The sequence below is a fragment of the Mercenaria mercenaria genome, chromosome 6, assembly GCF_021730395.1.
Source record: "Mercenaria mercenaria strain notata chromosome 6, MADL_Memer_1, whole genome shotgun sequence".
In the NCBI taxonomy this organism is placed as follows: domain Eukaryota; kingdom Metazoa; phylum Mollusca; class Bivalvia; order Venerida; family Veneridae; genus Mercenaria; species Mercenaria mercenaria.
In genome coordinates, this window is record NC_069366.1 from 56,059,841 (window position 1) to 56,131,929 (window position 72,089).

Below are 72,089 nucleotides of genomic sequence, written 5' to 3' on the forward strand. Positions count from 1 at the left end.
TTGTTCACCATAATGAGAGGGAGTGTCATGCGCAAGAACCAGGTCCCTAGGTCTAAGGTCAAGGTCACACTTAGAGGTCAAAGGATACAAGAATGAAAACTTTGTCCGGAGCATATCTTCTTCATGCATGAAAGGACTTTGATATAACTTGGCAAAATTGTTCACCATCATGAGACGGAGTGTCATGCGCAAGAACCAGGTCCCTAGGGGTAAGGTCAAGGTCACACTTAGAGGTCAATGATACAAGAATGAAAACTTTGTCCGGAGCATTTCTTCTTCATGCATTGAGGGATTTTGATATAACTTGGCACAAATGTTCACCACCACAAGACGGAGTGTCATGCGCAAGAACCAGGTCCCTCGGTCTAAGGTCAAGGTCACACTTAAAGGTCAAAGGTCAGATACAAGAATGACTTTGTCCGGAGCATTTCTTCTTCATGCATGGAAGGATTTTGATGTAACTTGGCACAATTGTACACCATCATGAGACGGAGTGTCATGCACTGGTCCCTTCTTTTGAATTACTTCCCTTTGTTGTTACTATAAATAGCTTATATTGTAACTTTTTCATTATAAGTCGTAGGGAAAAATCGAGACCACTTTTCTGTAGTACAACATGCATGTTACATCCAATTCTGAGGTGTATTTTGAGCTATCTCTACCTGGTAAGGATTTTTGTGTGGACTTGTAATTTTTTTTTTTTCGATTTTTTTTTTTTTTTTTTTTTTTTCTCTTTAAAGATTAACTTCCCTTAGTTGTTACTATAAATAACTTACATTGTAACTTTTTTATGATTGACCGTACGGAAAAACCAAGACCACTTTTCTGTGGTACAACATTGATGTTACTTTCAAATTTTGGGTGTATTTTAAGGTATCTCTACCTGGTAAGGATTTTTTTTGTGGACTTAGAAAAATAAAAGAATTACAATAATTTCTAAAAAAAAAAAACATTGTAAACAACTAGAAAATTAAAATTCCATTTGCAAATACAGGTGCTAGTGTAAACAAATTTGCTGTGACGGGCGTATATTGTGACATTCTGGCACCCTTGTTCTCTTTTCTACAGTTGACCATGTCATACTTTGTGGCATACAATCATGCAATAAGTTCAGAATCCCAAATCTAGAGGTTTGCTGTATACCTCTACTAAATGGTACAAATGGAAGTGGGTGTTATGCCTTTAGTTGTATAATGGAGCAGGGATGAATGTTTGGTCAACTTTGGCTTTTCCTTCTTAGTGTCTATTTAACGATGAATTACAAGGTCACCATGGACACATTTTGCTGATCAGCATGTCTGCTGACATTGCACATGTATTGAGGTTTAGGTCAACAGACCCACATCATTGCATTTGGGAATCGAAATTCTAGTTTTGCCTTTCCCAAATTTTTTTCTGTTTTTCACAAAATTGTGTTTGCTTCGTATTTTTAAGCCATTTGAAGGATTTTAATTGTCTGGAAAAAATGTTTGCAATAATGACACGAAGAGCAGAATATTATTATATCTTCAGTCATGATGGTTCAGGGTTAACGTTCATGTGCAAAGATTAGATGTTAAATTGGCAGAAATTTAATTCGACTGCTATTTTTTAGCCCTCTTAAGAATTTTTCAAATAATTTGCAACAAATATTTGTCATAACACTTTTTAGTCACTTGTTCAAGGTTAGTTATTTCCAGTCTGTAGGACCAAGAAAAACTGATAAACAAGAGGGCCATGAAGGCCCTGTATCGCTCACCTGACCTAAAGATCATTAAGATAACATTCTGACCAAGTTTCATTAAGATAAGGTTATAAATGTGGCCTCTAAATTGTTAACTAGCTTTTCTTTTGATTTGACCCGGTGAGCTAGTTTTTGACCCCATATGACCCAGATTCAAACTTGACCTAAAGATCATCAAGATTAACATTCTAAGTTTCATCAAGATAGTCATAAATGTGGCCTCTAGTGTTAACAAGCTTTTCCTTTGATTTGACCGGTGACCTAGTTTTTGACCCCACATGACCCAGATTCGAACTTGACCTAAAGATCATCATGATTAAAATTCTGACCAAGTTTCATAAAGATACAGTCATAAATGTGACCTCTATAGTGTTAACTAGCTTTTCCTTTGATTTGACCCAGTGACCTAGTTTTTGATCCTACATGACCCAGATTCAAACTGGACCTTGAGATCATTAAGATTAACATTCTGACCAAGTTTCATGAAGATACAATGATAAATGTGGCCTCTACAGGGTTAACTAGCTTTTCATTTGATTTGACCTGGTGACCTAGTTTTTGACCCAAGCTGATCCAGTATCGAACCTGACCAAGATTTTATTAAGGGTAACATTCTGACCAAGTTTCATTAAGATTGGGCCAAAATTGTGACTTCTAGAGTGTTAACAAGCTTTTCCTTTGATTTGACCTGGTGACCTAGTCTTTAACCCCAGATGATCCAATATCAAACATACCCAAGATTTTATTGAGGGTAACATTCTGATCAAGTTTCATTAAGATTGGGCCAAAATTGTGACCTCTAGAGTGTTAAAAAGCTTTTCCTTTGATTTGACCTAGTGACCTAGTTTTTGACCCAAGATGACCCAATATCAAACTCATCCAAGATTTTATTGAGAGTAACATTCTGACCAAGTTTCATTAAGACTGGGCCAAAATTGTGACCTCTAGAGTGTTAACAGTCAAATTGTTGACGACGACGGACAGACGGCTGACGGATACAGGGCGATCACAAGAGCTCACCTTTGAGCACTTTGTGCTCAGGTGAGCTAAAAATCAGTCAGTTTGTTCCTATCAAGTTGGATGTCTAAAACCTACTGGAGAAAGATCCCAGGTACCCCTCCAGGCATTTTTTCAGGCAAGAGCTACTACCATGTAAGAACCACTGACATGCAAGTCAGCTGGATGGCATCTTTTTCATGTAGACTCAAGCATGGCTGAAACCAACATAGGTAACAGGCAAGTGATTGTAAGTTGAACCCCTTAAACACACTGAAATGATCATTTGAAGTTTAACATAAGGGCATGTCAAACTTATTTCAATTTTGTTTATTTGTTGAACACTTACATTCTGACGAGATGAATCAAGGTGCAAATTAATCAGAAAAAGTTCACAGAAAAATGGAACTTGTTTATTTGAAATTATCACAGACAAAATAAACAATAACAGCATTATAATATAACAATATAATTTTTAACAAAATGGTAATGAACTATTTATTAAATATATAATTGAGCTGCGCCATGAGAAAACCAACATAGTGGATCCAGGCCAGCCTGCGCATCCGTGCTGTCTGGTCAGGATCCATGCTGTTTGCTAACAGTTTCTCTAATTCCAATAGGCTTTGAAAGCAAAAAGCATGGATCCTGACCAGACTGCGTGGATGCGCAGGCTGGTCTGGATCCATGCTGGTCGCAAAGCCACTATGTTGGTTTTCTCATGGCACGGCTCATATTATATCAAATATCATATCTCTGCTTCATAAGATCTAGCAAATAAAACAAGCTACTAAATTATTTTTTAAGTTCAAGCATTTTGATTGGTTAACTCTTGAGTACAGTTTGGAAATTGGCCACTGGCAAGGTTGCTTTCTGAGACTGGTCCCAATTCTTTAACTCTGGAACAAGGTCACCAACTATAATAATTCAGCTTCTAATATTAGAACTTGCAGAAAATGAGCATGAACTGGACTAAATAAAATGAACCTGCAAACATTTGATTAAATGTACAGTCAAACCTGGGCTAAGACCATTCTGTTAACCAAGACAAGCTGGGTCTCCAGAAAAACAACCAAGTTATTGTCCGGAAATGGTTTAACTGTTCATTCTTTAGTTATCATCTGGAAACCATATAACTGTTCTGGGTCACTGTCACACTGACCTTTGACCTACTGACCTCAAAATCAATAGGGGTCATCTGCTGGCCATGATTAACCTCCTTGTCAACTTTCATGATCCTAGGCCCAAGCATTCTTGAGTTATCATCCAGAAACCATTTAACTGTTCCAGGTCACTGTGACATTGACCTTTAACCTACTGATCTCAAAATCAATAGGGGTCATCTGCTGGTCATAACCAACCTCCCTATCAACTTAAATGATCCAAGGCCCAAGCGTGCTTGAGTTATCATCCGGAAACCGTTCAACTGTTTCAGGTCACTGTGACCTTGACCTTTGACCTACTAATCTCAAAAACAATTGGGGTCATCTGCTGGTTAAAACCAATCTCCCTATCAACTTTCATGGTCCTAGGCCCAAGCGTTCTTGAGTTATACATTTATATATTTTCTTCATATACATGTAAATGATAAATTATTGTTATTCTCATACATCATAAAATTAATGTAATTCTAATAGATCAAACAATGAAAATTTAAGGTAAAAAATAAAAAGAAATAAAGTCTTCTCCCAAGGGCATGACAATTTTAAATCATATACAAGACATTCACAGATGACTTATTTTCATTTTTTTGTCTCCAGAAAAATGACCAAAATTTTGAAGAAGGCAACATAATATATTCTGGCAAGAATATCACTTAATAGTATCTGGATAACAAGAAATTCTTCAACAATGCACTGTGAAAGCATTTAATTTAGTGGGCACGTAACTTTGAGGTTTTGGCAAAAATGACTTTTGTGGAGACTTGTGGAGATACAAACTCAAGAATTCCAACTTTTGTAAATGAAATGAATGGTCCAACTTTAATTTGTTTGCTGAGATTTTATTTCATGGATAGACATAATCATAAAATTTGTGAAAATTGGTCCCTTACGAACATTAACTTAAAGAATGATATCACAGTGATGCCAGAAAAATCAACTTAACAAATTTCTGTGAACCTTTGGGAATTATTAGTATCAATTTGAATGTATGACTATGATACTCTTTTACACTTAATTTAAATTTGAGCCGTGCCATGTGACAACCAACATAGTGGGTTTGCGACCAGCATGGATCCAGACCAGTCTGCGCATCCACGCAGTCTGGTCTGGATCCATGCTGGTCGCAAAGCCACTATGTTGGTTTTCCCATGGCACGGCTCATTCAATTATTTTTTTCAGACACATAATTATAAGCATATAAACAAAGGCTTGTCTATAAAATCAAGTTGCAAATGAGCAACATAAATATAAAATGTACTCGAATGTCCTATCATAAACTGATGTTATCTCATTAACAACACAGGCTTAGATTAACATACCTATATAACAGAGAAATAAACGTAAACCTGTCGGATAAAATTAATTGTACGTCAAACTACATTTAAGTTTAAAACTTTAAATGTCTACAAATCTTCAACACACTGGAATGTCTAAGTTGCTTAGATGGAATTTAAGCAACCTAAACAGGCAATAGCAATTCTGAAAGTGACTACACAGTCAAACCTAAACAGGCAATAGCAATTCTGAAAGTAACTACTCAGTCAAACCTGTCGTGACCACCACTGGGAAATGAAAAAGTCTTGTGATTTTTGTTTACTGTTTACCTCTAAACACAAGTAAATTTACACTATTTACCATTAAAAAGAAAGAGCAAATAATGGCCTTTATTAGCAGGGTTTATAGTAGTGGCCTCTATCTAGAGGAGGTCTTTAGCCCAGACTTGACTGTAATAAGAGACTTTACACTGGTTCACTGATTATTATTCATGCATAATGATATACACAATACCTGAAATGATTTGTAAACCAACCAACATCTTAATAGGTAACATATGAGCCGTGCCATGGGAAAACCAACATAGTGGCTTTGCGACCAGCATGGATCCAGACCAGCCTGCGCATCCGCGCAGTCTGGTCAGGATCCATGCTGTTCGCTTTCAAAGACTATTATTATTAGAGAAACCATTAGCAAACAGCATGGATCCTGACCAGACTGCGCGGATGCGCCGGCTGGTCTGGATCCATGCTGGTCGCACACCCACTATGTTGGTTTTCCCATGGCACGACTCATATCATTTGCCAATGCCACACAACAATACTGAAACATATTTATACAGTCATCAAGTATTGAAATTCCCTATTAATTAATCCCAATCTACTACTGGTAATATCAATTTCATATTACATCACAAAGACACAAGATATACAACATTCAAATTTATGTGTTTACTAAAATTCTACACATCAAGATAAATATATCCTACTGTCATGTTCTGCATAACACCCTGATTATAAAACCTGTCATTAAAACTAGAGGAATGCATATCCCAGAACTTTAATCTTATTTTAAGTCTTCCCTAATAAGTCAAAATATTTGAAATATTTTGCTTTGAGGTTAGATTTGAGCAAAGTCTGAAGCTCCAAAGTGACTATTTCGCCGAAATCGCCCCCTCCTTAGACCCCTGATTGCAGACCAAACAGTAATGAGTTTCACAACAAGAGCTGTCTGATGACAGCGAGCTCGATAATTCGAAGAATTGATTGAAGAATGGGGTCAAAATATTTCCACAGATATTCAGACAAAAGAAATAAATAGATTAGACAAACAATGTTCCTGTATTTTTTTGATTTCGATAAGTCTTGCACTAAATGGCAATGTATGAACCAATTTCAAAGTCCAAAAAGGGCCATAATTCAGTCAAAATAGTTATGTACTCTTGCCTACAGATGGAAATCATAATGATAAACAAGTGTTCAAAGTTTAAAAGCCATATGTCAAATAGTTTTGACAAAACGTGGACTTGTATGAAAACAGTACCAATTTCAAAGTCCAAAAAAGGCCATAATTCAGCCAAAATAGGTCACAGAGTTATGTACTCTTTCCCACAGATAGAGACTATTATACTAAAAAAGTGATAAAAGTTTCAAAGCCATATGTCAAACACTTTACAAAAAATATGAACTGGTACGGAAAACTTAACCAAGATTTCTAAGTAAAAAAAGGGCCATAATTCAGCCAAAATCCTTGATGGAGTTATGTGCTATTGCCTATAACTGGACATGGTGATGGTAAACAAGTGTTGAAAGTTTCAAAGCTTTATCTCAAAAGACTTTGTCAAAATACGAACTGGTACGAAAAACTTAACCAAGATTTCTAAGTCGAAAGGGGCCATAATTCAGCCAAAATCCTTGATGGAGTTATGTACTCTTGCCTATAACTGGCCATGGTGATGGTAAACAAGTGTTGAAAGTTTCAAAGCTTTATCTCAAAAGACTTTGTCAAAATACAAACTGGTACGAAAAACTTAACCAAGATTTCTAAGTCGAAAGGGGCCATAATTCAGCCAAAATCCTTGATGGAGTTATGTACTCTTGCCTATAACTGGCCATGGTGATGGTAAACAAGTGTTGAAAGTTTCAAAGCTTTATCTTAAAAGACTTTGTCAAAATATGAACTGGTACGAAAAACTTAACCATGATTTCTAAGTCAAAAGGGGCCATAATTCAGCCAAAATCCTTGATGGAGTTATGCGCTCTTGCCTATAACTGGGCATGATGGTGGTAAACAAGTGTTGAAAGTTTCAAAGCTTTATCTCAAAAGACTTTGTCAAAATGTGGACTGGTACGAAAAACTTAACCAAACTGTGACGCCGACGCTGACGCCGTGGTGAGTAGGATAGCTCTACTTATTCTTCGAATAGTCGAGCTAAAAACAATTTACCAATAAGAAAAATGTAACATTACGAAGTTCAATAATGTCAGCAAGCAGAAATAATTATTACGTCAGCTAAAGCAGACAAACTATAGTGCAATATCTCTATCAAGCAACCACCTGGGAGTCCATTGGGAAGCCAGAGTTTTGTTTTCATAGTGGTTCCGGTCGAAAGATGTTTGATTTCTCTAAAACTACTTCGAAAGGCAGTATATGGCTCTGTTCAAAGTTATTTTGCTTTTAAGAATTGTTTATTGTGGTTACAAGTATACCATTAAAATAATGTTCTACTCAATATAATGCTGGGAAATAAACCTTAAATAACAAATTCAAGATCTGCTCCTTGTTTTCCACAAAAATTATTTTAGAAACAACAATTCTTTACACATTTATTCCTTAAAATAGCTTTTCATTCACAATAAAGAATACAAATTATTTTGTTTTTCTTCAGTATATTCAAAGTCACTTAGAATTAAGAAAAAGATTAAACCCCCAAATGATAACATGTCAATCTGATGACCCGTAGTAAATAAATAAATTGGAATTCTATTTTAGGACGAGGTAGATTACATATTAATTTATTCTAATTTGTTTTAGCTCAACTGTGATAAAGCTTCAAGTTTATTTGAATAAATCTCAATTCTGCTTCCTGAAACAACCAGTCCTGGTATCATATAAGAACGTGTGTTCATGATCAGTGGGACTCAAACCCAGGATCCCAACGTCTTTATCACTAGACCACTGGTCCTTATTATTCACAGTGAAGTGTGAGTATGTTATTGCGATTTCAATATTCAACATACAATGTATATACACATAGTAAATCTCTATTTGAAATAATAAGCATCAGCTAAATTTTAGTAAAAATTGTATGCTGATAAATTTAATGCAGTTGCTTGGAATGTATAAATATACATGGTTAAAACTTCAAACTTTAGTTTTATTAATACTGAACCTGTAAAAATAGTGTGAAAACTGTAACTGCACTGTTTGCCATTCAGTCAGTATCTTTTTGGTAAGCACCCCTTTTAACAGTCAGTTAATGGTATTATCCAAATTGAAAGATGGACAATTTCATTAAAGAAATTTAGCAGGGTAAGGTATAATCCTTTAAAAATTCAAATGAGGAAGAAATGAGATCCTACATGTATGAACTAACTTCCCATAATGAACATGTCTAGGAACAGTACACTTATTTTACATCTATAAAATTTAATGTGTCTGTTATTAAATTCCAAGCTTCAGCATGTTCAAAGAGTGTTAGACAATTTCTTAATCATATAAAATCACACAAATAAAATTGTGTAATATCTCACTGATGTGACGATTAATTTCTGAAGCACACACAATAAAGCAAAGCCAAATCACAACATGACTTGCACACAATTTTACCACCGTAAGTCACTAAGTGAGCCAGACAGATAGTCAAAACCTATGCAGACCCAATCATTCTTTTCTGTATCGTCTGCAAGGTTTTACTTTTGTTTTCCAAGTTTTCGACAGCTTCGTGTGAAAGTCCACCACAGAAAGACACGTCTAAATGCTTCAATCGACTACAGTTATCTTTAATGTAGTTGACACTCTTATCGGTTAGCTTATCACATCCAAATACGTTCAACATCTGAAGTCTCGGCAGGCGGGTCGTGATTGTTGCCATGGTACTATCTGTCAGTGAACCACACTGAGACAGATTCAGTTCCTCTATGCTTGGGTTGTTGCGAACAATTTGCGCCACACCGTCAGGACTAAGTTCCGGCAACATTCCAAGGGAAAGCACTCGGATTTCTGGGAATTTTATCACTTGCATTAAACTGGTGTCTGTCAGTTTCTTACATGCTGTAAGATCGAGATATTTCAACCCAACAATGTTGCTAATAGCAACAGGAACTTTTTTGGAATTCAACGAATTTTTACGAATATCATCAATTGTTGGCTCGTTCTTTTTAATTGTTGGTTTTTTGAAAATGACAGTAGATGCGTATTTTCTCGTGCACCTACATTCTCCGTCTGCCTCGTCATGTTTGTGCTGATTACCCTCTGTCAGCAGACCTAGCAAGCCCAAATCAGTGACCTCTTTGCACCAAGCTAGTCTTAGGAATCTCAGGTATTTCAGACTAGATGAAATTGAGTGAACGCTATTGTCAGAGATTTTAAAGCAAGAGCCAAGGTCAAGGTGCGTTAACAACGGCAAGCATTCACAAGCTTTTTCTACAAAGGAATCCCCAACAAGTGAACAACAATTCAAGTTCAAATGTGTCAGAACTGCTGTTACTTCTTCTTTACAAAGTCCTCGCACAAGCCCAGCTGAAGTGACCTGAAAACATTCGGACATATCTAACACTTCCAACTGATTCAACCTGGACAAACTCATCGCTGCTTTGTCTGTAATCTGTTTACATTTGTTCAAATACAGATTCCTAAGCTGGCTTAATCCTGCCGAAACTGTGAGAACAGTGCTGTTTGTAAGATCTGGACATTCCCGAATATCAAGACTCTTCAACTGTGGCTGATGCTTACAAATGTAGGCAATCCCCTCATCGCTAACATTTCGACATCCAATCAGAATCAGTTCCTGCAACTTCAGACCTGAGACCACTACCAACTCCTCTAAATGCTCGTCTTCAATTTGTGTCTTGGAAAGGTTCAACGATGTAAGACATGGCTGAGTAATCATAAAATCCAGAAAGTTCTTAAACGTCAGCACAGAACTACTGGCAATTCTACTTGACCTGTCTGGATAGTATATGTTACTGCTGAATGCCATCTGCGAACCTGCAAGCGATAATTTCTCAACATTTTCACATACTGTCATTATTCGATTGAAGGTTGCATCCGACATATACCTAATGGAAGCCAAATTCACATCCAACACATTGGTTAAGGAAGCCTTCAGAAGCTGCATATCGGAATTTTTCTCTAGCAATGTCCCCGACATGAATAGAGAATTGCAGCAACTTAAATCCAGGGTTACCAGATTTGTACATTTTGACAATAGTTCAACAAATGTTCTCTCTGTTATATTGCTACCTTTCAGAGACAAACTTCTCAGATTTGCTGACAAATGCTCACAGGATTTCAGAAGAACAGCTTTTGCATCTAGGGACAAGTCAAAGTTGTTCAAAACAAGATGCGGAAGCCTTCTACGTGACAGACTAGGTATTGCTCTGGTCGTCTGCTCTGCTGACGAAGCATAAAAATGAATGATGATATCACGCTGAAGAATTGGATCCAAGGAGGCCTCATACCAACTGCGACAAACAAGGGCTGCATCCTTTCTATCTGACACAGACAGGAAGCCCATAATATGGCTCACAACCTGAAACAATAAATTTAGCTTTTATCTTTCATAAAGAGTTATGTTGTCCTGACTTTGAAAAATAAAGGCATGTTCACAAATTACAACTGTTATGTTATCCTGTCTTTGAAAAGTAAAGGCATTTTCACAGATTGCAACTGTTATGTTATCCTGTCTTTGAAAAGTAAAGGCATATTCACAGATTGCAATTGTTATGTTATCCTGTCTTTGAAAAGTAAAGGCATATTCACAGATTGCAACTGTTATGCTATCCTGTCTATGAAAAGTAAAGGCATATTCACAGATTGCAACGTTATATTATCCTGCCTTTGTATTATAATTGTTATGTTATCCTGTCTTTTAAAAGTAAAGGCATTTTCACAGATTGCAATTGTTATGTTATCCTGTCTTTTAAAAGTAAAGGCATTCTCACAGATTGCAACTGTTGTGTTATCCTGTCTTTGAAAAGTAAAGGCATCATATAGATTATAGAGGGGTTGTTACAGGTAACAAATATACAACTACTTGTAGACAAACTCTGATTTGAGCCATATCTAAAAGGCATAGTCACAGATTGCAAGTTATATTATCATGCCTTTGTATTACAATTGTTATGTTATCCTGTTTTTTAAAAGTAAAGGCATTTCAGAGATTGCAGCAGTTATGTTATCTTGTCTTTGAAAAGTAAAGGCATATTCACAGATTGCAACTGTTATGTTATCCTGTCTTTGAAAAGTAAAGGCATATTCACAGATTGCAACTGTTATGCTATCCTGTCTATGAAAAGTGAAGGCATATTCACAAAGTGCAGAATGAAATTTATAACCAACAGCAATTATTGTTGAATTTTTTGCCTAAATACACATTTCAGAGCAATCTGTACTAAAGTTACTGAAATTAATTGCATTTTTTTTTCTGAATATTGAATGTTTCTCTATGCGGATATGCATATTATCTACAGTGCAACAAGCTTTTTGTGTGTCATCTGGTGAGAAAAAATGTGAAGTTAGTCCTGGGATCAAACCCAAGACCCGTATTTAATGGGAAACTGCTTTACCAACTCATTTAATTTGCTGCCTTACTCATATTCTTCCCTTATATGACAAAGTCAATTCTGCACTATATACCCCCATAAAATGAAATTAGTCCTACCTTGGATTCCAGATGTACACAATATCACAACATCTATTTGTTATTACATCTTAATCTTAAACTTTGAAGATTTCCAGCTATTTTTGCCAACATTCTTCGTTAACGACAAACACCAATAATTATATTCTCAGAAACAGACATAAATTTAATGCATAGGATTCCTTGTCTGAACAACTGTTAACTACTAGGTAAGTCGGACACACAGGGTCGAAAACGTCCAGGTATGAATCAATCACAGAGGAATGATTCTAGGAATTATATTTAATCAGAAACAGAGAACTGTACCTCGACTGGAAGTCTTGCTGCAGCCATCGCTCTCCTTTTACTCTTTAAATGATTTCATTTTCATTATCACATGATTTGATAAGTGGTTTGTATACTTGTCAAGGCCGTTATTGTTTACATAATTTTGAGGACGAAACGGAATGCCTAAAACCCGTTATCCGGGCAAAAACGTACCCAAACCAAAATGTACCCACAAGGTAAAGTGAAAATGTACCCAGAAAATTCAAAATGTACCCCCATTAAAATATAGTACACATTATATCTATGTATCTCATTTAGCAATTATTGATGCTGTTGTTTAATAGTTTTGATGTTTCAATGCAACATTATGACATTTAATTGACGGGGGTTAAGTCTTTGGTTTAAACATATACATCTTATTTTTGAATTATTTTCACAGCTACAAATATACAATAGAGGACTGGACAGGAAGCTTTATAAGCTTAAGGTTACCCTCTCCTTATAAACAAAACTGTGTGTGCAACAAAGCTGAAAAATTATCATTGATTAAACACCATTTAACTTTATTAAGACTAGATGTGCGTCCATAGGACACTGGTGCCCCTCCCCTCCCATCAGTCTCTTCCTGTCACTGTATATGGTTTCAAGATTCTAGGTGATATTTTATAAAGATAATTCCAACATAAGCTTTTAAGCACTTTATGTGTATTTTTTTTATCTAAGTCAAGGATCTGCATGGCTAAGTGAACACCAGGTGCTAAACTCTAGGTGACTCTAGGTCAGATACTTTTTGAGATTCTTGAGACAAAAACCTTAAAGCATACTTTTTAAGTCAATGTCCATAACTCTGGCCTTTCAGAAAACCAAAACAAAACTCAAGTGCAAACATTGTAATACTGAATAATATTCCGACATAGTTTCATATGACTCTATGTCAAATATTTTAAGATAATGTAATATTTTTATGTAGCACACATTTTTAAGCACTTCATGTGTACCTTTCACTAAGTCAAGGACCATAACTCTGGCCTCGCTTATTGAAATCCCAGACAGAAGTCCAGGTGCACATGTTATATAACAATCTTGTGATGCTTTACGACTCTAAGTCAAATACTTTTTGAAATACATGCGACACCAACTTTTTAGACCCATCTTAATAATACTTTTAACAGAGTCAATGGCCGTAAGTCTGGTGTGGCTAAGTGAAATTCCAATTAAAACACCAGTTGCACAACTTAACATGCTGAACAGCAATACCTTGAGGTATGATGACTCTGGGTCAAATACATTTTAAAATATTAGCACGACACAAATTCGGAAGGATATGGACGGACGGATGGACGGACGGACGGATGTACATGAACATCCCTCAGAGCCCCCGAAACATTTTTGGGGCAAACAAAAATGCAGAATTAGAATAGACTGTAAACTCATTAAAATAAAAAGCAAAATTGGGTTATATGTAACCAGACTGTCCAACCATGCAACAGAATCTGACCAGTTTTCTTAAAGACTTGTCTCCGGTCGATAAATCATCAGTTTTCATTTCGCTTTTGGCTTTCTAAGAGACTAAATTAGGTCAGTTCTGAATATATCTCAACGAAAAGAAAGACATCTTAAAATTAGACCAATTTTTGACGTTAATTTGTTTCCACTGTTTCTGCTTCCGGAATGTTAAAAACTGAAATCAAAAGACATCCATTGAGGTTGATTTTTTTTGGTTGGGGCGGGGGGTGGGGGTGGGGGGTGTGAGTTTAGCATTTTTGATGCAATGCAGGCGTTTAAGTGGGGAATGGGTCAGACCTTTACATGAAAATAAAAACATAGAGCTATAAAAATAATATTGTTAATACTTATTCGTTATACTTATCAAATGAACATATAATGTTGAAAATATTTCGATGAAAATTAATATGACCTGACAATTACGTGATTGATGGTATATGTATTACTAATGACCAGATGCACGTCACTACTCTTCCGTCGCTGTATAATCTGTATATTTATAGGTTATTAGCATCGAGAAATATGCACTAGTTCTGCAGCGGAAATATTGCACAATATTATTTTGGAAAAGAACGAGTGCATATTTCTTGATGCAAATCTAATAATCTCTTCATAAATATGCATCTACTCTTAGAATTATCATATACGAAATGTTATTGATAAAATTCTGTTCTTGAGCCTAAAATTGAAAAAAAAAAAAACACGTTAAAGAACTGTTAAACGCGACGACACATGTGAAATTAACGTCACATATAATGTTACGCACCCGATATGAAATTTGAATGTTAATATGGGAAAAAATATTTACATTTCAGGTTCTACCGTAATTTAACGGAGCGTACAATGTATGAATTAGTAAATATTTACAAATAACAAGCACATTCATAACAAATATTACAAAGCACATTTACAACATACATTGACTGTCTATTAAAAATATATCAAATTCTTGATAGCCTTGGGCGATTTGATGAGTGCTAAATTTAACGATCTTACAACAATGATATATTGAGTATTCAATACTATTCATCGTAAAACAACTGAATAACCGTCTTTATTTATATAGATATATGACAGTTTCACAATCAAATATTTACATTTAGTCCTTCAATACCTTTGCTTATGAAAGTCAATAATAGCTTTTATTATTATTTACATATTATTCTTGTCCACCGTAATATAATGGTCATGATTGACAGAATAACGTAACCAGGTAGATTAATATATTGATTATCTTGTCAGAGAGCTAATAAATGTTTTGTAGCTCTTTATGTAGACGTAGATGTAACTGACCTCATAGATATATAATTTCATGATTGTAAAACTTTAACAAATTGATATTCTTTTATGTATTCTTTAACCTATCCAACTGCATGTATTTAAGAGCTATAGCATTTTGAAATGAAACGTGTAATGTATATTTTACACGTTTCTCTTTGTTAAGAGAAAAAAAAGATACATTTATATAAAATAACGCATTTTTTCTAGTGGTAACATCTACATAATCCACACCAACACATCCCAAAGATTTTGCAGGTGTTATAGCAAGAAATTCATTTGTTAAGGCTATTCAAGTATAAAACGCAAAACGCTCAGACAAACTGATACTATATCGATAAACATTCATCTCGTTTCAGACTTGTTTTAATTAAGCACTAAAGGATTATTATTCCCCAATAACTCAATAGCAACCGTAATAGCTCAATGGAAGAGTGAGAAATAGCACAGGTAACTCCCTTGCTTATCATTCAATTTTGGTTGTACAAGGAGGTGAAATAAGCCCCTGTGAGTATGAATATTTGCTACTGGATACCGTGATTCTTATACATGAGCTTTCTAGCTCATGTTGTCTGTTGATCAGATGCGACGCTACTTTTACGTTTAAAGTATCTACCGTTGCTCAGCGTAATACTATCTGCAACGGAAAGAGCAAATACCAAAAGGTGATCTTCTTGTTAATACACCTTTACATTATGGTTAAAACATACTTGAAAACGACAATAACAGCGGTTTATGTTAGTTTAAACATATTTTATTCCCAGTAATAAATGTACAAATTAAATACATATACCATAGTTTGAAAAAGACAAGTAGGATAAGAATAAAAGACACATAGTCTCCTAAAAAATAATAGAATGTAATGACGGTTTAAAAGTGCCGTTTGATAATAAAATATTGGTTGACAATTGCTTGAATGTATCTTATCGTTATAGAACTGACTAGATTGTCAATGACATTTCTCTTAAAGTGTTTTAACAACTCATTTATACAATAAAAAGAAGCATAAATATCCATCATGGAAAGCCACGTTCCAAAAACACAGCCTCACCAAAACGCAACTTTTAGTGGAATGGTAACGCAGCATGTTAAGGTATGTTACATACGTATTCTAAATTTCTATTTTCTCCACTATAGCACTATTTCTACATTTCATAGGGTGTGGCCCATTAAGCATCAATTTACCAATTACAATTTTGTATTAGAAATTCAATACTTTTTGGTATTAAATTAACGTATTTAACATTGTCAGGCCCCTACAGGCCCCTATAGGTCAGAATGTATACTAGCTACTTTCAAATGCATACACATATTAAAGGTTTTCAAAACAATGTGGTCAGCCGGATTCATATTGTGCGGTTGTAGTTTTGATTGTTAATTGATACCTATTAGTAATTTACATTTTTAAATAATCCATTATACTAACGTCATCCTTTTGTTGTAACCGTGGATTTTTTTTTCACGAATCTACACTTGATTTACAATGTTATTTGTTGTCAGGGCGGTAACCGAACTCATTACCAAAGTATCTATCGAAGACTTAATCAAATGTTTGCGTTAATACGGGTGTTATAAACAACATAGGGACTTCTTAACCCATCAAGCGTGCGTTTTTCCGGATACCGGATACTGAATTTAGTACAAAAGTTATGCGGACAACCTTTGATTTTTCTGGAGAGTTCATTGAAAAAGTAAACAAACTAGAAAAATGTCAAATTCAATATCAATTCCTCGAAGACTTCCACTTCTACTAGTCCAAGACAATGTCCTTTTACCAGGATCATCGATGCGTATTCCAGTTCGCAATATGAGAAAGTAAGTTACTGTGTTTGTAAGATTTCTTTAACTTCGGCGATTTCGGATACCATTAAATATGGATATCGTCCTGCAATTTGGTAGAAATTTAGAAAATGATTGATGCGTAGACATGGTATTGAGGTAAATATATTGTGATTATTTTGTATGGATTTGAGTTGATGTTTATTTCAACTGAGTTGTCTGTGGTATTAACGTTATATGTTAGATAAAATGCCACCTGTTGGGGTCATAAATAAGGATTTCATTGAAGTAACATAATTACTGCTACTGATGATAAACCCGAACAGAAAATGAGGTTTTTTACCTGTAACTTTTTTATTTATGCAAATTAGAATCAACGGTCGGTATCAAAATAAAGCTTAACCTTTGCTGAAAACTTTACATAATTCAAATTTATATTTAGTAAACAAACTCACACGAAGTGAGGCCCTGAAAGGGGTATGTAAAAAGGGGACTGTATGAACGTTGACTGATGATAAATTCGAACACTTTGTCATTTACAAAATTTTCTTGGTATTATTATATTGAAACTTTCCCCAAAAAGCTGCAGCAGTCATTCCTGATCAAGTAATGAAAAGTTACCAAATGTCAGGCCTTCACGTTTCGACAGTGAGCATGCGCAAAAAAACACCCCCTTCCCCAGTAATTTTGGATAAATATTTTTTATACAAATAAATGTAAGTCATTTATTTATACAGAATATTTACCAATTTTGTTTTTGTTTACACCAGTTGGTGTTGTAAGTGGAAACTATTAGATGGTGTGTTCAATTTTATAAATAACTGATTGCAATCGAATATTTCCAAGGTGGTCGACTTTATCATCTGTCCAGGTTTATCATCAGTACCAGTATGCAGAAAAAAACAACAAACAATTAACTGCAAGTATAAACTGATTGAACCCTTTGGAAGTAATGTGTAAAAGTTTCATTGATCATCCCGAGGTATTTTGAATACTTATAAAGGAGATGTTCATTTGGCTGAAAATTATAGGCCTGTGTCACTAACTTTTGTGCTATGTAAGACACTGGAACATATCATTTGTAAACATTCACTTGACCACATGGATAAAAACAACATTCTTACTAACCTAAATCATGGATTTAGAAGTGGTCATTCTTGTGAAACCCAATTATTAGTCACCATGAACGACTTACTTATTAACAACGATAATGGAAACCAAACAGATATTATTATCTTAGACTTTTCGAAAGCTTTCGATACAGTGCCACATGAAGAACTTCTACTTAAACTTACTAGTTACGGCATACATGGACCGCTACATACATGGCTACGCACCTTCCTAACAAAAAGATTCATGCAAGTTGTAGTTGATGGTGAAACATCGGAGAGAGCAACGGTAGACTCAGGGGTACCCCAGGGGACAGTCCTGGGCCCCCTCCTATTTCTGTGCCACATTAATGACTTACCTCTATCAGTATCGTCTCAAGTACGTCTGTTCGCAGATGATTGTTTGTTATATAGGAAGATCCAAAACCAAAAAGATAACGACTTACTCCAAAGTGACTTAAAAAACCTTGAACTCTGGGCGGATAAGTGGGGCATGAAGTTTAATGCCAAAAAATGTTACGTCATGAGTGTAAATTGCAAAAATCCTCACTTCTATTCTTTGTGTGGTCATATACTTAAGCAAGTAACTGAGAACCCATATCTGGGTCTAACACTATCTGAAGACCTTACATGGACTAAGCACATTAATAAAATTACAAAAAAGGCAAATTCCACCTTGGCTTTACTCCGTAGAAACATTCATCACTGTCCATTAGAATGCAGAAAAATTGCCTACTTAGCTTTAATACGATCAACTCTCGAATATAGTGCTATCGTTTGGGACCCTTACTTAGAAGGCGATATTAATAAGTTAGAACGTATCCAGCGTCAGGCAGCGAGATTTATCACCGGCGACTACAGGTCTAGAGAAAAAGGATCGGTCACAAACATGTTGGAATCTCTCAAACTAACTCCACTCCAGGATCGTAGAAGAACCAGTCGACTTGTATTTCTCTACAAAGTGGCCGGGGGTCTGGTGCCAGCTATACACCCTTCGGATTACCTACAAACTGTAACTCGTAAAAGACAAATCAGAGCAAAATCATATAGTGACTTCCATGTGTCAAACATTTTTGAAAACCAAGTACAATGTAATAAACAATACCAGAGGTTTTAGTGTTAAGCATTGTAAATCTGAGCAATTGAAAAACTCATTTTTTGTGAAAACTATAATTGAATGGAACCACCTGGACGATAGGGTGGTCCGCGCAGAGACAACAGAGGGCTTCAAGTCTGCCCTTCTTCACGATTAAGCGCCTCCCTCCAGTGTGCGAAGCTGTAACAGGCCCTACACTGTAAAACATACAGATACAGATACAGAAAGTAAAGGCAGTGGCTACGATTACAGTACTGTAATCCTAGCCTCCAGTTCTAGGATTACGGAAGTTCCGTATTCCTAGACCACCCTATGAGAATAGGCTAGGATTACGGAAGTATTTAAGAGGTATCAAATTTATGTTAGGACATGCATAAATGACATTGTATTTACTCATTTCACTTAATTTCACTAATATTTCATGCTATCGATCGGCCGTTTTGGGTTAGTATAATCTTAATGGCAGTGCGCGGAAATATTATAGAATTATCTACATTTCATATATACCTGCATTTTTAGCTCGACTATTCGAAGAATAGTCTAGCTATTCTACTCACCCTGGCGTCGGCGTCGGTGTCGGCGTCTGCGTCACACCTTGGTTAAGTTTTTGCATGCAAGTACATACAGCCATCAATTAAAGGCATATAGCTTTGAAACTTATTTTTTCTTTTTCTAGGTCAATTACCAACCTCTCTGGGTCAAGTCCCATAACTCTGACATGTATTTTGAGCAAATTATGCCCCCTTTTGGACTTAGAAAATTTTGGTTAAAGTTTTACATGCAAGTTACTATCTCCAAAACTAATGCAGATATTGATTTGAAACTTCACATGTGTCTTCGGGGTTATAAAACTAGTTGATAGCAGCAAGTCCTATAACTCTGACCTTCATTTTGACCAAATTATGCCCCCTTTTGGACTTAGAAAATTCTGGTTAAAGTTTTGCGTGCAAGTACATACAGCTATTTCTAAAAGGCATATAGATTTGAAACTTATTTTTTCTTTTTCTAGATCAATTACCAACCTCACTGGGTCAAGTCCCATAACTCTTACATGTAATTTGAGCAAATTATGCCCCCTTTTAGACTTAGAAAATTTTGGTTAAAGTTTTACATGCAAGTTAGTATCTCCAAAACTAATGCAGATATTGATTTGAAACTTCACATGTGTCTTCGGGGTTATAAAACTAGTTGATAGCATCAAGTCCCATAACTCTGACTTTCATTTTGACCAAATTATGCCCCCTTTTGGACTTAGCAAATTCTGGTTAAAGTTTTGCGTGCAAGTACATATAGCTATTACTAAAAGGCATATAGATTTGAAACTTATTTTTTCTTTTTCTAGATCAATAACTAACCTCACTGGATCAAGTCCCATAACTCTTACATGTATTTTGAGCAAATTATTCCCCTTTTTGGACTTAGAAAATCCTTGTTAAAGTTTTGCGTGCAAGTACATACAACAATTACTAAAAGGCATATAGATTTGAAACTTATTTTTTCTTTTTCTAGATCAATTACCAACCTCACTGGGCAAGTCCCATAACTCTGGCATGTATTTTGGGCAAATTATGCCCCCTTTTAGATTTTGAAAATTCTGGTTAAAGTTTTACATGCGAGTTTCCATCTCCAAAACTAATGCAGATACTGAATTGAAGCTTCGCATGTGCCTTCGGGGTTATAAAACTAGTTGATAGCAGCAAGTCCCATAACTGATATGCATTTTGGTCAAATTATGCCCCCTTTTGAACTTAAAACTCTTTTGATATTTAACCTTTTTGGGTAATATTTTCCTGCTTCTGGGACAATATTTCGAATAGTCGAGCTTGGCTGTCTTACGGACAGCTCTTGTTTTTCATCAAGTCAACACAAATGGTCTTTAATAACATACAATTTAGTTATAAATCATAAAATTCAAAGTATAGAATTTTTTTTTTAAATCTAACTTTGACACTCGCATTTCTAATATATTTCCGCGCGCCGCCATTAAGATTATACTAACCCAAAACGGTGGATAGAAAACATGAAATAATAAGGCAGGCATGAAAAATTAAGTGAAATAAGTAAGTTTACAACATCATTTATGCATGTCCTAACATATACTTTATGCCTCTTAAAATACTTCCATAATCCTAGTCTATCCTCATAGGGTTGTCTAGGATACGGAACTTCTGTAATCCTAGAACCGGAGGCTAGGATTACAGTACCGTAATCATAGCCACTGCCTAAAGTAAACCCTGGGAGAGAAAATACCAAGGTCCTTACTGGGGCTTGAACCCCAGACCTTGTGATCCGTAGGCTGACACTCTAACCACGTGGCTAAAGGGTTAACCCAACAGCAAATAAGCCACAAAATAAAACAAATTAGAAAAGCATTTTATATATATAATCACATAAAAATGTTTGAAACAGCTGTAGGCCTACACTAGTTGATAATAACTCCAAATAAAATGAATTTTTTAATGTTTATATCATTTTCACCATAATATTTATAAACTAAATCATTAGAAATGGAGTTATTTTGTTGTATATACTAAGTAAGACTAAGTCAAGACTGAAACTTAGTATTTATGCTTTGTTATATCTAGGCATGCATACGATTAGTTGAAATATTATACAGTATAAATTTATGAAGATTTCTAAGTGTACAGGTTCCTGTATATTGTTACATAAGGCATTCAGATTTTCTCTTGTTACAGTATGAATATGGTGAAGAGCCACTTGTTGAGTAGGAACACACTGAGTAGTACAATTATAGGAGTTATACCGAGGGAACCAGCTGATGATACACAGGTTAGGGTTAAGATAACTGTGATATATTTACCAATGTGGTGCTTAAGCTGTATTCATAAGTTGAAACAATGTTGTGCAGCTTTTAGTTTCATGAAATGGGGTATAATTCTGGGCAATGTACTGTATTGAAATAGATAAATACACTTCAAAATTGATTGTCCCTGTTTTTATGCCCCAGGTACCAAAGACCCAGGAGGCAAATAAATGTTGGAATTTCCCATAGGTCAGTTCATCTTTGAGTCACACTCCCTAAAGTTTCCATCCAGTTGCAATGAAATCTGGTACATGTATCTTCATCAATATGAAGTGGACATGTGCATATTTTCAAGAGTTTCATATCCATTTAATATTTCTGGAGTTATGGTCCTATCTTGGATGGATTTTGAAATATTACAAATATAGAACAACTCTTTCCATCCAATTGAAATGAAACTTGGTATATTTCATTAACATGAAGTGGACATGTGCACATTGTTAAGACTTTCTTGTCAGGTTTTGGACTTAAGGCCCCTATTTGGACATGGAAATATAACAGCTTCATCAGAACATTGTGTACTCAACTCCTTCAGATTCCATCCAATTGAAATGATCATCAGTATACACCATCAGCATAAATAGGATCTGTTTATTTTGTCAGGAAATTCATGTCTGCTTAATTTTTCTGGAGTTATGTCCCATTTTTGGTCTTTGAAATAGTACAGTTTATTAGAACATTGTGTACTTTACTCTTCTTACAACTTTTTGTCGTAGATAATTTCTAAATTAACAAGTTTGTGTGTAAAGAACATTACACAAGTTAGAAAATTATAATATTGCTAGTATTCACATTTACACTTGAATGTAACTAACATTTTCATCAAATATTTAACTGTGCTGAGATTAAAAACATCAGGAGTGTGAATTTTCATTTTCAAAGGTACTGAATATTATTTTAAATATGTGTTAGGGGGTTGAAACTTTATTAAATATCATATGTTACGCTTATGGAAATATTTTGGTTTTTCATTACCTTGTGCTCTGTGATGTGTTGGTATATCTGAAACATCTTTGTTGCATTCTGACATTTTCTCAAAGCTGAGTAAATAAAAGAGTATAGTGTGTGTCTAAAGTTCCTGTAGGGAGTGACACCAATTTGTTTGATGAACTGAAAATCTTCAGTTTCTTTTTCTTTCTGTTTAATGATACAGACGGATGAACTGTCAGGCCTACATTCCATAGGAACTGCAGCTGTTGTCGTGCAGGTAACCGGTACCAACTGGCCTAAACCCTCTTACACCTTGCTGGTTACTGGCTTGTGTAGATTCAAACTGGAACAACTTCTACAGGAAACTCCATATCCCATAGCAACAGTGACACAACTTGATAAACTAGCAGATGATGCCGGTAAGGTATTACAGTATGCTAAAACAATATTTCAATAATAATTTAATTTTGACAATATAAAAAGAAAGGTTTCCATCAAAATGAAGGGGTTTGCAGAGAGGATTTGGGTATAAAGATTTGCCCTGTACCTCTAATGGTTTATTAGTACTAGAGGTCTTGTGTTTATCTCCTTGTTAATTATCAGAGGAAGCTGGACCAGACTTCAACATTTTTACCTTGTTGGTATATAGATATTTGTAAGGAAAGACATGCTTGTAGGGTCATTACTGAAAATGATTCTGAGCATTAAAATATTAATAAGGCCATTGTTACTAATCCCAGATGGTGAGATCCACTCTTCTCTTACAATTTTAGTTGGATTCCAGCATCTTTGTATCAAACTTCACTGCTGTAGTACAGTAACATATCTAGCTGTTACATTGAAATATGTCTCGTATGTTTCATTCATAGTTGCATTTTATTTATCAGTCTCATTATCATTATCTTCTCACTATAGTCATCATAACAGAATATTTATCTCATTGCTTAGTCATCATTGCTGCATAATCATCATCATAGCGTAGTGAACTTTGTAGCATAGTGATCCTTGAAGCATATCATCATTTCAGCATAATGGTCATTGCAGCATTTTAGTGATTGCAGCATAGTCATCATCAGAGCATAGTCATCATTGCAGTATTATCATCACTGCTACATAATAATCATCAGAGCATAGTCATCATTGCAGCATAATGATCACTGCTACATAATAATCATCAGAGCATAGTCATCATTGCAGCATAATGATCACTGCTACATAATAATCATCAGAATAAAGTCATCATTGCAGCATAGTCCTCACTGCTGCATAATAATCATCAGAGCATAGTCATCATTGCAGCATAGTCATCATCAAAGCACATTCTCATTGATCTTTAATATTTAAAGTACTGAATTTTGAGGTATTGTATTATATGATACTTTTCTTCATGAATGTAATAATTATGTTCTATATTTTAAACTTTCTTATAATAATTCATGGTACATTGAGGTCAGAAGGCTAAATATAGTGACTGTTTGTTTATATGTAGTGATTACTGATAAAGACTGACCTGGGTGACTTACAGACTTGGCAGCTTTATATAATGTGTTGTATACTTCATCCCAAAAGTTTACCTACACATGTAGCACAGAAGGTTAGTGCAGATCTGTGGATCGTATGGTCTTGAGTTTGATCCTATGGTGAGGCCTTTGTACTCTGTGATGAGGATTTTGTCCTCTGTGGTGAGGATTTTGTTCTCTGTGGTGAGGATTTTGTCCTCTGTGGTGAGGCCTTTGTACTCTGTGATGAGGATTTTGTCCTCTGTGGTGAGGATTTTGTTCTCTGTGGTGAGGATTTTGTACTCTGTGATGAGGTAATAGAAGACATTGTGTCTGAAATCATTCATTCTCCACCTCTGATTCAGGTGGAGAAGTTTGCAGTCACTTGTGAAGCACAGGTTGGTATTGGTAAAGTATCCAGGTACACTGGTAAGGTAAACTGCACACTGTTATATATAAACTGGAATGCTGTTGACATTTGAGTAATTGAAAGTTGGGCTTTTTTCATCCCTTTAAATACCGGTAGCCTGTTTACATGCACTTTGATTATTTTTTCTTCTATTTTGAAGTATACATAGAAGGTATAATGTGAAGTGATGTTACTAAGTAATTCTTTGCTTGACAAACTGCATTTCCAATGTAATTTTAAATTTATATATATTTACTGCATTGCTATTTACCCTATTTCTGTGTGAGTCTAGAAGGCTACATTTAAACTCATCACAATGTTCTAGCTAAGATTTTTGTGACACAGTGCAAAATAAAGTATCTTTACAAGTGCTCTTTTTTCATTATGCAATTTTTGCAGTTCATGAAAAGATTTGCTTCATTCTGTAAACCATGACTGCACACTTTTGAAGTAGACTGTATGTGTTTGAGTTTGGTTTGACATACACCTTGTTATTATCATACTCAGTGTGAAAGTGAATTGACATTGATAAATCAAGAATTTTATATATAAATCTTGGAACTTAAATTTGGTGAATTATTTTGCATTTTCATCAGCATGACTAAAAGTATTCATTCAAAATATAGAAAATAGCATTGTGTTCTTTCTTAATTATAAGTGAATTTTTGTATTTATTGCTCCTTTTATGATGTAAGATTTTCATTCTGTTTAATGTGTTATGTTCAGTGCTGGACAATAATTTAATGTTTCTAGTTAGAACAGTTATTAACATTTACCCTGCTAAATATGGACTGGTCCATCATTCAGTTTGGGCAGTACCACTTATTATTCAAAGGGGTGTTCACTGAAAATTCTGACTGAATAGCGAACAGTGCTGATCTTGGTCTGCACTGGCCGCAAAGGTAAATATCACTGGCCATCAGCAGGCTAAAGGTTAAGAACAATTGTTTACATTTGCCTTTGAAGGATTGAAAATTTTGGGTGAAGCTTGTAGGTTATTGATTTGTATGTAGGATCTGCATTCTAAGCATTTGCTGTTGTTGTTGTTAGCTCACCTGTCACATAGTGACAGGTCGAGCTTTTGTGATCGTCCGTCGTCTGTCCGTCCACAATTTCCTTGTGAACACGATAGAGACCACATTTTGTATTTAGTTTTAATCAAACTTGCACACAACTTGTATGGGCATAATATCTCGGTTCCTTTCGAAAACTGGCCAGATCCCATCATGGGTTCCAGAGTTATGGCCCCTTAAAGGGCCAAAATTTGCTATTTTTGGCTTGTGAACACGATAGAGACAACATTTTGCAATCAACTGTAATCAAACTTGCACACAACTTGTATTGGCATAATATCTCGGTTCCTTTTGAAAACCGGCCAGATCCCATCATGGATTTCAGAGTTATGGCCCCTTGAAGGTCCAAAATTTGCTATTTTGGCTTTTGCAGCCATATAGAGACTTCATTTATGATTTGAATTGATACAAACTTTTCTAATATATTGTTGTAAAGGCTTGTACTCTGTATCTTCTACATGAATGCATGATTACCTCCCCTGATTTTAATAAAAATGGATTTATCTCAGTAAGTATTTATAGGACTTATTTGAAATTTCATTATTGTCATTAGTTGGAATGAGACAATCAGGGTAGATAACTATGGGCTGATTTTATGTCAAATTACCTCCCTTTGTTTCAAATTAAAATGGGTGTATCTCAGTAATCAATGAAGATACTGATTTGAAATGTCATTTATGCCATCAGATGGACTCGGACAATCAGGGTAGATAACTTTTGACTGAATTTATGACAGATTACCTCCCTTTATTTTTTATGTAAATAAATATACCTCAGCAGCATCTAATGAGATTGGTTTTAAATGTTATTTAAGTCTTCCAGGGTAAGGAATAGTCATGCTAGTACAAAAATGCAGCATTTGAGCCTAGAACCCTCATACTTGTTATGGAGATTGGCCCTGACTAGTACGTGATCCATAGGTCAGAAGGGACTGTAACAAGAAAATATTTATCCTGATGATATTTAATGTGTATGCCTATGTGATCTATGTCAAAACTTGATCTTATCATTAAGAGCAATGGTACTCAGGTGAGCGATATAGGGCCATCATGGCCCTCTTGTTTTTCGCTGTGGGTAAGATTCAAATTATAACTTTTGCATTATTTTATGAAGATTTTAAAGTTCAGCATTATGTTATTGCTCCTTGTTTGGTGCTACTTCTGAATGTATGAAATCGTTGTAGAATAAAATTTAGCATCAAGTTATTATGGGATGTTGATCAAATATTAATGGCAGTTCTATGTTAATTCTGAGGTGAAAAGGTTGAACAAAAAACTTTAAATAGCATTATGTTATAACTGAATGTTGTATATAAATGACAGTTTTATGTTAATGCTGAAGCTAGAATTTATATTTTAGCACTATTTTATAGCTGAATGTGGCATATAACAGTCATGTGTTAATTTTTGAAAGTTGAATTTAAATTTTAGCATCGTGCTAGTACAGAATGTAGAATTGAAATGGTAGTGTTATGTTATTGTTTCATGTACATTTTGTGATTACTCGATAGAGGAAGTGTAGGTATATTTACAAATGTTAGCATTTTGCTATTACTCAGTGGAGGAGGTGTAGATATTATTGAACAACTGTTAACTTTTTGTGATTACTTGGTGAAGGAGCTGTTGTTATTATTAGTTGTTATTATTAAACAAATGTTAGCATTTTGTGATTACTCAGTGGAGAAAATGTAGGTATATTAAACTTATTTAAATATTGCAGATGACGAACTGAATAGCAACAGAGAACTTGGAAACCTTGCTGAGAATTTCAGAGAACAGGCAGCCAAGCTGGTTGACATGCTAGATGTCTCCATACCAGTTGTATCCAAGCTAAAGGTATAGATGTTATGTACTTTTGTTTAGTTTTAAAGTCTGTCAGATTTTGGATATTTTGTGGATTTGGTAGATCATTTCTGGAATGTATGTCAGTATTCTAGATGGGATTCTTAAGAGTCATTTAACACAATGAAGATAGAAAAGGGTAGATTTTTATTTGATTTTTATTTTCACCTCCAAGTGCATCAGCCCATTACTTTAGTTTTCCTTTCTTAATAATGATAAGAATTAAAAGGAGCATTTTTTCTGTCTTTGGCCAAACCTGGACAAAAGTTTTATAGAATACAGAGTTAAGGAGTAGATGCATTTTGCTTAAAGAATCTAGAGAAAAAGAGAAACATTTTAGTACATTGCATGTAAGTAGCATTCAAAGTTTCATTTTTGCATTATGACCTGACAATATAATAGAAAAAAGTCTATCTTCATTTGGCATAGTAATGATATTTCTTAAATACATCTACAGTTGCCATCCTAACACTGCCTGCTAGAGCAGAAATTGACTCTCCCATTTCTTCCTTATGCACAGGTTCTGGTCATAAGTTCAGGAAGCAGTCACTGAACATCATTAGCATATGTTTTTGCATGATGTAGCATAAAATTTTGCATGATTACAGAATATAAAAGATGTTTGAACTAATATAATAATTTGATATATATCAGAGAATGTTAGAGAGTGTACCAAGCCAACATCTACCAGATATCTGTGCTGCCCTCGTAAAAGCCTCGTATACAGAGAAGATACAAGTACTGGATGCCGTGGATCTTCTCGACAGATTTAAGAAAGCTCTACCTTTACTGATGAGACAAATTGAAGTAAGTACTTGTAACCCACTACCCTTGTCTTAATTCGGGTTTGATTCTAGGTCAAGTTGTTGGTCTTTTTCTAGGAATTTTGATAATTTTTTATAGGCGATATCTTTACAACAGAAGAGATATATCAGTCTATTAAATGGGCCAACCAGGTGCACTGAAATGAATAAGGCTAGGTTTTATTTTTAGTATAATCATTAATGTTCATGGTGAAAAATGGCCCAGTATTTTGTAGCTATGTCTATCCAGAAAAAGAGGGCCTTCTTCCAACATTAAAAGCTGGGAAAGTCATCATATGACCTGACTTGTGTCTGTGCAATTATAAACCAAACATAAAAAATGAGTATAAATAAAAAACATATGAAATACATTACAGGGGTTGAAGCTGCTGCAGAAAGCAAAAAAGGATCGAGCTCTGGTTATCAAAGACTCGCGTAAGGAAGGTGGGAAGCCAGGAAATATGCGACGTATATTTCGCGGGAAGATGAAGATGGATATTGATGATGAAGACAATGAAGATAATGATGAATTACTTGACCTTGAAACGAAAATCAAGTAAATATATATATAGCTGTATATGGCAGCAGTTTTTACTTGGTTAATATATGCAGTTAAATTTCCATGAGAGACCATATTTATTAAGACAGCCTGTGCATTAAGAGACCACCGTTTTGGTTCCTTTTTGTTTGTTTAAGAACAAGTATTTTGTACTAAGAAACCTTTCTTGTGCTTCCATCAGGTGGTTTCTTAATGCAGGTTGCAATGAATTTGTATAAAAAAGAAAGGTTCAGATAGACTTTCAAGTGTAAGGGTAAAGTTTACATGTTCTTGCATCTGGATAGAAGTAATAAGCTTAAATAAGAGAGCCCCATGGCTTTGTCATTAAATATAATTGAACCTCTGTAAATTTATGAAAAAGTATTACTTGCCAGAAACCTTCATAGAATCAAAGAATATAGAATGCATTTTGAGTGGTGATGGCATTAGTTCAGATGGTTTGATCACTTTGACAAATTTACCCGTGATTTCTTGTTTTGTTAAAATACTATTGTGATATAGAACTGATGTTTATTTTTCAGACAAGCAGAGATGCCAGATCATGCCCACAAAGCTGCCATGAAGGAGCTAAAAAGATTGAAGAAGATGCCACAGCATATGCCAGAACAGGCTATGATCAGGTATATGTCAGTACTGTACTAAACAATATTTTTGTTCCTTTCAAAATTTTCTGTTCATCTGTAAGTGCATACATCCCCAAAAATAGAGATGATAATGTCATATTCCTTATTTTGACCTGGTGAGTCTGGTAATACTCCTACTGATTTCGTGAGTTGGATAAGGCTCACTGATTTGATGAGTCATATAAAACTTACATTGATTTGGTGAGTTGGGTAAGACTCACTGATTTGATTAGTAGGATAAAACTCACTGATTTTGTGAGTTGGATAAAACTGGTTTGGTGAGTTGGGTAAGACATACTGATTTGATTAGTAGAATAAAACTCACTGATTTTGTGAGTTGGATAAAACTGCTTTGGTGAGTTGGGTTAGACACACTGATATGATTAGTAGAATAAAACTCACTGATTTTGTTAGTTGGATAAAACTGCTTTGGTGAGTTTGGTAAGACACACTGATTTGATTAGTAGAATAAAACTCACTGATTTTGTGAGTTGGATAAAACTGCTTTGGTGAGTTGGGTAAGACACACTGATTTGATTAGTAGAATAAAACTCACTGATTTTGTGAGTTGGATAAAACTGCTTTGGTGAGTTGGGTAAGACACACTGATTTGATTAGTAGAATAAAACTCACTGATTTTGTGAGTTGGATAAAACCGCTTTGGTGAGTTGGGTAAGACACACTGATTTGATTAGTAGAATAAAACCCACTGATTTTGTGAGTTGGATAAAACTGCTTTGGTGAGTTGGGTTAAGGCTCACTGATTTGGTTAGTCATATAAGACTGCACAAAGGATTGTTCATGATAAGCAGATGTGAATAAAAGAATTTTGGAGATGGGATCACTGTTCTCAGATCTGTGGCATTTGTTGGATGTCTGCATAGACAGACAAGTGATAACTATGTCCAGAGAAAGTTTTTTTTTGTATTCATCCATATAAAATCTTTAATCTTTAGACCTGTAAACCCCAATCTGTATGTCAGCTAATGTCCTATATGCAGATGGGTCTGACATGTTACCAAGGAGTCAAGGGTATTGTTGTTGGACAAATGTTGTTTTAAAAAAAAAGATATTTCCTGTTACCTGAAAACGCTTCAGTTACTAATTTAAAAGCCTGACTGTGTGTTTATTTGCAGGTATTATTGTATAAACTTGCTTTCCATCTGTTCATTGCAGGAACTATTTGGAATTAATGGTGGAGCTGCCATGGTCAAAAAGCACAAAAGATTCGTTGGACTTGAAACAGGCTAGGAAAGACATGGATGCAGATCATTTTGGAATGGAAAAACTCAAGAAAAGAGTGCTGGAATATCTGGCTGTTAGACAACTTAGAAAGTCTTTGAAGGGGCCAATCCTTTGCTTTATAGGGCCACCAGGGGTCGGGAAAACTAGTGTTGGAAAATCTATAGCTCATACACTTGGCAGAGAATTTCACAGGTTTGTTTATATTGATGTGCTCATCTGTACTGGTAAAAGTAGATGAAAATGAAATGTGGTTATTTTAATATCAGTTCATCAATAGTCCGTTATAACAGAGCTAGTAAGGTATGAATAAACTTTTTGTTAGTGATGTCAGAGATTTTTTTTTTTCAGTCTCTTACATAATATTTTAATAATTTGTTATCCTGTTAAATAAGGTATATTTGCACATAGTGAAAATTTGCATTAGTTTGTAAGGTGGAATGATTGTAATGAATGGGCAATCTGTGTGGATAATAATCATTGCTTTTCCATATTCATTTTTTCACAGATATGGACAGTGAATGTAGCAATATACAAAAATTCTGATTTTACAATTATATACATTAGTTTTGACACTTATTGCAAAGCTTTGTTTTCTTGACCCAGTTGAAGAAGACCTAAGACGACTTTAAATGAGTTCGATAAAATTCTATAGACATTTGATAATTCATGTACTAGTCAACAACTACAAAGTTCCCAAATGATAAACATTCTTAACCAGGCAAAAAGTCTGTCTGTGATTATTTAAGAAATAATTTATAGCGAAAGAGTGTTTTAACACTATTCATGCACAGTGGGTGGTTATACGTCGGGCGTAATAATTTCAAGAGGGTGCAGCCCGAGTGAAATTATTTGTACGACATATTACCGCTCGAGTGTATAAATAGTGTTAAAACACGGTTTTGCTGTAAATTGTTTCGATTCTAATATGCCGTTAATCTAAAACAGTAGATAAAATATAGAAGTGCTCTTTCTTGGTCGCAACAAAAACTTTGACGTCACCGCATGTTAACGTGACATCATTCTAGCTAAAGAGTGTTTTAACAGAGACAAGCATATTAGAATATATTGTTTAGAGATATTCAGCCAAAAATTAAGTCACAACAAAATTCACAAGTACAATTACATTACATGTGTATGTATTTATTTACTACATCTAGGATTTCTCTTGGAGGGGTATGTGATCAGTCAGACATTAGGGGCCACAGAAGGACTTACATTGGTTCCATGCCAGGTAGGATCATACAGGGTCTGAAACTGAGTGGTACAAACAACCCAGTCTTCCTCCTGGATGAAGTGGATAAACTGGTAATCTCCCTTACATTATGCTAAATTTATTCCTGACTTTTAATAAATGTTCAGAATTTCAGTAATTTCAGAGATCTGATTGGATTAGCTGAGATTCACACTTTGATGAGGCCTGTATTATCAATTTTGTATTCCTACACATATTTTAGTGTTGCCTCATTGTCAAGTGTCACAGCAGTAAATTTGAAAAACAACAATACCTTTTTTTCTTAGTATAGATTATTTTCTATTTGCTGATCACAGTCTGGTTCAAAATTTTATGAGATGTTGTGACTTTGCGTTATCTGGCAGGGTTACATATACATCAAAAAGAAAAGAAAATCCCATCTTGAATTGTTCAAAAGTGGACACAGACCTGCCTAGTTACTCCTTCATAAACTGAAAATTGTTAAAATGACTTCAGAATAATTATAATAAACCCATTTTGTTAAAGTTGCCTTTTTGACATGGTTGTTTTTGAAAAATCTATGGTTTAATTGGTTTTGCAATGACTTTTAATATCGATGTAAATATTTCTGCCATTCACATGTAAGAAATATTAGTTTTCACTCCTTTGTTACATCTATGTAGGATTTAATGCCAGACTGAATGTACACAGGGATGTTGAAATTATTCAGTCCTCCTTTGAATGAGTATCATTTTACAGTGATGTAACAAAAAATCCTTATTCAAGTTCAGTGAACTGTTTCCTGTATTCATAGTACCTTTAAAAAACATTCACTATTTTATGTATAATATTTCTTATGACACTTATCTGACTACTACTTAATTAACCCTTACCTTGCTAAATTTCTAAAATGAACTTGTCCGTCTTTCAATATGGACAGTACCATTAACTGTTAAAAGGGGTGCTTACCAAAAAGATACTGACTGAATGGCGAACAGTGCAGACCATGATCAGACTGCACAGATGTGCAGGCTGATCTTGGTCTGCACTGGTCGCAAAGGCAGAATCACTTGCTGCCAGCAAGCTAAGGGTTAAAGACACCAAGGAGAATACATGGAGAAATGTTTAAATTGTTTATTAGATTGTAAGCATTGGTCCAGTTGGAAGTTGCTAAACAATGTTTAGTTCAGCACTACCCTGCTTCAAGTTAAATTACTTACATTTGGATAAAAGCCCAATGTGTATGTGTTTAGAATTACTAACATTCTTGTGGTTGAGTCACTGACATGGGCACCCAGTGGTGACTAGAACATTTTTAGGTACACTCATGTCATTTGATGATTTAATTGTTGACTGTTTGTCTATTATAGGGTAAGAGTTTGCATGGTGATCCAGCAGCAGCCTTGTTAGAGGTTCTAGATCCAGAACAGAACAACACATTCACTGATCAGTATCCTTTACAGGCAGAAACAATATGCAATGAGCTGTGCCATGGGAAAACCAACATAGTGGCTTTGCGACCAGCATGAATCCAGACCAGCCTGCGCAGTCTGGTCAGGATCCATGCTGTTCACTTTCAGAGTCTATTGTAATTAGAGAAACTGTTAGTGAACAGCATGCATCCTGACCAGACTGCGGATGCGCAGGCTGGTCTGATTCCATGCTGGTTGCAAAGCCACTGTGTTGGTTTTCCCATGGCACCGCTCCAGTATGAAATAATAGTTAAATGTCTGTCAATGCAGGGTAGATAGTAGTCATTATATCAAGAGAAATGAAGAGATCAGACAAAAATAAGGATAAGGTCTAACCATTTTGACTTAAATCTTGTGTGTATATTTTTCGAACTCAAGCAAGAAAATGAGGGGAGAGCTGGTTTAGTGGCTAAGGTGTCAGCCACTCAAGAAGGGAGCTTAAGGTTTTAGCCCCACAAGGGTCATGATCACACCTTTTTATGTGACTCCATCACTGGCTTTTTAAGGAAACAGACTAGAAAATGGTTCAGATAAGACTGAAGGTTTCATCAGATGCCAGCTTAAAACAAATTATCTAAAATAAGAACGACTATTATCACTGTATTAGCTTGTCTGATTAAAAAAAAGTTGACAAACAGTTCCTTGCACAAAGATGTTTTTGTGCCCCCCCATGAGTGGTGGCAGCATATAGATTTGGTCTTGTCCGTGCATCCGTGCGTCCGTCCATCCGTCCGTCCGTCCGAAGTTCGTGACACGCCTAGCTCAAAAAGTATTTGATATAAATTCATGAAACCTTGCATGAGTCTTTATTATGATATGAACTTGCGCACCTCCTATTTTTCGTCTGGCTCCGCCCCCTATTTTTAGAGTTATGGCCCCTGAAATAGTCAAAAATGCACATTATCACTTTGTGACGCACCTAGCTCAAAAACTATTTGATGTAGATTCATGAAACCTTGCATGTATATTAATCATGATATGAACTTGCACACCTCCTATTTTTCATTTGGGTCCAGCCCCTTTTTTCAGAGTTATGGCCCCTGAAATAGTCAAAAATACACATTTTCACCTTGTGACACGCCTAGATCAAAAAGTATTTCATATAAATTAATGAAACCTTGCATGAGTCTTTATCATGATATGAACTTGCGCACCTCCTATTTTTCATCTGGCTACGCCCACTATTTTTAAGAGTTATGGCCCCTGAAATAGTCAAAAATGCATATTTTCACCTTGTGACACGCCTAGCTCAAAAACTATTTGATATAGATTCATGAAACCTTGCATGTGTATTAATCATGATATGAACTTGTGCACCTTCTATTTTTCATTTGGTTCCACCCCATATTTTCAGAGTTATGGCCCCTGAAATAGTCAAAAATGCACATTTTCACCTTGTGACACGCCTAGCTCAAAAAGTATTTCATATAAATTGATGAAACCTTGCATGATTCTTTATCATGATATGAACTTGCGCACCTCTTATTTTTCATTTGGCTCTGCCCCCTATTTTTTGAGTTATGGCCCCTGAAATAGTCAAAAATGCAAATTTTCACCTTGTGACGTGCCTAGCTCAAAAACTATTTGGTATAGATTCATGAAACCTTGCATGTGTATTAATCATGATATGAACTTGCGCACCTCCTATTTTTCTTTGTGTCTGCCCCCTATTTTTTGAGTTATGGCCCCTGAAATAGTCAAAAATGCACATTTTCACCTTGTGACACCCCTAGTTAAAAAAGTATTTCATATAAATTGATGAAACCTTGCATGAGTCTATATCAAGATATGAACTTGCGTACCTCCTATTTTTCATTTGGCTATGCCCCCTATTTTTAGAGTTATGGCCCCTTAAATAGTCAAAAATGCACATTTTCACCTTGTGACGCACCTAGCTCAAAAAGTATTTAATATAAATGGTTGAAAACTTGCATAAGTCTTTATCGTGATATAAACTTGCACACCTCTAATGTTTTGGCTGGTTCCACCCCTATTTTTAAAGTTATGGCCCCTGAAATAGTAAAAAAATTAACTTTTTCACCTAATTATGTGCCAAAAAGTATTAGATGTAAATTCAGGAAACCTTGCAGGAATCTTTATCATGATGTGGCCTTGCACTCTTGGCATTCTTCTTGAGAATCTTACTCTTATTACAGAGTTATGGCCCTTGAAATAGCCAGAATAGTGGATTTTTTGTTTGTGATGCTCATAGCTCAAAAAGTATAGGGCCGAGAATAATGAACCCTTTTCATAAAATGTTTGTTGAGGCCATTAAGACTGCAAACATTTGAATTATTGCCCCTTATTTGTGACTAATGTACCAGTGGGGGGGCACACCCTGTGTCCTACAGACACATTCTAGTTTTAGCTCTAAGTTTGCTGGATGTAGAAATTTTGGAAATGTTGTTTGATATTGAAATGTACCAATGACAAAGTAAACAAATTCATTACATGGAGTGCAGTTGTACAAAACAAATTATAAAAATCCATACAATACAAATCACTAGGTATTTTTGAAAGAATAAAGAAAAATAAAATGTTTAAAGTAAAATACTGTAAAACAGTAACAGTATAAATCACAAATGTCGAAACATAGAATAGTAATAAAACAAAAATACCATACTATTGAATACAAATGAGAAAATGTAGAATACAAAAGAAATGATATACAGTATAAGTCAAGGTTTTTAAATAGAAATGTGGACATAATTAGAATACAAATACTGTAAAAAATCTGGAAAATAAGCGTATGCGCTTATAATAATTTCAGTGACATTTTTATGCGCCTAATTTTGATATGCGCTTATACTTAAGCCAAAACCATGCGCTTACATTTGATATACGCTTATATATAGGAAATTTGCCCGTGCTTACCTTGTTTGGGAAAACGAAAGAAAAACATGGTCATGGACGTGCACAGTGAACTACTTCCTTTTATTGCATACAGTATTTATACATAATGAAAACATAATGAACATACATAATTTGCATAAAATGTTCAATCTCTCAGACCATTCAGTCATTGTTCAACACTAAGATTGTAGCATTTTATCCATATTGTTTTCACAGATTTACAAAAGAATGATTAACTGTAATGACAATGCAAATAACTTTTCTGGTATTCAAACTTTTACTTCTATTTACTGAAAACATTTTCCATTTTCTATTCAAAAAGCATAAATAGCGTAAATAATTATCGTTTTATCAGACAATAGACGTTAAAATCTTTTAACACCTATCGGCTATCCATAAAATCTTTTAACACCTATCGGCTATCCAACAGGACCTGGTAAGTATTTATGATAAACAATTATCTCGGTATAATACCGTTAATTACGTCTTTTTGCTGCATCTGTAATCGGATATGCGCCTACTTTTGAGACAAAATTATGGTAAGGGCATGACATGTGCTTATTATCCCACACGTAATAACAGTAAGGCCGTATGCGCTTACTTTTGATATGCGCTTATATTCGAATATGCGCTTATTTACCAGATTCTACAGTATATGAATATTGAATACAAATTTAAATATTGAATATTGCAGTATTTGACCTGCCATATAGTTTTACGACTTTCCATGTTTTGCCGTCAGTTTTCTTTAACTGAATTTCTCAGTTATCTAAATGTGCCCTTTGACCTGTCACAAGTTCTATTTATAGCTACAGCAAACAACATGAATACAATTCCACCAGCATTGTTAGACAGAATGGAAGTTATTCATGTACCAGGTAAAATCTTTTTTTAAGAATTCATAGTTAGTATAGGCTTTTAGCTCATTTTAATTAAACTCTCGGGATGAGCTGTAAGTATAGGTGATCATTTGACATCCAGTTGTTCATTTTCCTCATCTGCCATTTGCACTTGTGTCTTAACAGCTCTTATAACATTCGTGCATGAGAACACTAAATAAGATTTTCAACAGCATGGTCAGTCAGTGCATCAGCATCTTTGTTCCAGCACAAAATTCAAGACATGGTCATAGACTCACCAACTAGTAACATCCTAGGATGGACCTTCCTTGAGTTAGTTTAAATGGTTCTAGTTGACTGCATTAACTGTTGATATTTTCCAAATTTGGTGTGTAGCATCCTTGGGTAGACCTTAAGTTTGATCAGATGGCCCTACACATAGCTGCCAAAGCTGAAAATGGAATATCTTTGAAAGAACTATTTAATGGATACTCACCAATATTTGTCCAAAGCATACTTTGATTGACCTTTCACAAGTTTGTACTGATGATTCTACTTGACTGCACTTAAAGGCAGCCAGAGTTTAAAATAGAAGCAGTTTCTGTTCAACAAATTTTAGAGGCATCATTGCATAGACCATCTCAAAATTTATTCAAATGGTTTTAGGGGCTGTTAGAACCAAGAATAGAAAAAAACACTTTTGAACAACTTCTTCTCCTTAACCACTGTTATGTTTTCCCATTGAGTTCTTCAGAACGTACATCATTTTTATATTGTAACCTAGAATTAAATCAGTACGTCCAACTTTTTAGAGAATATGTGAAATCATAAACTAGTGAATCTGACGATATTGCTTTTAGTTCAAGCATTCTTTTTAAAAGAATAGGGAAAAAGAAATAAAATAAAATGTCACTGTCTTAAATATTGATCAGGTTACACACAGGAAGAGAAAGTGAATATTGCAGTACAACACCTGGTACCTAAACAGTTAAAGGAGCATGGACTAACACAGGAACAACTTCAAATACCAGAGGACAGTCTTAAAATCATCAGTAAGAAATTTTTAGATTACTTTTAAAGCTGTTTGTTCACTGCTTGGTGTAGTTATTGGCCTTTAAAAGAAAAAATGCTATGTCGATATAGAAATTAAGCTCCTCTCTAATAATTACTCTGTTCTTGATACAGGTAGTTTACAAACATTCATATTTCAATTAATTTATTATAAAGGCCACTTTCATGAAATGCAACAAGGTTCCATTTTTTGTTCAAAAGCGTATTCTCACACTTGTCATTGATTTCAATTTAAGTTTCCAGATACACCAGAGAGTCGGGTGTTAGAACTCTGGAAAGAAAGCTTGCCGGGTTGTGCCGTGCTGTAGCGGTGAGAGTAGCGGAAAGTTCGTACCAGTCTAAACGTGACAAACTAGACAGCCATTACTCGGAGAAGAAGGACTTGAAAGATGACGGTCTATCAGAATCACTTTCCCATGATGCAACAGCTCTAGCTCATCCACCTGAAATGCCGATTGTGATTGATGAAGTGGCCATAGAAGATATACTTGGTGTAAGTTGCTGAATGGTGCAAATTGGATTTTTTTTTTATTTTATTGGTGTTATATGTACAGTGGTGACATGAATTATTTGACTATCATTAAGACGAATTATGTCTTCCATATGTTGGAAGATATATTAAGTCTGTGTACCCTGTATGATCTGGTATGTGTGTAAATTTGTACCAAATCCCACTTCTTAGTGTAAGAAACGATTTTTAACAGATTTTGCCAACTTCATTTGTTACTAAAAAAGTGAGAAGAATCTGCATAATTTCACCAGCCATTAAACATTTCATTGTACAGTCTAGTCAGTTTAGGTGTTGACTTTACAATAAACATAAAACCATTGTGCTGCTGAAATTGTATTTTAGTTTGTTATTTTAGCAGCTAATGTTAAATAGATATTGAATGATTTAGTCATTAAAATGCGTAGAAGTAGAATTTAGAAATATAAACCCGACAAAAACATAGAAAAAGGATCCTAGTAGCTTCCTTTAAAGAATACATACTGTGAAATTTATTTTCATGGGCACAAAATCTTATAATTTTACACTATGCAATTTTTTTGTAGGGGTTAAGTTAATGGGCTTTGACTTTTGAACATAAAATGAATTGGAATCTTACATATTTGATGGGATTTAATTTTGTCAATTTTGTGAACCATGAAATTCAGAAAAATATGCTCCCAGGAGTGTTTATGATACCATAGTATTTGAAAACTAAACATTTATTGTAGCAACCAATATATGAAAGTGAAGTTGCTCAGCGGTTGATCCATCCAGGTGTGGCAGTGGGTCTGGCTTGGACACCTATGGGTGGAGAGATTATGTTTGTAGAGGCCTCGTGCATGAAGGGAGATGGTACTCTGACCTTGACGGGACAACTTGGGGATGTAATGAAGGAGTCAGCCAATCTTGCAATTAACTGGGTGAAAACTCATGCTCGACAGGTAATTATCTTTTATTAGCTCACAAAATGTTTATGAGCTGTTCGTGTAAGTACAACGTCTATCCTTCATTGGTCATTGTCCAGATTTATTCTGAAAACAGTCTAGTGTCACAATTTGGCCATTTTCTTTATGAATGATAGTTGCCTTTGTGAAATCTAGGTCATGTATGAAAATGGGTCACTAGGTCAAGTTATAGAAGTACATTATAAACACTGCAGAGGCCATTTTTTCTACCTGATCTTCATTTTATTCAGTGTCTTTATACCTATATTAAGTTCAAAACAGACTTATCTGGAGTCAAAAACTAGGTCACTAGGTCTAACCATAGAAATCTTATTAACATTCTATATGCCATTTTTTTTTACCTGATTTGTATGAAACCTGTACAGACTGTTGATTATTGTTTGTCTTGATGAAATCTATAGAAATTTCAAAACTGGGTCAGTGGAAATTAAAACTGGATGAGATCATAGAAAAAATTTACACTCTTGAAATGACATTTTTGACTTGTTCATCCTGGAACTTTTCTTGTCCATTTAGAACTTTTTATGCATAGATTTATATTCAAATAACTTAGCACGAACATTCACAGTACTAGACAACAGTCATGTCACATGTAACCCCTATCTCAGAGAGCAAGAAAAATTGTATTCTTAGTTTTCAGATGGACTACAGTGTGTTTTATTACATAACTCTTTATATAAACTGCTGGTACATCGTTTGTGCTATATGACATGTTTATATTCAACGCTATATTTTGCAGGGCTTAAGTCAAAACTGGAGGAAAATGATTATGAAAATTTATTCTGATGTCATGTTATAAAACTGTTATTGAATGGCTTGTTGGGCAGTAGTCAAAGCTATTTTTCTAGGTCCTTAGGACCTAATGCAATAGTTTTGATAGTTGATTGGCAAGCCATTCAATAAGTTTATATTGGTCTGGGGTAACAGAAACTATGATAATGAAATATAATTACTGTAACAGTGGAAGAGTTTTGAATGAACATCACCTTTATTTGTTATACTAAGTTTTGTTTAAGCATGGTATAAATGACCTTAACCTTGTCACAAATAGCAATGGTACTCAGATGGGCAACTTGGGGCCATCAAATCCCTCTTGTTGCAGTTCTATTTCCCTCCATTCTTTGATTAAATTTTGTAATAAAGCTAAGATAATAAAAGCCTTTTAGGCTTGAAGAATTTTTACAAAGTTATTCGTGCAAGAATATTGAATATAATCTCCGTTTTTACAATCTTAAATTTTTGCTTGTCTGATTTTTTAAAAAAAGTCAGCAAGGTATTGTCATCACTTGATTGTGTCTGTGTTGGCACTGCATAATATTTTTGCTTAGATCCACTTTTTCATGAAAAGTATTGAAAGGAAAAGTTTTGAAACTTTTTAACACATGTTTGTCATCATAATGAGGCCGAGAACCATAACTCTTTTAAGCAATTCTTACAAGGCAATAAGCAAGACCATCTTGCTGATTGCCTTGTTTAAGACTCTTATTAGACTAGCATTGGCACCCATAGACACTGTTGTTTAACTTAAATTTTCTGTCCTGATGTTTATCCATTATTAAAGTCATCCTTCAGATATTAAGCCATTGTTTCCCAATGCAAAAAAAAAAAACAACAACAGCTGAAAGGTAATAGTATTTTCATGTAATTTTCCTTATTTCTATACATTTATCAGTTCCACTTAGATGAGAAGGAGATATCCAAGATGGATGTTCACATACATTTTCCTGCTGGGGCTGTTGGGAAGGATGGTCCGTCTGCTGGGGTTACCATATCAACCGTGCTGGTTTCTCTCTTTACCAAACATTGTGTGCGCTCAGATACAGCAATGACAGGGGAGATCACTCTAAGAGGAATTGTTCTTCCAGTAAGTACAGAATTATCAGAGATTGTGACTTTATTAGTTTTACTTTTAAACAATTTTAACCTTCTTTTAAGTACTGAACTATCACAGATTTTGACTTAACATGATCAGAGGTTGGGACTTTGCTGATTTTACTTGAAAACTATTTTAACTTTCCAGTAAGTACTGTACTATCAGTGGTTATGACTTAACTAATTTTACATTTAAACGATTTTAACTTGATGGAAAGTACTGAACTATCAGGGATTGCAGCTTTACTTGGTTTAACTTTAATCAATTTAAACCCTCCAGTAAGAACTGAACTGTCAAATATTACAACTTACTGGTTGTATTTTCTAACTATTTTAACCTTCCAGTAAGAACTAATGTATCAGAAAATGTGACTTTACGAGTTTTACTTTTCAACGATTTAAACATGTCCATTAAAATGAAGTGGTGATTGTTCACTTCAGTTGCTCTGGTTTTAACTTTTAACCTTATCATGCTGAACACAATTGATTCTGCCTTTGCGACCAGTGTAGATCATGATCAGCCTGCACATCCATGCAGTCTGATCATGATCTGCACTGTTTGCCATTCAGTCAGGATCTTTTTGGTATGCATCCCTTTTAACAGCTAATGGAGCCCGCCCGCTTAGCTCAGTAGGGAGAGCGTTTGTCAATGGATCAAGGGGTCACGAGTTTGATCCCAGGGCGGGGTGTATGTTCTACGTGACGATTTGATAAAAGACTTACGTCTGAAATCATTTGTCCTCCACCTCTGATAATTCATGTGGAGAAATTGGCAGTTACTTGCGGGAAACAGGTTTGTACTTGGTACAGAATCCAGGAACACTGGTTAGGTTAACTGCCCGCCGTTACCTAACTGAAATACTGTTGAAATACGGCGTTAAACCCGAAACAAACAAACAGTTAATGGTACTGTCCAACGTGAAAGATGGACAAGTTCATTATAGAAATTTAGCAGTATAAGGTATAAGGGTTAATTGGACTGCTATGGTTACAGGTTGGAGGTATAAAAGAGAAGGTTCTGGCTGCACACAGGGCAGGGATCAGGAGAATCATCTTACCAAAGAGAAATGAGAAAGATCTACAAGAAATACCAAACAATGTTAAGGTAATATTGGAGAAATTTTTATTGTTTCCATTGTTGTTAGCTAATCAGGTTTTGATAAATGTACTATGAAAATTCGTGGCGATTCTACATTTGAAAAAATCTCCAAAGCAGTTATTAAACAAACTGAATATTTGCCTGTACAAAGATAGAGATGTCATAGGTGGACTTCCTTCATCTGCATGCCATGATGTCAGTCTGTAACGTAAGTTGTAAAATACATGTATACTCAGTTACCAGAGCCCCAGTATGTTTGCCCATATAGGTCTTTACTGTTTCTCTTGTCAATGAATGGTATGTGGCTGTTGTTTTTTTCCAGTCTGAGCTGACATTCATATTTGCTGCGGAACTAGAGGATGTGCTGCGGGCAGCATTTGAAGAAACCCTTCCATCCCTGGAACCAGCTGTTTCCAGCAAACTGTGAGGGGAAAAGGAACCAGCCATCCACTGTGCTACATCTGTGATAAAGGAAATTAAAGGAGAACATGATTTTTCCAGAACCAGAAACAATTTCAAGATGATTTTTTTGTTCTCAAAGAATTCATTTACCCATGATTTTATTGTTTCCTGAAAATTCCATTACTTAACTTAGAATTTGTACATACATTTCCTTTGAGAAAATCAGATAACATGATAACAACCTGATTGATCTGAACTTAGTCAGAATAAGACTATTGAAGCTTCACGCAAATGAAAACAGGAGTTTAAATTCTGGGACATCTTGCAATTTAAAGACAAGTTTGAGAACCAGTCTCAGAGTTCCTGCATTTGATTGGTTGATTCTTACCTCAGCTTTAAAACTGACCAATGGTAAGACTGCATTGTCAGACTGGTTTCCAAACTCAGGCTTATAGTTTTGGTGTCTTGTTGTACAGACATGCTTAATCAAAGGTAAAGTTAAACAATTTTTTTTTTCACAAATTTGTGTTAAGATACATGTATGTAACCAGAGATTTAATCAGTGATGATTGCAGAGAGTGTTGTGTTTCAGATGCATGTAAACAAATGAGAGGAATTATTTGTACTGTTTGTGATCACATTTAATGAGTAAACCATGTAAATACATGTTTACAATTAAGGAATTGTTTAAGTCCCAAAATGACATTGCTTAAACTAGGTTTCATGAAGAGGCTGAGAAATCAAACTGTGTTAACATTGTTCAATTTCTAATCATTTGAAACAATGTTGACAAATTCATCAGAATTTTTGGCCAGATTTGACAATTATATTCTTATATTTGGTATTTCTGATTACCTCCCTTCAACAAGTCAGTGTCTGCAAGTCATTCATTACTTGAATAAGAAAGTTACACATGCTTTCCTGAGATTTTTGGTTTGGATAAGATCTTCATTATCAAAAGCACTGTGGGAGTTATAGGAAAATTAAATTAATTTCTTAAATTATTGTCCAAGACTGTAAATCATAAGCAGGAAATGTGTGTTTCTTAGAAACATATTTTCTACTATGTAAGACAAAAATAAATTGTTTCTTTTTTGTTTGTGAGTGCAATCATTTATAGCAACTGTTGTATAATTGTCATGAAATTTTCATGAATAAATGTGAAAGAGTCTTGTTTTTTTTTATCATATATAAACATTTTATACACATGATCAGCTTAATTGGATGTACAGGTTGTTAAGGCATTGATTTATTGCATGAGTACAATAGACAAACTTATGCACCATATGATTAATGGGTATAGGTTGTTGCAAAAGTTCAGTCTGTATCATTCAAACATATTTATGTCTCCCACAGGTTTTGGGGGAGAAATTTTGATATAGTGCTGTCTGTCAGGCTGTTATAAAGTCCTCCAACACCTAGTGTTGGATTTTCTATGACCACAAAAGCCGTCTTTGCAAAGGCTTGTTGTGCATGTCATCGGCATTTTTCATTTTTATGATATTCAGCGGAGTTAATGCCCTTGATTTGTGGTATTTTACAATGCATGCATGTTAAGTGGTGGGAGACATATGTTTTTCTTGAAAAACGAGCACTAGTTTTTAACAGATTCTTTCAGACACATAATTGTGTCAATCTGCAGAAATTGAGAAACACAAAGTTAATTAATCATTGAAAGACTTCATTTTAAGACTTCAATATGGCAGAGTGGTTAAGATTTTTGGCTTTAAATCACTTGCCCCTCACCTCCTGGGATTTAAATCACTTGCCCTTCACCTCCTAGGATTTGAAATCCGATTTGGATTGCAGAATTCATGCATGTGAGGGAAAGTTATCTAGCTGGTTTTTAAGATGGTCAATGGTTCTACCAAAGTTCCAAGAGAATTGTTGAAGCATTCTCAGTAAACATTTATTAATTTAGAATTAATAAGGAGGGCATTTAAACAGTAATTTTGATATGAGCCGCGCCATGAGAAAACCAACATAGTGGGTATGCGACCAGCAAGGATCCAGACCAGCCTGCGCATCCGCGCAGTCTGGTCAGGATCCATGCTGTTCGCTTTCAAAGCCTATTACAATTAGAGAAACCGTTAGCGAACAGCATGGATCCTGACCAGACTGCGCGGATGCGCAGGCTGGTCTGAATCCTTGCTGGTCGCATACCCACTATGTTGGTTTTCTCATGGCACGGTTCATATAAATAATGAAATACAAGCACTATAACAATCCAGTGCAGAGATATAAGCTAAATAGACAGAAAAGTAGCTTCAGTCAAACAAGAGGGCCATAAAGGCCATGTCTTGTTAGCCAAGCATAATTATTACCCCAGGTAACCTAGTATCCAATCTGACCTACAGTTTATTACAACAAACATTCTGACAATACTTTATTTTAATCAGGTAGAACATTATCCAAGTCTTTCAATCATTTCACCCAATTTTTACTCTAGCTGACCAAGTTTCGAACGTCATTTAGATTTAAAAAATACAATCTGACAAAATTTCATGAAGATCGGATGTATATAACGTGGCCTCAGTATGTAAACAAAATTTTATATTGATTTAGTGATCTTGTTTTTGACTTCAGATGACTTAGTGTAGTTTCTGGAATGTTAACAAGTTTTTTTCTCTTTAATTTGACCTAGTGACCTAGTTTCTGACCATAGTAAAGCCAGTTTCTAACTTGACCTATATTTCGTAGAGACAAACATTTTTTACCAAGTTTAATATAGACCAGTTAGAAAATTTGGCTTGTGAGTGTTTCCAAGTTTTTCTATGATTTGACAAAGTGACGTAGATTTTGACTCAATTACCAAGTTTCAGACTTATTCTAGATTTCATTGAAACAAACATTCATACAAAAATATGTAGATGAGGTAGATGTAAAACAAGGTATTTTTTTTCTATAATTTGACCCAATGTTTGACTATAGGTGACCTTGACTTAGATTTCATTAAAACATTCTGACCAGACCTCATAAAGGTCAGGTAGAAAATATGACCTTTATAGAGTTTTAACAAGGTTTTTCTGTAACTTGACGTACTGACCTAGTTTTTTTATCCAATAATAATAAGCCAGTTTCTAACTTCACCTATATTTCGTAGAGACAAACATTTTTTAGCTCACCTGTCACAAAGTGACAAGGTGAGCTTTTGTGATCGCGTGGCGTCCGTCGTCCATCCGTGCGTCCGTGCGTAAACTTTTGCTTGTGACCACTCTAGAGGTCACATTTTTCATGGGATCTTTATGAAAATTGGTCAGAATGTTTACCTTGATGATATCTAGGTCATATTCGAAACTTGGATACGTGCAGTCAAAAACTAGGTCAGTAGGTCTAGAAACAGAAAAACCTTGTGACCTCTCTAGAGGCCATATTTTTCATGAGAATTTCATGAAAATTGGTCAGAATCAGGGCTTCGGAAATTTGCCGGTTTGTCGGTTTTGGACCGATTTTTGACTTTTCAGACCGATTCGTGAAGTGAAAAAACGAAAAAAATCGGTCCCGTAAAAATGGAGAAAAGTATAAATTTCGGTCTTATATCTCAATACACGATCACCTGCCAAGTAGGAAATTGTTGGTCGCACCTTCAGTTAATCAATAAACATGTCAATCGGTCTGATTGTCACTTTGATAATCGGTCTGTAATTAGCGCGTGACGCAATCAGTGCTCGCGCGGCACATCCTTTAATGTTTGCAGACAGCCGACTGCGGTGTATTAAACATTTTTGACTGGTTTCCTAACGTTTCTGGCTGGATCCAAATCATTTCGACGGGGATCCAGTTCTTTTATTTAGAATCCGACGGATGGTTTATTTCAAAAGGCTATGTTTGATCACGGTAACAAACAAATGGTCGCTGCATTTAATCAAAGAGTTATAATTGTACATTATAGGTCTTTGATTTAATGAGACATCACACTGAAAACCGATAAAAATAATTTTTATAATTACTTGATTTGAAAAAAATACATGATTCATTTGTTCGGGCTCCAGTTGAAACAAATGCAGAAAATCGTCTTTGCAACCCTACCGTACAAAAAAGAAAAAAATGGACGGGCAACCACGAATGATAAAGAAAACCGGAGTGGCACTGTTTATCAAATCGGTCTTTTAAAAAACGTTTCAAAATGAAATTTTGTTTACATCAGAAGAGAACATATAACTTTATAAAATGTAGTTGCTTATTGAAGTACAACGTAAGTGAAATGAAATATCCGTGGCCAACCCGCGTGACGTTTTGGTACTATACATGCGGGAAATTCGATCTCAGCGTTCAAATAACGTACACGTTCGGTCCGCGGCAGAGTATTCTTTAAATACTGAGGCTGTTTAGCAGAGAACATGTGTCGTGTAACTCACTTTGACGCATTGTATTTTACAGAATTCCGTCAAAGAATGAGGAAACATCACCAAGTATCTGCCGTGTATACGGTATTGAAGTCACGTGCGTTGGCTTTTAGACTAGTTACGCACACGGTGTCAATGCCTCGTATTATCTCAGAAAAACATCGAAATTCAAACAAAGTAACGATCACACATAACACTGAATAACTGTCTTCATTGTATGGTAACGCGCGGTGACTGGTAACACAGTTTTAATGCATGACATGCTTATTTCTTTACCCTATCACGTTTTACAAAATATGTAATATTGGGAATGCGGTGGGTGGGGTAGCGCCGATGTCAGGATTTTCGTTTCGGACCGATTGAGTTATCAAAATTTCCGGAGCCCTGGTCAGAATGTTTACCTTGATGATATCTAGGTCAAGTTTGAAACTGGGTCACGTGCGGTCGAAAACTAGGTCACTAGGTTAAATTATACAAAAACCTTGTGACCTCTCTAGAGGCCATATTTTTCATGGGATCTGTATGAATGTTGGTCTGAATGTTCATCTTGATGATATCTAGATCAAGTTTGAAACTGGGTCGACTGTGGTCAAAAACTAGGTCAGTAGGTCTAAAAATAGAAAAACCTGGTGACCTCTCTAGAGGCCATATTTTTCATGTGATCTTCATGAAAATTGGTCAGAATGTTTACCTTGATGATATCTAGGTCAAGTTTGAAACTGGGTCACATGCCATCAAAAAACTAGGTCACTAGGTCAAATAATAACAAAAAAACCTTGTGACCTCTCTAGAGGCCATATTTTTCAAGGGATCTGTATGAAAGTTGGACTGAATGTTCATCTTGATGATATCTAGGTCAAGTTCGAAACTGGGTCGACTGCAGTCAAAAACTAGGTCAGTAGGTCTAAAAATAGAAAAATCTTGTGACCTCTCTAGAGGCCATACTTTTGAATGAATCTTCATTAAAACTTGTCAGAATGTTATCTAGGTCAGGTTTGAAACTGTGTCACGTGCCTTCAAAAACTAGGTCAGTAGGTCAAATAATAAAAAACCTTGTGACTTCTCTAGAGGCCATATTTATCATGGGATCTGTTAGTCCTGGCTTCCAAAACTCTAAATGCCGCTTTTTTATATTTTGTTTTTCAATAGTTGCGTTTTAGGCTCCCGTCCAAATCCAGTATATAAACCGAGAGCGCTGAAGATCTTAAGCTAGGGATCTGTATGAAAGTTGGTCTGGATGTTTATCTTGATTATATCTAGGTCAAATATGAAACTGGGTTAACTGTGGTAAAAAACTAGGTCAGTATATCTAAAAATAGAAAAACCTTTTGACCTCTCTAGAGGCCATATTTTTCAATGGATCTTCTTGAAAATTAGTCTGAATGTTCAACTTGATGATATATAGGTAAGGTTCGAAACTGGGTCAAGTGCGGTCAAAAACTAGGTCATTAGGTCAAATAATAGAAAAACCTTGTGACCTCTCTAGAGGCCATATTTTTCATGAGATCTTCATGATAATTGGTGAGAATGTTCAACTTGATGATATCTAGGTCAAGTTCAAAACTGGGTCACGTGCTTTCAAAAACTAGGTCATTAGGTGAAATAATAGAAAAACCTTGTTACCTCTCTACTAAGAGGCCATATTTTTCAATGGATCTTCGTGAAAATTGGTCAGAATTTTTATCTTGATGATATCAAGTTCATAACTTGGTCACATGAGCTCAAAAACTAGGTCTCTATGTCAAATAATAGAAAAAAAAAACGACGTCATACTCGGTTCAAAACTGGGCCACGTGGGGACAGGTGAGCGATTCAGGACCATCATGGTCCTCTTGTTTACCAAGTTTAATGAAGATTAATTAGAAAATTTGGCCTGTATAGTATTTACAAGTTTTTCTATGAATTGACCAAGCAACGTAGGTTTTGACCTCAATTCCCAAGTTTCAAACTTATTCTAGATTTCATTGAGACAAACATTCATACAAAAATACGTAGATGAGATAGATGTGGTTTTGGTTTTCTACGAGTTGACGTAATGTGCTAGTTGTTTTTACTTTTATAACAGTTTCGAACTTTACCATTATTTCGAGGAGGCAAACGTTCTAACAAAGTTTGTGAATATAAAGTGGAAAATGCGGCTTCTAGAATGTTAGCTAGGTTTTTATACGGTTCATCTTAGTGACCTAGTTTTTAACCTTAGGTTACACAGTTTCAGACTTTTTTTTCGACTTCACTGAGACAAAAATTCTGAAAAATATCTGTGATGATCAGAAAGAAAATAGTGTCTATATTGCGTTAACATGGCTTTTTCTATAGTTTGACCTTGTGCCCTAGTTTGTTTTTTACCTCAGATAACACATTTTTGAACTTGACCAAAAATTTGTAAAGACGAATAGTCTTTCAAACTTTTATGACGATCAGGCAGAAGACATGGCGCCTGGAGTGTTAACAAGGATTTTCATTAATTTGACTTAGTGACCTAATTTTTAGTAGTACATAATCCACTTTTGAACTTATAGATTTCTTAGAGACAAACATTCTGAAAAATTATTATAAAGATTGGATAGAAATAAATCTCGGCTTTTAGAGTTTTTGATAATGTAACCAAGTTTTTCTTATCCCTTTATGACCCAGTTGATTTTATTAGGAGAAACATTCTGACCAAGTTTCATATAAATTTGACAAAGGCAAAACAAAAAGAAACCAAACAATATTTTGTGCTCGTTTATTTCCGAAATATGATAAACAAAAGCTTTGTTTCGAAAGTATTAAAGCACCTCAGAAATGATGAACAGAAGCGTTGTATCGAAAGTAGCAAAGCCTCTCAGAAATGATGAACAGAAGCCTTGTATCGAAAGTAGCAAAGCCTCTCAGAAATGATGAACAAAAGCTTTGTTTCGAAAGTAGCAAAGCCTCTCAGAAATGATGAACAGAAGCCTTGTATCGAAAGTAGCAAAGCCTCTCAGAAATGATGAACAAAAGCAATGTTTCGAAAGTAGCAAAGCGTCTCAGAAATGATGAACAAAAGCAATGTTTCGAAAGTAGCAAAGCCTCTCAGAAATGATGAACAAAAGCAATGTTTCGAAAGTATTAAAGCGTCTCAGAAATGATGAAAAAAAGCATTGTTTCGAAAGGAGCAAAGCGTCTCAGAAATGATGAACAAAAGCAATGTTTGGAAAGGAAAACGGCACTTCAGAAATAATAAACGAAGGCATTGTTTCCAAAATATTAAAGTGTCTCAGAAATGCATTGTTTCGAAAGGAGCAAACCGTCTCAGATAAAATCAACAAAAGCAATGTTTCAAACGTATTTAAACCGTCTCTGAAATGATTAACAAAAGCATTGTTTCGAAAGAACATGTTAGACTGGCATCTGTCGTTATTGTCCTTTAAATTAAATATTTTCGCCAAAACTCCTCTTTAATAACACTTAATGGAATATTTTACATTATCTCTTATCTCTGCTTCTTACGTGTTGAGATGACCCAAGGATCTATTTTATCAGTGCAAAAACAACATCAATATGTCGATTTTTAATTTTCAAGCATTGTCCTGCTATTTTATGTGCCTGTCTGTTGACAAGTATAATAACTAGTCTACGTATGTGAAACCTCGCAGCGTTGTTTCTTGCACGAATATTCAAAGATATCATATAGCAGCGTAAAGTATCAGTATATAGGTTTTCCTGTTCAATACATTATTCTAGTAAATTCAGGACTGTTTCTCCTGTCCGAGATTTGGAGCTGTACCAGTAGCAGCGACAAAACTTGTGAGTGCCTGCTGCTGCTCTTCTGTCTGAAGATGTCCATAAGTCTTGAAATAGAGGTAAGGGTGAGAATCTACTTATACCTAATCCATCCAGAAGCCGAACATGTTGTGACTGAAGATAGTTAGTTTATTGTCATTTATTTCAAAATATCTACATTACACTTCTTATACACAAACATTTCATATAAATCTATCCTCAGGAAATAATTAGACGAGCTCTTATAAAAGATTTGAATAGTATAGGCTTCACGTATGAAGCCTAAATATTTTAAAATGACTGTGCACAATGAAGAAACATGAAATCTTAGTCTATATATTGATAAAAATGACTTTTGTCCACAGTCGGATCATGAAAAGTCATGAAAATACCGTTTTTCATAAATTCCACCTGCTCGTACTTACGCATTTTTATTTTTGTGAACCACCGACTCGGACGCAAGACAAAACCTTCGCCGACGGCCGGGTTTTGCCGGGCTAAGTATTTTTAAAACTGCATACAACGGTGACCGATCTGTTAAAGTGAGTATATCGTACCTTTATGACGAAAATACGAGACATTTTAACACTAATTTATCCATTTAGGCCTACAACGAGAAAATTAAGGGGCGGTAGTCAAATACGTGTTTTTCAGTGAATATTTCCTGAATGTTAGAAAACACTACAAATGATATGGAAATTTCGATACATCCCCATAAAAGCGTGTTCATTGTAGGTCATCCTCGGCCAATTCCCAATAAAGCTTTAGTAATGAAAAAACTGCGAAGAAAAACGTTACCTCGACTGGTGAAAACCACCGCAAAAAGCGCCCTACTCGCGCGTAATTATGCCACCGGTCAACGCTTACGTTGAGAGTCAGTGAAAATTGCTCAAGCCGTTCTATTTCGGTATAAAAACTTGGCCATCAAGGGTCGGGGCTTATTTTCCCTATAGGGTTATATTGTAAATCTTCTTCAATACCACTACACAGATTTACACCAAACTTCACAGGAATGATTCTTGGGTGGTTTCTTTTCAAAATTGCCCAAAGAATCAAAATCCATGCAGAACTATGGTTGCCATGGCAACCGAAAGAAAAATCTTTAAAAATCTTCTTCGCAGAAACTGTCTCCCGGATTTCAAATATATTTGTAGAAATAATCTCTAGGTGACCCTCTACCAAAATTGCTTAAGCAGTTCTATTTCAGAAAAAAATATGACCGCCAGGGGGCGGGGCTTATTTTCCCTATATAGATATATTGTAAATTTCAAAAAATCTTCTCTCTGAAACCTGAAGGCCTAGAGCAGAAACAAATGACCACATGCCACGGTTTGTATACCGAAACAGTTATATATAATACATGTTCTATTTTGCTACATAAATAATGTTTATATTTACAATAGAAACTAATAACGTTAGGTCTATTTGATTTAAGGAGATGTCACGGCTGAGATAGTTTAGCATTATAACAATACACAGTCGGTATTGAAATTGTGTTTCCAATACATGTGCTTATTAGATAAATCCTCAATATCTATGTGAAAATAAGGGATGTGTTTTGTATGATTGCAACACTGTGAGTTGCTCTAATTACTGACAAATGACTGAAACAATAGGAATTCGTACGAGAGATGGATAGACAAAACGACAGTGAGGTAACAATATATTCTTTTATTGTTTTAATGTATGAGTTGTAAGCTACAATAAAGAATACCATTTTATGAAAATCAAACTGGAAGTTAGAAATAACAGAAAAAACATTAGGTCATGAGTCATCATATACCTGTCAAAATTTGTCATTAGTTTTCACGAGCTGTCAAAATTACTTTTATCTCTCTATTCTGCAAATGCATTGTTTTTGAAAGTATCTTGGACGGATATTGTAGTGTGTAACTTACTTTACATTCCACATTAATATTTGTGCTTGAAATTGCTTTGTTGAGCTCACCGACGTCACATATGAATGTCTATTGTTTTAGTTTACTGTCTGTTATAAAGGTATCAAATCTCAATATTAAGATATAAGAATTGTTCCTTTCTGGTAGACAATGGAAACTATTTGGTTGAATCATAATATAACAGTTTTTGGAAAGAACTGAATATTCTTTGGTTTTTTTTGTTATTCACCGGAAATTCAAAAAGTGACATCACCTTAACGGTACTAAGTTTGTTTTTTCTTGCATTTTCTTGCTTTTTATTCTGAACAATAAAATCTGTAAAAAGATTCGTTTTAAAAACATTGTCACAAACGCCGAAAGTAATATTGTATATACTGAATAAATCTGTCATATATCTATCGGTATTTTAAAAAGTGCTTCGTGTCGAATTTACTTCCTCGGTGGAGGGTTTTAGTACGGTGCCCAGGCCCGTGTGCTGGATTTGTTTGCTGGGGGGGGGGGGGCAACCTGGGGGGGGTTCGGGGGGGGTATTCCCTCCCGATTGCGATTTTTTTTTAATATGGCACATGAACAGATGCATTTTCCTGCTACCTGAAACACCTTTAAGGATGCATGAATGTATCATATATTTAAGGAAAAGTCTACTTTTTAATCATTTCATCAAGCCTTTTCAATGTATGTATGATTGTACAGTCACAGTGTATGGCCTTATTTTTCTGTATGATACCCAGTTGAAAAAAATATTGAAGTTTTAAGATGATTATTAAGTAGACTAGCTCCTAGACTATGATAATTTTTTTTCACATTTTTATGATTTCATGTAGTGAACTAAGCCAGTCTATATACTATATCCAATATTACAATTTTAACATCAGTCCTCTTACAAAATCTCTAGAATAGACTGGCTTTTGTCTCTATGAACATAAAAAAGAAAAAAAAATCATAGAAATGTCGTAATTATCAGTCTAGTGGCTAGTCTAATTATTAAGGGTATCCTATTTGCAAAATGGCCAAATGTTTTTAGATTTCCAACAAAACAAACGAAGTATTATGACAATTACTATTTACATAATAGATTTCAAATGACAATGAACTCTTAACTGTACCAGAGATCTATAAAAATAAATAGATGTGTATTTTATACTTCTTTGACTGTACAAACTATAACATCAGAACAGAACAGAACAGAACAGATATTTTATTAACGTATACAATACATGTATCTTGTTAATACAACATGAAATTATACATATAATACAATATACGTGATAGGCAAAATGACTTTTCGGTATATGTAGAGAATGAACAGATCTGATTTTAACCATCAGTATATTACAAGAATATTACGACGATATCACAATAGAAACAATATCAATCTTGTTATACTAGTATACAAAAATTAATGCTAATAAATAATCTGCATTTACGAATTCAAGAAGTATAGGTAGTGTAATATAAACTGAATGGCAGTATATGTATATGTTATATTTATAATTAATGTCAACACAAACAAACTTACAAGCATTTCCAAGACACGAGTTTAAATTCCTTGCAATAATTCCTTTCTCTTGTTATTAGCTAATGTTATATATTTACACAAATTAACTAGAATAGATTTATTACTTGATTGTAGCAATTCTAAAAATTATACATACTTATATGAGTATAATAATAATATTTCATGAATTTTGGACGTAATTCTTTATAAACTCTGCATTTAAGAACAAAATGAAATTCATCTTCAATCTCATTAAGATCACATAACTGACAAATTCGTTCGTGTCTTTCTAACCTGTCTCTGCCGTACCTGGCAGACTCTATACGTAACTTATGTGCAGATATACGGAGTTTCGTTAAACAACTTCGTGATGTTTTACATAATAATATATTCAAATAATTTTCAATACCAAATTTGTTTTAACATGTGAATATAAAGTATTTAAAACATTATTTGCAGCAATGTCGGCACACCATTTTTGCTTAAAACAATCTATAATTCTTTGTTTAAAAATGGGTACAAATGTTTTGGCTTCAAACTGACTTGGTAGATTCCAAACATCAGAGAAACCATGCTCGTTAAGAAGGCATTTCACATGGTATGCCCAATTTTTTACACCATTATGATTACACTGGTCTAAAGCATTTTGGTAAATACCTTTTAAAATAATATTATCTGTATTTAATAACTTAAACCAATACTTAATAATATGAACATATCTATTATATACAGGGGATAACGCCCAAGTTCACCATAGGTTGCAGCGTTACATGCACTTTGTTTCACGCCAAGTATGTTTTTACAAAATTTAAGGTGAACTCTTTCAAGATCTTTAGACTTTGAGAAACCCATACCGGACATGCATAATTTAAAATAGAACCCACAAACGAGTCAAACAGTTGAAGCGATATAAATGGACTTATATCATATTTGTTAATATTATTCATTAAAACATTCATTGCCTTTAAGGATTTGCCAACGATACACTGATTATTAAGAACAAATGAACCAGTATAGTTAAAAACAACCCTAAATAATTAAAATCATTTACAACTTCTAATGGTTCATTATCATAATACCATTCTCATATAGTTTGATGGGTCCCTCTTTCGAAATACAACAACTTTTGTTTTAGAAGTATTAACTTCAAGTCCCCAGTAACAGCAATATTCATGTAAATTATTTAGACTGTTTTGTAAGTCTTGTTGAGTTTTACCAACTATGACCATGTCATCAGCAAATAATAGAAGAATTATACTCAAATCATACAATGAAAGTCCGCTGTCTTGCTTACCTTGTAAAAATAATTCAAGATCTTCTACAAATAAAGCAAAAAATGCCGGGGAATTATTTTGCCTTGTCTTAAACCTATCGATATATCAAAAAATCAGAAAGTGCATTACAATGTTTGACACATGATTTAACCACAGAATACATAGCTTTAAAAGATCTAAGTATTTTACCATCTAGACCCATATTGAATAACTTAAACCATAATGCATTTCTATAGACTGAATCAAAGGCCTTTTCAGGTCCACAAAGGCACAATATAATCTTAAGTTTCTAGACAATATATTATTAACTAGATTATGTAAGACGAAAATGGCATCTATCGTACTACAGCCTTTACGAAAACCAAACTGTGCGTCTGACAAAAAATTGTTTTCTTCAATCCATTTATCTATCTAGATGTCAAAATACTTGTATAAAATTTTACCTAAATTGCTCAGTAAAGTTATTCCCTATAATTATTTGGATCGTTACGGTCACCTTTCTTATGTAAAGGCACTATAAAACCTTGAGACCATAAGTCTGGAAAATAACCAGCATCAAATACTTTATTAAACATATTGGTAATATGACCAACAAGGATATCCAAAGATTCAATAAAATATTCATTTAATAGGTTATCACTAGGACACGAAGCTTTGTTTCTGTTTAAACTTTTAATTGCTTTCCTTACTTCTATTGGTGTTATTGGTACATTTAATTCTTCAAATGTTGGGTTATCAATATTTAAATTACTCTCCTCATTAAAAGATTCTACATCATAAATAACTGTGGTTCGTATGTCATTAAACATATCTGAGAAGTACTTTTTGAAATCATCTAATGGGATATCACACCCAGTTGTTGACCTGTTCCTTTTGAAATGTTTCCAGAAATCCCTAGGTTTTGATTTACGTAGATTTATCAGCTCCTGAGACTGTTTCCGTATGTAAGAGCGCTTTGTTTTGCGCACAATATTTTTATACACATTTTTAAGGTCACATAAAATAATTCTATTTTCGAATGATTTATCACAATTAAAACTATGTAATGCTTGTTTATACGCATTTTTCGCATTTATACACGCAGCATTGAACCACTTATTATCTGTATTTAACTTGCGTTTATTGCTATAAGTATGCTTAAACAACGGATCGGCCACATCACAAATGATATCTGAAAATTCAATATCATATTATCAATACAATCATGGTCCAACGAAACTGATTCGCTGATAACGGTATTAAAATCTGATAATCTCCCAATAATGCCCCTTTTGAATAAATCAGTATGCTCTGGCTTCCATCTGTAATATGTATGTGAACTTTCATCACAACTTTGACAAATCGGATTACATGCATTTATTGTGAATAGTAACGGAGCGTGGTCACTAAACATACTAAATTGGTCAATTTGGAAAGATCTCACTACTTTAAAATCAGTTTCTTTCAGCAAAAGATAATCGATTGTACTATTTGATTGACGACTATAATAAGTATATGACCGCAATCATAATCCGAGCCTAATAAGCCGTTAGCTATACGCATATTTGTTGATTTGCATAGATCAAGCATTCTGACCCCTCGTACATTACACAAAGAATCTTGTGAGGCCCTGCATAGTGGTGCATCAGGGATGTAGTCTTCATAGTCAATATTACTAACGTTTCTGTCACAGACACATAATCAGGTTTATTACCTACACGACAGTTCAGTCACCAGCCAGCAATACACTACCTTGTTGCTCATAATGAAAAATATCCTGTGCCAGTATATTGAACAAGTCTACATCAATTAAGTTTGCAGCCGGAGAATCGTCAGACCATAAATATAATCCACACAAAAATACATCTGACTGGAAGCCGAAAAAATCTTTATCAAGCTTGAACCATATAAGTGTGTCATAATGATTTTTTACAATTGAAATTCCACCTTTAATAGTATTTCGTATGTACAAAACAATACCCCCACTATTTCTTTTGGCCTTCTATGCCTGAATTTTCTGTAAAAATTATAGCATGTAAAATTATTCAGCTCTATATTCGAGTCTTTGTCAGTCCAAGATTCAGACAAAATATTGATATCATTATCTTTTATTTTATCACAAAGTCAGCATCATTCAATTTTCTATCAGTAAGACCATTACAGTTCCACACCAACACTTTCGGTCCATTCTCCGGTAAATCCTATGCACGAGCTGGTTTGCCGTTGATATACAAGGTATCGTACGAAATCCATGCGGTGTTTCCCTCCTCCTTAGCTTTCTTCATCAATGGAACCAAACGTCGACGCTTGGCAGATACATCCGGGGGAAATTGCTCGTGCAGGTAAAATTTTGTACCATTGAGTTCGAAACGTTTGTTTCGGACAAGCTCACGGTCTTTAAAGAATGTAAATTTGCACACTATATTGCGACCAGTATGCCTCGATCCGTCCCTGACTGTACCCATCCTGTGGACTCGTTCTATTTTCATAGAATCCACGATATCTTGAGCAATTTTCAGGTTGTTTATCATGAACGTCCGCAATGTAGCTTCTGTTTCGGTGGGCTTCTCATTGGCTGATTCACTAATGCCTCCAAAGACAAGGTTGTTCCTCATACTTTGTGACTGGACATATAATAATGAGTCCTTTAAATTAGCATTGTCTTTTTCTAGTTGCTGGATCTTTGACACGCTTTCAGTTCCTGATAATTCAATATGATCCATACGATCTTCCATTTTACTGATTTTCTCATTTGAGTCTTTAGAATTATCATGCACTCGTACCCACAAGCTTTTAAGTTCCTTTTCGAATTTATCAACTTTTTGTTCAAGTACATCCAATTTGTTAAGTTTCATTTCGACATTTTCAAGTCTACCATCTATTTTCTTAAGATATATTAAAATCACGTCGCTGGAAGCAGGGGGCACAGCTGTATTTACGACCCCGACCCCTACTCCGACCTCTGAAGGGGATGCCATCTGTGACGCTGATTTGACTGGTGATGACTTTTCTAAGTCTGGGATTGATTTATGCAAAGAGTTATCAAAAACAGAAATTGACTCATCATAAAGCACTGTATTAGTTTCATTTAAAACTGCACTTACTAATGTTTCACATTGATCGCCGCTGTTTACATTGTTTACACTGTTTACATCATTTACTGATTCCGCCGGGCCTCCTGACCTAAACACTTTACTTAAATTGAACAATTCATCGTCAGTACTACTACTTCCTTTTTTTCGTTTGTGATGTTTCTTTTTGGTCATTGTATCGCTAAACACATTGTTTAACACAATTACAAAACAATTATCCAAATCACATTAGCCAAAAGTGTTTTAAATCAAATTTATCCAATTTTTATTGAGAGCGATTTATAAACACGTCCATTACCTATCACGTGACTATCAATATACAGCATCACAGCACATATTAAATGATATTTTTATGTATAAAACCCCTCATAAGTAACGAGTTTTAGATGCGTTTTGTAAGATTTACTGAGAAACTACTTTTAAAACTATGAGAGTTTTTAAGTAAGGTTATTGGACCCAAAAGAGTAAAACTGATACAGTAGTTTCAAATTCATAATTGTTGTAAAATAAAAAGATAGGATAAATATCTATCAATTTAATAAATTTGGGGAATGTGCCTTAGGCTAGTGTAAAAACAAAATACAACCATCATAATGTTTCAATTTTCATATTCATTTTAAGATTTACTTTACAAAACCAACAATGTTCTGATCATTATAACACTTCCAAAGAGTAAAAAAACATAATAGTTTCTCCACTACCCAATCAAGTACCGATCAAGCGATCAATGAAGCATGCACAGATAAACTTTTACCTGTGACATGCCTGGGGCTAATTTCCACTACCGGACACGGTTTTATGGCTCTTTAGCCTGTGTATTGCTGTCAAATCAAGCCAGTTGCGCTGGTGTATAAATTTGTTAATTAAGGGGCCCATAGTAATAAAATTCGTAACTAGCCAGCCAGCTGGGGGGGGGGGGGGGGGGTTGAACTACTTTAGTTACGCGGTAAATATTTGTCATATGACCAAGGTGAGCGACACACAGAAAGCTATATTTATCTGCTAAAAATATAAGTCGTCGGTAGCACCAATCTTTATAACGTGAAAATCACGGATATAGGTTTTTTTTGAAGCATTTGCAAAAAAATAGCAGTCATTCATAATTAAAAATGCCAAGAGGGCCCCTTTCTTACATATTACTGATATGCTAGTCTTGCCAACCCTCTTGTGGGATTTTGTTGATATGCAGCTAGTCTGGCCCAATTATTTTCAAGGGCACACACAATATTCTTAAGTGAATCAGTTGGATTTCTTGACATTTAGAAAATATTGGGCCTACTACATACTGAATGTTTCATCTCACTTTGTTTTATGTAAGATTTAAAAAAAATGTTACACAGTTTAGAAAGATTTAAAAAAAATGTTACAAAGGTTGATTTGGTTTTTGGTTTTGGTGTCAAGGTCAAAACGACCTTTAAAGCCTTAGTCTGCTTTTACTGATGATCTTATTTCATACGTACAGATATTGGTTCTCTATAAGATCCATTAGATCTAGAGTAAAGTCAAAGATTATGATTTGAGTAACCGTTACCGACTGGATGTGGGTTACTTTTTTGGATCAATGAATACAAAAAACTAGAAGCATCTAGTGAAATATTGCAAACTGATTGACTCTTTTCTTGCCTGGCTTCTCTATTAAAATGCATACCGGTTCAGCTACGCTTCCCTACAGTCCTCTCAGGGCTTTGATTTTCTATGATTTGACCTAGTGACCTAATTTTTGACCTTAGTGAAGCAATTTCAAACTTGACCTTTATTACAGAGAGACAAACATTCTGACTAAGTTTAATGAAGATCATGTAGCCTGTAGAGTTTTTACAAGGATTTTCTATGATTTGTTTTTGACCTCAATTACCCAGTTTCAAACATATACTAGATTTCATTTACAAAGGTTATGAAAATGAGGTAGAAAATGTGGCCTCTAGAATGTTAACCATTGAACTAGTGACATAATTTTTGACCTAAGTAAAAGCCAGTTTCGATCTTTACCTATAGATTGCAGAGACAACATTCAGGCTGACCAGGATAAATGAAGATCAATCAGAAAATATAGGCTAAAGAGTGTTTACAAGGTTTTTCTATGATTTGACTTCAAACTTACTGTAGATTTCAACGAGACAAACATTTTAACAAAAATTACGTAGATAAGGTAGAAAGTGTGGCCTCTGGCATGTTAACAAAGGTTTTCTATGATTTGACTCGTGACCTGAGCTAATGTAATTTCTTTTTTAACATGTTATTTGTACCTCTTATTTAGACTCGTGACCTACTTTTTTTACCTTGATAGTGACGTAGATTTCATAGAAATAAACATTCTGGTAAATTTTTAAAAAGATCAGGTAGGAAATATGGTCTACAGTATTAAGAAGATTCTCCTATGATTTTACTTCGTGACCTAGTTTTTGACCCAGTTTGAAACTTGATCAAACATTTGAAAAAAGTACAAACATGTGGTAGAAAATGAGGCCTCTGAAAAGTTAACAAGTGTTTTCTATGATTTGACCTCGTGATCTTATTTTTGACCAAAGTAAATCCAGTTTCATACTTGACCTTTATTTCGTAGAGACAATCATTCTGACCAAGTTTAATGAAGAATTATTAGTAAATATGGCATGTAGAATGTATACAAGGTTTTTCTATGATCTGACCTTGTGATCTAGTATTTGACCTCATTTATCCAGTTTCAGACTGTTCTAGTTTCACTGAGACAATCATTCTGACAAAATTTACGTTGATGAGGTACGTAATGTGGCCTTTGGAATTTCAACAAGTGTTTTCTATGATTTGACCTAATTCTAGGCCTTAGTTTATACAGTTTCGAAGTTGACCTATATTTCGTAGAAACAAACGTTCTAATTAATTAAAAAGTTTTCTTCTTCTTCTTCTTCTTCCAATAATATGCTGGGCCCTCTCTGGAGGAACATCGCATATGTGACTGTACAATGCCGTTGTGAGGCGCGGAGTGCAAGTAAAATGGTTAAAATCTGATAAAAAAAACCCTAGTTTGGGTGTCTAGTGGAGTCTGGCTACCCCAGCCTTGAAGGACTCCAAGGTCTGGGCGGTCGCGATGGACTCTGGGAGCTGGTTCCACAACCGGATGCCAGCAGGGAAGAACGAGTGGCGGTACACGTCAGTTCTGCAGAAGGGTAGCATGTACTTCTGGCTATGGCCACGGGTGGACAGTGCTGCTGGGTGTAGATATGTATTCCGGGGAATGGCAACTAGGTCGTTGGTAATCCGGTACATCATAAACAGCTTTGCATCGGTCCGCCGCTGCTGTAGCGTGTCCCAGCCGAGTTTCTGGATCATTGCACTGGTGCTACTGGTGGTTCTGTAGTCGCCCATAACAAAGCGAGCTGCTCTACGCTGTACCCCTTCCAGCTGGGTGATGTTCTTGCTATTTTATGAATATAAAGTAGAAAATGCGGCTTCTACAGTGTTAACAAGGTCAACCTAGGGACATAATTTTTAACCTTAGGTTACCCAGTTTTAGACTTCTTTTCTACTTCATAAAGACAAACATTCTGAAAATATTTATGATGACTAGGAAGAAAATATTGCTTCTAGAGTGTTATCATGTTTTTTTCTATGACATTACCCAGTGGCCTAGTTTTCTACCTCAGATATCGGCCTAAATTCTATAAAGACAAATAATTTGACAAATGTTATGAAGATTAATCAGAAAACATGGCGGCTAGAGTGTTAACAAGGGTTTTCAATAATTAAACCTAGGGACCTAGTTTTTAGTTTTACATAACCCACTTTTGAATTTATAATAGATTTAATAGAGACAAACATTCTGACAAATCGTTATGAAGATTGGATAAAAATCATGACATCTGGAGTGATAAAACGGTTTTTTTAAAAAGTGTGGCCTTTTAAGAAAGTTTTTGATCCCAGATGACCCAGTTTCAATTTTTTCACAAATTTTGTTAAGGGAAACATTCGGACCAAGTTTCATTTAGATTAGACTAAGGCAAAACAAAAACAAATACAAATACAAAATTATGTTGTTTTAAAACACTATTTTGTGCACATCTATTTCGGAAATATGGTATATATGATATGTTTAACAATTAATAGTGATGTATCTCAAAGAAAACCAGTAATAAAAGAAATTATATCCGTACATTAGAGTCTGACATTTTTGGACTAAGCCTGTTGCATTATCATATCTTACCAATATAAATGAGCCGTGCCATGGGAAAACCAACATAGTGGGTTTGCGACCAACATGGATCCAGACCAGCCTGCGCATCCGCGCAGTCTGGTCAGGCTCCATGCTGTTCGCTTTTAAAGCCTATTGAGTTGGAAAAACTGTTAGCGAACAGCATGGATCCTGACCAGACTGCGTGGATGCGCAAGCTGGTCTGGATCCTTGCTGGTCGCAAACCCACTATGTTGGTTTTCCCATGGCACGGCTCATTTCATATATAACTGACATTATTGGATTGAAATTGTACTTTTTTTAAAGGTTATTGTCATAATGCAGAATTATGCATGGAACAAAATGCTTAGTGCATTGAAGAAGCAAAGCAATTAGGTAATAATATACTTTCTACTAGAATGAAAATTGAAATATTGGTGGAGTATATAAGGTAGGCGTATAAAAAAAGTAGCATCTACCATAAATTACAAAGTTTTATCAGATATATGACAAATTATACATTTACATATTATTAAAGCTAAGAAGTAGACGCTAATCCATATATTAAGAGGATATTAAAATGAGCGATGAAAACACTGATATTTGAAAAAAGCACTATTGCGCAGATTCAAAAAGGGCTAAAAAATCAGATATCACCCAGATCAGATCGTAGACGAACTGATTAGCACTTACTTTTTTAGGAGTAAATAAAAGGTACAAATAACATGTTAAAAAAGAAATTACATTATTTACATAGATAAAACTGTCTTCTGTTTAAAATGTCATGACCGGCTTTGGCACAAATTCTAATGAGCGAATGATTTGAAAACACAAGTTTTAACTTATCGACATCTTGCATATTATTGAAGTTAGGTTCTATTGGTGAAACTAGCTCAGTCAATTTAATCCTAAGATCATCATACATACGGCTATTGAAAATAACATGACTTTCAGATTCAATAACTTGACAAAATGAACATGATCTATTTTCTATACTCAAGTTTTCGAACCTACCAGTCTCAATTCTTATAGGTGTCACACCACAACGAAATTTACAATATGCTGGCGATGCTTAGGAGACATGATCATATTACAGCAGTGCTCTGTGATAAATTCTGAATTATATTTACAATAATTTCTAAGCTTGTTACCACCTCTTCCAGTAACACTCGTGGTCCTATTGATAGTTTCAAGCCATTCAGCAATAAATTTACTCTTCATATATGACTGAATACCATCCATAATGTAGGTTTTTGACACATGTACATTTATATCAGAGCAGTTGGCAAGGTTACATTCAGTTATTTGCTTTTTCACAGAAAAGAACCAATTTTTACATGACACACCCGCTTTTTCATTTGCCCAAACTGCAATCCGCTTATTGATACGCGTTGAAAGAGTATTACAAATACAGGCCCAGTAAGCGGACAATAGGGGGCTGCTAAGCCATTTCTCCTACAAGAGCCGCGTTTGGTGTGTATTTACCTACACCTAGGAAATACCTCATCGCTCTGTTCTGGACTGCATTTATACAAGAAAATGACCGACAACCCCACACTGCCGCACCATAGCTTATTACAGACCACACCACGGTATCATACAACTTAGTGAATACGTTATAAGGCACACCATCTATTACTTTACATTTAGCAATAACAAGGCCTAATGCACTAATGTACTCGCAACTTATAACTTTTAATTAAATATAACACCTTAAGATATCAGAGGGACTGTTTAAATGTGCAAACATGTATAATAACAATTACTGAACACCGTGAAGACTGCTTTCGTTAAAGTATCTCTGTCTAAAATCCTCTTAAATAGCTCCTGTTGAAATATTTTACATTATCTCTTATCTCTGCTTTTTACCATCTAATTACCAGTTTTCAATGTTCTCGTCACATGAAAACGTCTACGCCTCAAGTGAGGCTCGAACCAACATCGGATCAAATCAAATCAAATCAAATTTGAGCCGCAACATGAGAAAACCAATATCCGCGCAGTCTGGTCAGGATCCATGCTGTTCGCTTTCAAAGCCTACTGCAATTAGAGAAACCATTAGCGACCAGCATGGATCCTGACCAGACTGCGCGGATGTACAGGCTGGTCTGGATCCATGCTGGTCGCAAATGCACTATGTTGGTTTTCTCATGGCGCGGCTCAGTTATTCACTCAGTGCATCATACATGATACAAACATGAGGTGTATATATATAGTAATACGTTTTAAGGGGCAAGTGATTTGAACCGCTCGGCCTCCCAGTATTTAAGGTTTTGCATCGTTTAAAAAACACGTATATCGTTGACACGTGCACAGACAGAAATGAGTTGTGACAACAAATGAAAAGAAAGAAAATTGATGTTTAAAACGACACAAAATTATGAGAGTTTGGGATAAAATAGGAATGGAGAAAACTATGCGTAGGTATTAAATTCATTGCCCTAACTTATTTTCCAACACAGGAAAACTGTGTGCACATTTTAGAAAACGTTTTTCCTTTTCTTTTAAGCTCACCTGAGCAATGCTCAGATGAGTTTTTCTGATCGCTCGATGTCCGACGTCCGTCGTCTGTCGTCCGTCAACATTTAGCTTGTGTATGCGATAGAGGCTGTATTTTTCAACTGATCTTCATGAAATTTGGTCAGAATGATAACATTGATGAAATCTAGGCCGAATTCGAAAATGGGCCATCTGGGGTCAAAAACTAGGTCACTAGGTCAAATCAAGGAAAAACCTTGTGTATGCTATAGAAGCTGTATTTTTCAATTGATCTTCATGAATTTTTGTCAGAATAATTACCTTGATAATTGGTCATCTGGGGTCAAAAACAAGGTCACTAGGTCAAATCAAGGAAAAACCTTGTGTATGCGATAGAGGCTGTATTTTTCAATTGATCTTCATGAAAATTGGTCAGAATGATTACCTTGATAAAATCTAGGCCGAATCTGAAAATGGGTCATCTGGGATCAAAAACTAGGTCACTAGGTCAAATCAAAGAAAAACCTTGTGTATGCGATAGAGGCTGTTGTTTTCAATTGATCTTCATGAAAATTGGTCAGAATGATTACCTTGATAAAATCTAGGCCGAGTTTGAAAATGGATTATCTGAGGTCAAAAACTAGGTCACTAGGTCAAATCAAAAACAAACCTTGTGTATGCGATAGAGGCTGTATTTTTCAATTGATCTTCATGAATTTTTGTCAGAATGATTATCTTGATGAAATCTAGGTAAGATTCGAAAAAGGATCATTTGGGATCAAAAAATAGGTCACTAGGTCAAATCAATGAAAAACCTTGTGTTTGCGATAGAGGCTGTATTTTTCAACTGATCTTCATGAATTATGGTCAGAATGATTGCCATGATGAAATCTAGGCCAAGTTCGAATATGGATTATCTGGGATCAAAAACTAGGTCACTAGTTTAAATCAAAGAAAAGCCTTGTGTATGCGATAGAGGCTGTATTTTTCAATTGATCTTCATGAAATTTAGTCAGAACGATTGCCTTGATAAAATCAAGGTCGAGTTTGAATGTGGATCATCTGGGGTCAAAAACTAGGTCACTAGATCAAATCAAATAAAAAACAATGTGTATGCGATAGAGGCTGTATTTTTCAGTTGATCTTCATGAAATTTGGTCAGAATTATTTCCTTGATAAAATCTAGGTTGATTTTGAAAATGGATCATCTTGGATCAAAAACTAGGTCACAAGGTCAAATCAAAGAAAAACCTTGTGTATGCGACAGAAACTGTATTTTTCAACTGATCTTCATGAAATTTGGTCAGTATGACTGCCTTGATAAACTCTAGATGGAGTTTGAATTTGGGTCATCTGGGGTCAAAATCTAGGTCACTAGGTCATATCAAAGAAAATACTTGTTTTAACTTAAGAGACCACATTTTTGGTCCAATCCTAATGAAAATTGGCCAGAATATTTGTTTCCACGAAATCACGAGGTCAAACACGTTTACACTGTTATGGTTTGTTTCTCAGGTGAGCGGCCTAGGGCCATCTTGGCCCTCTTGTTTTATGATACTTTTTGTGAAATTGAAAAATAAATTAAATTTAAAAACATTTAATGAAAATAATATGACAGTAAAAATGTCACAAATAATGAAAAACGTGTATTGGTAATTGCACTGCGATAAAATGTTTCCTATCAAACGTATATTAATTTTATTTTGACCACATAATAAGTTGTTTTTTTCAAAGAACAACAGGTGGGGATTTTAATGCAAATGTTATAAAAACACGTAGAAAAAGTTAGAACAGTTATTTATTTCTAGTAAAATTGTCACAAAGCTAAAGTAGAGAAAAACGGTTTTAAGAAGTTTGGTGTAATAATTAACTGAAGCAAAGAAAATGTAATTTAATGCTTCAAATTATAAGTTAGATAGAAAAACAAGAGCACCTCAATGCGGAGCAATATACGCCCGAATGTACGACCGAAGGGTTATATCAGAGGATGGGAGCAAAATTTAAATAACTTGTCTGTTGAAGCCCAAAGGACAGGAACAACAAAGGGAAGAAATTCAAAAAAAAAAAAAGAAAGAAATTCAAAGTCCACAAAAAAATTCTAAGTCCACAAAAATATCCTTACCAGGTACATATTATGTCAACATAGACCTAAAACTTCGAGGTACCATCCATGTTGTATCACAGAAAAGTGGTCTCGGGTTTTCCCTACGGCCAATAATAAAAAAAGTTACAAAATAAGCTATTCTATAGTAACATAAAAGGGAAGTATTTCAATTTTTTATTGTAAGTGAACAAAAACGAGATCTGCCAAATAAAAACATAAGCACCGCAATGCAGAGCAATTTACACACGAAACAAAGTCATTTGACCAAAATATCCAAAATATATCTGCACTGTATGGTGGCATATTTCTGCATACGATAACCAGATAAGTTTCGCGAAAATGTATCGAGTTTTCACGAAAAACGGAAAAGTTTTCGCGAAAACATTAAAAGCTTTTCACGAAAAGAACTGCAAATATTAAGTGAAAATATTTGCGTAAGTGCCCACTTCTGCATAAGAAAACCAGATAAGTTTCGCGAAAATGGGCCAAACTTTCATGAAAAACGGTAAAGTTTTCGTGAAAATAAAATGTTTTCGCGAAAATAACAGTTTTCACGAAAACAGTAAAATCTTTCAGATGGCTATAAACAGCATACTGTATTCGGTGTCAGTCTGGCATTTGGTTAGGTTGTATGTGCAACGGACTAAGAGATGTGTACTTTCGTTGTTCAAAGCTATGGTGGCATATTTCTGCATACGATAACCAGATAAGCTCCGCGAAAATGTATCGAGTTTTCACGAAAAACAGAAAAGTAATCGCGAAAACATAAAAGCTTTTCGCGAAAACATAAAAGATTTTCACGAAAAGAACTGCACATATTAAGCGGAAACAATTGTGTTAGTGCCCACTTTTGCATAAGAAAACAAGATAAGTTTCGCGAAAATGGACCAAACTTTCATGAAAAATGGTAAGGTTTTCGTGAAAATAAAACGTTATTTTCGCGAAAACATTTTATTTTCACGAAAACATTACCGTTTTTCATGAAAATTTGGTCTATTTTCGCCAAAACTTATCTGGTTTTCTTATGCAGAAGTGGGCACTAACGCAAATTGTTCCACTTGCAGTTCTTTTCGTGAAAAGCTTTTATGTTTTCGCGAAAACTTTTCTGTTTTTCGTGAAAACTCGATACATTTTCGCGAAACTTATCTGGTTATCGTATGCAGAAATATGCCACCATAAAAAGCGTTCCGAATGTTTCTATTTTTAGATAAGTAACAAATCTTTCATGAAAAGATTAATTTTCAAGATCTTTTATCTTAACTGCAGAAGTGGGCACTATCGCGAAATTTTCCACTTAACATCTGTATTTATTTTCTCGAAAAGGTTTTATTTGTTCGCAAAATTTTTCCTGTTTTTCGCGAAAACTCGATATATTTTCGCGAAACTTTTCTGGTTATCGTATGCAGAAATATGCCACCATAGCACTGAAATTTAAAAAGAAACGAGTCTTAATTTATTGCTGTGTTGCCATACCAAGTACAAACCGAGTAAACAATAAGTGTTCAATAATCTGACCACCATTACGAGACTATGCCGGATGACTTCCGCCCTGGTTTCTTTGTTGTTGTAGGCCTGGACCTTAGCTGCCTCGAAACGGAAAAGATTTTAAGGCGAATGGAAAATATATTTTAACGTTCGTATTTTACAAAGTTTTTGACGTCACACTTATTAGCTTCAACTTCTGACGCAACGTATTTGTATTCTGTCAAATCATAATAGAATGGAAAATGGAATGAAACATTTATATATAATATTACCCTGAAAAACAGTATGATGCAGTTTTGTACTTATATAGTCCATCGTCACTTTCAGTCGTGTTTTAACATTTTTTCCTGCTCAGTTTAGAACAGATTATGTTGAATCAAGTATAGTTTTATACATATGTATCATATTATATTATAAAAAGAATAAGGTATGTGGAACACACAGACAAGACGGGTCAGGTTTCAATAATTTTTTTATAATACCGACGTTTCGGCTATTCAGTAGTCTTCATCATATTATATTGTATGATTATAGTACAATATGGCATTTCATTACACTATATTTCCCTTTACGTGACAGGTTAAAAGTTATGACATCATAAAATCGACATGAGTTAGCCGAGATCTGTAATTAACTAGTTTCTAAATACGTGCTTTTGATTACTGTAAAACAATACATCTCATAGGATGGTTTATACAGACATTTTCAGGTATTTCCGTATCCTATGATACTATTGCGTAGCATAAAGACCGAGGTGATCAGATAGAGTCGTGAATGCCATATTACATCAACTAAATGCGCAATAAGTTTCATATAGGCATCAGAAAAAAATCAAATTAATTAGTTGTAGTTTCATATTTACAATACTTTGTTTTAAGCAGGAGATATAATACATGTAAAATATCGCGAATAAATAAGCACGCTCATCACAGCTCTAGATCTGTCATTAAGCTAAATATCTACAACGGCGTAGTTGCTATGCAAGTGCTTGTAATTGATTTAAAGACATTACTTGAGATTTACTGGATTTGCTGAAGACATCATCCTTGATTATTTCTTTTTCTCTCTCTCAGTTTCACGTTTGCAGACAGGTACACAAATGGCAATGGACTCAAATAACGGTAAATCCAAGAGCTAGTGTTTTGGCATATACATTTTTGTGAAATATGTTCTTGACAGCCAATAAGAAAACGTTGTTTGAATGAAGTTATTTTAAGACAGGGAATCTTACTTTGTAAGGCACCTTTTGATTGGATGATATGACATGACGTGACAAAGGTCATTGAAATACGGTTTTGCTTTCAGGTTTTCATGAAAACAGCCCATCATTATCAACACAATTGTTCTGAATCAAAGCTGATATCGTTCGCTTTTCTGTCGATGAAACAGTGATACTTTTTTTCTAGTTACATGTACATTGTACACCATCATTGATTTAATTGCCAGACTGCACACAGCACTACTGTACTCGTCAGAATATTACTTCAAAAAAATGGAACTGACAAATAATAACAATATATATATATTTGAAAAGCAAAGCTTATTATGTATTGAAATATATTTCCACAATTAAAAGCTTGTTTCTGTGTAACTATCTGATGTGCCGATTAGATAATACATATGGTTGTATATTACTACCTGAGAGTCTCAAATGTGCAATTTTATTATGAATAGTTTGATCTCAACATAGATGCTGCTACTACCAGGGGGTTGATATACATTTACCCAAAATATTGTTTTCCGAGTTTTTGAGTTTATGGGTGAAGACCATATGAAGGTCAAGGACATCTATAACTATATATGTTTGTTGAGTGTGAATATAAACTAAATCTGGTCAATAATGTTGGCTGTAAGCAATCTGGTTCGTACGGATGGATGAAGGTCGTAATCATCTGTATACAGGTTAGTATGTAGGTCTAGCATCAGGATTTGTTGATTGTAAGTATGAACTAAATTTTGATCATTTATTTTGGCTGTAAAATCAAACATTTTTAAGTTCGAAGTTGAAGGTCATATGTCATCTATATATAGGTTAGTTTGCAGGTCTTGCCACAAGGTATTTTTTATTGTGAGAATGAACTAAATCGGGTCCTTGATGTGGGCTGTAGGAGTTCATTAACGCTTGAAGGTGAAGGTCATATGAGGACCAAGGTCATCTATATAAATAATAGTTTGTAGGTCTTGCCACAAGGTTCGTTGAGTGTGAGTATGATCTAAATCGGGTCAATAATGTAGGCTGTAGAAGTTCATTAAGGTTTTAAGTTTGAAGGAGGTGATATGAGGATCAATGTCATCTATATAGAGGTCAGTTTGAATGTCTTGCCACAAGGATTGTTAAGTGTGAGTATGAACCAGATTGGGTAATTGATGTAGACTGTAGGCAATCTGGTTCGTGCGGACGGACAGACGGGTGGACAAATGGACAGACAGTTCAATCGCTATATGCTTCGGGGCATTAGATATGAAAAAATATATCTGATATCATTAATAAAACAACTGAAAGGTTTGTCGTTCAATAGTCAAAACTATTGCCCGAGGTCCTAAATTTATTCAAATGAATTCGCTGGACCCCTTTCAGGGACCGTCAGATCGACGAAATGAACCGAATAAAACCCTTTATCGACTTCCTGTCATGAGCAGGTGATGAAAGTTTACCCAATCTGACTAAAGTACTTGATCTTCTAAACGAAGATCTGAGGATGACCTATTCACATTCATATTTCTGTATATCTGGATTTCCGATATTGCTATTTTTATTTCCGCAAATCTTATTTTTATTTGAACCAATCAGACGACTCGTTTCAACAAGCATTTAACTGAACCATCAAAATAGCGTCGAATGTCACAGGGTGAGAAAAATGTGTAGTCAATCCAGGGCTCGAACCCGGGACCCCTCGCTTACCGGGCGAGTGCGCTACCGACTGAGCTT

At 34.9% G+C, this 72,089-nt stretch overlaps 2 protein-coding genes across 2 annotated transcripts; one reads left to right on the top strand and one right to left on the bottom strand.

Moving 5' to 3' along the window:
* Nucleotides 1-3,116: 3,116 nt before the first annotated feature.
* LOC128557763 (F-box/LRR-repeat protein 7-like) lies at nt 3,117-12,462 on the bottom strand. The gene is made up of 2 exons (XM_053545983.1): nt 12,326-12,462; nt 3,117-10,909 (listed from the first exon to the last, which is right to left on the bottom strand). Exons 1-2 carry the CDS (start codon nt 12,350-12,352, stop codon nt 9,026-9,028), a joined length of 1,911 nt encoding a protein of 636 aa, XP_053401958.1. The 5' UTR covers nt 12,353-12,462; the 3' UTR covers nt 3,117-9,025.
* A 4,263-nt stretch (nt 12,463-16,725) lies between these two features.
* LOC128557764 (lon protease homolog 2, peroxisomal-like) lies at nt 16,726-44,285 on the top strand. The gene is made up of 17 exons (XM_053545984.1): nt 16,726-16,885; nt 21,751-21,844; nt 23,032-23,227; nt 27,509-27,624; nt 28,285-28,437; nt 28,811-28,989; nt 29,514-29,612; nt 30,792-31,052; nt 32,018-32,165; nt 33,423-33,502; nt 37,143-37,255; nt 38,149-38,268; nt 38,524-38,780; nt 39,506-39,718; nt 41,415-41,606; nt 42,609-42,719; nt 43,036-44,285. The coding sequence occupies exons 1-17, from the start codon at nt 16,779-16,781 to the stop codon at nt 43,138-43,140; spliced, it is 2,544 nt and encodes an 847-aa protein (XP_053401959.1). The 5' UTR covers nt 16,726-16,778; the 3' UTR covers nt 43,141-44,285.
* The last annotated feature ends 27,804 nt before the right edge of the window (nt 44,286-72,089 follow it).

Excerpts from the sequence above, each read along its gene's own strand:
- LOC128557763 (XM_053545983.1), bottom strand. The coding sequence starts at position 12,352 with ATGGCTGCAGCAAGACTTCCAGTCGAG. Across the intron at positions 10,910-12,325 it reads CAGCAAGACTTCCAGTCGAG|GTTGTGAGCCATATTATGGG; the intron begins GTACAGTTCTCT and ends TTATTGTTTCAG.
- LOC128557764 (XM_053545984.1), top strand. The coding sequence starts at position 16,779 with ATGTCAAATTCAATATCAATTCCTCGAAGACTTCCACTTCTACTAGTC. Across the intron at positions 32,166-33,422 it reads TGGATGAAGTGGATAAACTG|GGTAAGAGTTTGCATGGTGA; the intron begins GTAATCTCCCTT and ends TGTCTATTATAG. Across the intron at positions 38,269-38,523 it reads GGACAGTCTTAAAATCATCA|TTTCCAGATACACCAGAGAG; the intron begins GTAAGAAATTTT and ends TTTCAATTTAAG.